Raw genomic sequence first — 72089 nt, 5'->3', positions numbered from 1 at the left:
ACACAAAAAAAATATTTCCAGTTTAAAATGTTTAACAATGTGACAGAAGAGTCAATCAGAAAGTAAAAGGAAAACTCAGAAACAAGCACATGTACACCACACATTGATGTGAATAAGAATACAATTCAAAGTGTTTAATAATTACATTCTATCTTCTCTTGTCTTGCTGCTCCCACAGGAGTTCCACAAGGGTCCATAAAAGGTCCTGTCTTATTCAATATTTTTATCAACAATATTCTTCTTCAATATACTAACTCTACCATTATTCAGTATGCAGAGGACTTCAAGATTATATGCACCACCAGAGCCATGCATGAACTCCAATTACTAACCCAACAATCATTCTCTTCCATACAGTCTTGGCTCAGGGATTCCAACCTTTTTCTTAACCCGCAAAAAAGCTAAACTGATGCTGTCCACCCATAAAGCTCACCAAAATTCTCCAACCACCTTCACTTTCACCTCTTCAAATGGAATAAAGTTAATCACAGAACATTGCAAGGACTATCCAAAGAACAAAACATGAAATGTGACTTCCATAACTAACAAATCACAAAAAAAGCAAAAACTGGGCTTACCATACTAAAATAAAACATCTCAGTGAATCTACATGAAAGCCTACTGCAACCACTTTACTTATCATCCTCTGTTCTGCCTCTACTTTCACCATCCTTCAAGCCTTCCAACTGGAACAAGTCTTTAATAAAATAGCCAAATCTGAATTCATCCCATCCTGATACACCTATCACTGCAAACATCTAATACAGCTAAACTGGCCCAAACTTCCTAATCTGCTTAAGCTCTGTCAGCTAAAACAATCTCATAAAATACTACGCTTTCCAAACAAATATCCATGACTATATTCACTCATGTTATGGTACTCCCATTCCCAAGCTCTTAGATCCTCTGACAAACTTCTCTCTATCATCAGCTTCTCCAGTAATTCAAATGAGGATGTCCCTACTCCTCCCAAGCAGCAAATCTCTGGAATTCCTTTCCATTGTCTCTGCAAGAAATTACAACTCCTCAACAATTCAAGTTAGAACTGAAACATCACCTTCTCACCTTCTGGATTTGTCATTGTGCAGCTCCACCTGAGTGATCTTTCAACTCCTCTATAAAACTCCTCACCTCATCTTTTCTGTATTTCATCCAAGGTCATGCAGAAATAATCCCAACCAAAGGTTCCACAAATAATCATTTACAAATATCCCATTAGTCCTGTTATGTCCTACATTTCATACCTCCACTCTGCTCAGCTCTTTCTTACCCTTTTCACCTAAATCTTTTCAAACCCAACTACTTCCTCCTTTGCCACCTACCTCCACCTTCACACTCTTTCTAGATCTACTCACTAGAAATTATATTTATATATTTTGTTACCTCAAATACTAGCACACAGACAGGATACTGCTCATATCATATTCATATGCATACTTTAATTGTCTACAGTATTCTTTTTTAAATCCTTTCATGCAATATTTTATATTAATCTGTAATTGTTTGTTTTTCTTTTATGTATAACTTTATTTATATTAGTATTCTGTTTTGGAGCTTTTCTCCCCAGGCCTCTGCTGAAAACAGGTTTTACCACCAGATATTCCCTGTGAACAAAGGCAAATTAATAGATAAATAAAAAACAAATAAACCAGACCATCAGAGATATAAAAATAAATATTCTTACAGATAAATGTGTCAATCAACATAGAAGATGAAGGCATCTCATCATCATCAACATCATCAACCTCCCTTTTTCCCCATTTTGTATCTGGGGTCGGAGTGTCATATAACTTGTCGCCATCTCTCCCTATTCAATGCCACTTTTCTACCTTCTTTGACACTCATGCCTGACTGTTTCAGGTCTTCTCTCACACAATCCATCCACTTCTTTGTTGGATACCCTCATTTCCTCTTGCCTTCTTCTTGCTTGTCCCAAATCTTCTTCACCAGATTGTCTTCTACTTTCCTGCACATGTGCCTGAACCACTATAATCTGTTCTCTTTTACCTTTGCAGCAATTGGAGCAACTTTGCCTTCTTATTTTCTCATTTCTAATGTAGTCCATCACCAGTATGAACAGCAGTGGACTCAGAGATGAACCCTGATGCATACCCACTCCCACTGGGAACTCCTCTGTTAGAGTGATTGCTCTTCATACTTGAGTCACTGGGTCCTTGTACATACCCTGCACTAATTCTGCCTATGTTTCCAGGACTGAGAACCACCGCAGGCATGCCCAAATCAACTTTCTTGGTACCTTGTCATATGCTTTCTCCAAGTCTAGGAATGCCAGTTGAACTCTTTCCTAATCTCTAGTTTTTTTTCTCAAGTATCTGTCTCATGGCAATCATTGGTTATAGATTAATGTATCTATAACTAGTTAAAACCAAAGCCTAGATTAGATATTGCATCTATAAAGGCGTAAATTTAAAATTCTAAAGAATCATTGTCAGCCCTGGAATACTTCCAAACCATTGCCAGTAGAAATTAAAATACAGTCTGGACAAATGTCCATGTCCTACAAAGAGCTTCTTGTCTACTCAGCTACCCAAGAACAAAAACTGTTAAAGTTAATAAGCTAGAGAGCTTACTTCCAGAAACGGGGAAATATTTGATGAGTTAGCAGAGCATACACTTTGGATAGCATTCAACTGGCAAAGACAGAGGATGAAACAGAAAAGGATCTCTTAGTGCAAAAGGTGAAGCAATTATGTGTCAATAACACATAGCAAAAGGGGACAAAGGCTGAACCAGCCGCCCCAAATTTAAGAGATATGCATACTGCAAGGATGACATCAGTATTACATTGGAAAACTATTTTAAAGACACAAGGCTGATCATCCCTGCTTCTTTACAAATGAAAACTGCAGATATAAGGGGTAGAGCAAGAAGACCATCTAGGTGTTGCTTAAACTAAGGGAAAAAATGTCATCCTTAATATAAACAGCATGATAGAGGGCATGTTGAGAAATAGTGTACCAGTCAAACACAAACAAAAATACCAGTGTATCACTTAAAATGTTAGAGCTGCCAGAAACTAATTGGATAGATGCTGCCATTGATTTCTATTGGCTAGACAACAGCAATGACCATCTTCTAGTTACAATGGATGAATTTTCTATATCTCCTTCGGCAGAACCAATAACTTTACCATCAACCAAAAATACTACAGCAGTAAGACCATTTTTTCTTAGTGCTTGGCATTCCTAAATCCTTCAGGTCAGACAGTGGACTCCCTTTAATAGCATCCATTTTAAACAGTTGTGCAGTAACCTAGCCATTCTTCATATAAGGATAACTCCCTTAGAGTTACACATTAATGGCTTTCTAAAATGTTCATGACCATCACATGCAAAGCAACCAGAACTGCAAAAATTAAAGGAATTTCCAGGAAACAAAAAGTTTACCCTCAGCTGAAGAGAAGTAGAAGTGCAATCTATCTTATGACTGGCATTTCCACAGCAAGCCTTAGCATAAGTACAATTGTAATAAGTTACCATCAGTATCCCAGTGCAGGCTCAAATCAGGTGAACTAGCAATTCAATCAGACTGTTACCAAAATGGTAAAATGAAGTCCTGTACAAATGCTAGGAGGTAAACCAGGATGAATATTCTTAGGAAGGACAGTCTGTGTTATTAAAACAAGCACACCAGAGCAACAAATGTATAAGGTTGTAGAGGTCCAACTGTGCCATAATTATTACTAAATACTCTCTTAAACACTAAATATATAAATAAATATAAAACACTAATTACATAAATAAATATTCAGTCTGCGGATCTAAATCTCTTCTGCAACATCAAGAGAACGGTTTGGAGAGACAGATATATCTCACAGAGGATACTGCTGCTGTGAAATATACTCCCCATCCACATAAAACAAAATTCATCCCTGTCCATATTCAAGCACAACTTAGATCTATGGATGGGAAACAGAAAACGTACCCCAGGACTGTCTCCTGTACTATTTATTTATTTATTTATTTATTTATTTATTTATTTATTGCATTTGTTTACCGGGAAAGTCCACTGGGCCTAGGAGAGCCCATTTTCAGTGGAGGCCCGGGGAGAAAAGCTACACATAACAGAATTAAGAAAAAAATATACTAACAGACAGAGGCAGTTCTTAAATGCTTTATCCCATGCATGGGTTTCCTCAAATTATCTATGATATGATCTCAGTTATTCTCATTAGGGGTAATATAAAACTATTGACCATGGGATGGGTAAGGACAATTTCTAAGCAAATGGATAGGTTAATTCATGCACAAAATGGGAAACTGGCTAGGTTTACAATAGTCTGCAAGGGCAGCTAGCCTAGTACTTACATATGAACCTATGAACCACTACAAATGATGCACATACATTGTCAATGCAGTGGTCTCTTCTAAAATCATTTTACAGTAACATCAACTACTTGGGCTTGACACTTGTCACTGGATATGACCTTATCTTTTAACCAAACTGTCTCCATTTGTCCTCTGACTTCGATCAGCAGAGTTTGACCAGATCATCCAAGACAGTGACAAGACCCACATATCTCACAGAATATCTGTGCCATAGTATTACATAATCATTCATTTTTTTCATATAGGTTTCCAAAAACGTGAATAACATTGAAGCTAGATCACAATGCCAAGTACTTTTGTATGTAATGATTTGGGTGTTCCCCTGCCTAATCATCTAAGTTTCCATTTCAAATTGTTCCACTTTCTGATCATTTTAATTCCTTATAGCCTCCATAATGTCCAAGTAGTGTGCCAGCCAAAGAGGTCTGTCAGAATAAATGTGCAGACTGTAACAGAAAAAGGGAACTTGTGAAATGGTATGACTGAGCTGTTTAAAAGACTGATAGGCTGACACATTTCTTTTTTTCAAGACAGGGTGGATGTGGTGATGTCAAACATGTTTTTTTCCTCAGTGCCTCAATTAAGTAGTTAGTAAAATAGGAAAAGAGAAGGAAGAGCCAGATAGATGAGGGATTAATTGACTCAATCAGAATTCTTAGATGTATTTGAACTGTTCTACAGAGGACAGCTTCACTAGTTACTACATTATTACTTCTGAAGCTTTGGCCCCATTAACTTACATTAATTTCCATTGGTGCTTCCTGAAAGATTCCTTCCTGCAAGAACAGGATGGAACTGGAACAGTTTACTGCAATATTTGTATACTGTATTATCAGCTCCCAGGAAACTCCTGCAGTCTGGCAGATCATCCAGCTCTGGAACAAAGAAGGATACAGCCCTGTTTGTGGTGCAGGTGACCTAAGTTCATTTAAAATCTTGGGCATTTAATGGAGATGGAAGGACAGGGCAGACAAGCCAGTCCCTGTGGGGCAGGTATGGTGGATGATGAGGATGAGGATGTATACAGCCCCTGTCCCATGAAGGAGGAGCTGCACTGCAGTGTGCTTTCTGAGGAAAGGCTTTCAGATCACCCACTCACTGCCTGTTGGTAGCCTTCATTAGATAGTGCACATGAGTGTGCATTTACACCAGAAATGTGACATGGGCCTCTGCAGTGATGCAAGTAGCTCATCTACTACTCAGGGGCGTGGGGTATTATATAAATGACCTCATTGCTGGAATGCCACTAAGGGCACAAGCAGCCTTCATTTCTACCTGTGTGAAGGCCCTTCTTAATGGCTTTTGCCCCTGTAGTGAACTGGGGTAACTCCTTAGTATGAAGGAATGAATGAGCAGAGTCTCCTTGTAGGAGGTGTGATGATCATAAGGCATGAGGACAAAACATACCTAAAATAAATAAATAAATAGAGCTATCAAATTCCTATCGGAACGCTGATTGGTCAGTTGTCCCACGTACAGAATCCTTATAGCCATTTTCTTTTCTGGAAATGTCACTAGCTATCAGTAATATGGTAAAAAATATGCACAGACTTTGAAGCTCATGTTGTTACTTGACTGATGCGTAGTAAATTAAACTTTTTTATTCATTTATTTGTAAATGCTGCCTTTGATCTTCTTTTTCAGTCCATTTACACTAATAAGAAAAAGATAGGATGCTCCTGTGTTCTTACCACTATCTGCCAATTGTAATATTGCACTTATAACCATGTTTCAAGGACTTTTTGAGAGAAAATAGTTGTCAAAGGTATGAAATCCAGCAAGGCATGAAGGAACTGGCTTGTACTATGAGGGCAGTAGAGCAAAGTGACCAAGAGGGAGTATAGCAGAACTAAATCTTAGATATCAATGTACATTTAGCAAAGTATAAGAGTGTATAAGTCATTCTTTGTTGAATGCAAGGCTGAATCCAGCACAGGACTACCTTTGTAGCTGCATAGGGCACAGTGCTAACTAAGAAGACCCGTAACCTTAAAAAAAATTGAAAAAAAAAGAAAAAAATGTACACTCCATTTTGATAAATGACAGTTCCATTCAGTTTCTTCTGTTTCATTGACTCAAACATACAACCAATGAAAAACAGACATCCTGGAACCAGTCGTACTCAGAATAGACCAGTAGCAGATAAGCAGCACTAGGTGTCTGCAGGGGTGGTTGGGCAGAGGGCAAAACTCTACCTGTCAACTCTCCCCATTTTTGCAGTTTGGCAGAATGTCTTTGATTTTGTCTCATATTTTTGCTGTCCTTCAGAAAATCCTTGATTTCTGGTAAATCAGTGAGAATTACACTCAGTCAATAATGGCAGTTATTGGAGTTTCGTAGTTGTTGTTGTTCAGAAAATGCATGTGGCTGCAGTACTTACAGATCTGTCAAATTTTTAAGTGAATTAGAGTTTTCTGCCTCTCATTTATCCCTGATTTTACAGAACATATCTGCTTTTGCCTCATATTTTGCCTTCCATCATAAAATATTTTATTTTCTGGTAAATCAGTGAGGGTTACAAACATTCAGTAATACCAGTCATTAGTGCTGCATAGCTCTTATTGTTCAGAAAATGCATATCAATGCAGCATCTGTTTTTCTGTTAATTTATACACACATTAAAGTTGCCTGGTACTTAGCATAGAGGATTAAAGCTGTGGTCTGTTAATAAACTGCTTCCTATAGTCAAAAGTATAGAGTTTGATTACTTCCACCTCGATTTGCCTACTGCATAACTTTGTTCAAGTCATTTAACCAGACTGTGCTTTTGTATTGCCCCTCAAAGGGGACACTTTGTTCAGTGAGTTTACCTGGTTAACAAAATAATAATAATAATAATAATAATAGTAATAATAATAATATGTCCCTTTATGGACGTTTGTCCCACCATTATTTTTGACTTTGTCCAGAATGTTTTGAGCAAAGAGGCTCAAAGGTATTTTAAGATGTTTCTTGCAAAATCTGCAGTTTTATGACAAATTGTTGAGGATTAAAATCACTAAATAATGACAGGCATATGAGTTTCAGACTTTGTAGCATTCACAAAATGCTTGCTAGGGCAAAGCTTGTTATTCTAGTGACTTTCTAAGTATTAAACAGAAATATTTAAAATATGTTCCTGATTTTGTGTCATTTTTTTTCTGATTTTTGAACTAAGAGTTTAGGAGGACATAGGGATGCAATGGGTTGCAATGTGTGGTTCTGACAACAGTAAATTGACATACATTTCTGGGCTTGAGCATAGTTCTCAACTATCCCTAATATTGCCTCATGTCCATGGTCTCTTCCCCATAAAATTTGTGGGTTTATGGCAAAGTGTTGTGGATTGCAGTCACTAAATAATGAAAAACATATGAGTTCCAGACTTCATATTTTTCAAATATGCTTGCTAATGCAAAATATTTTATACTAACAATTTTAAGTATAAAAGAGCAATATTTAAAATCAGTTTTTTTTATTTTGGGTCTTTGTCTCTATTTCTTGAGATATGAGGCTGAGAGGGCATGGGGGTTTAATGGGTTGCACCATACAGTTCTAACATCATTCCTATGGTATTATTTATGTATATGTTCATTCATTTGATTTTAAGTTAAACAGGGAGCATCATCATATGAGCCATGTTTTTTTTTTTTTTTTTTTTGTACAGTCCTTGGCTTGCTTGTTTTGTTGACAGCATGCCAAGGAAAAGCTGAGATAATATGGAAGGCATTTTACAATGCCTTGACAAATAGAAGAGTTTCTTTATGATGAGTGGTTGATTTCCAAGATCAAATAAGATATGCTAAATGATTAGGGACTTAATGACGTTTGTGGAAGAATATTAGACATGCAGTAGTTATTACTTTATACCAAACTCAGCAGAAGGCGGTGTAAGGGTGCTTTAAAGCATAAACAATGAAGCCCCATGATGGAAAAGGCAGCAAATTACTAATTACAGGTGGCATTAGGACTTTCTTATAGCTGGGTCTTATTGTTAAGAGGCACTAGTTTACATAAGGTATCAAATGCATCACACTACAAAGCTACCAGTACAATAGTCACTACTAATGTTTTATTGTATTAGGACTAAAGTTAAACGAGTTACACAAAGCTTCTTCTGTATAGCACACAGGGGAAGGCAGCAGTGCTGATAAAAAAACAATATGTGAAGACTAGAAAGACATAAATATGAATGACCTGTAGTAGAATTGTGCACACAGGCTAAATAGCAAACAACTATCTTAAATGATCTAATAATGTAACAAACACAGTAGCTCTGTTGCACAAGATATACTGTAGCGCAGAAAGCATAATAGCAAAATAAATGTTTTCAGAATACTTTGGTAAGTTCTTTGAGTGCTATATTATACTAAGGCTAATGCTGAGTGTCAGCTGACACCAGCTAGAAATTATCTGCTCATGGAACTCAGCACATGAGATATAAAAAATAAAGACTAGAAGAAAGAGAATAAATGCAAAGCTTAAAGCAAAAAAGATTCAATCAAATAATAAGACAGAAATCAAATAACTTCAAGTAACTTAATATAATAAATTAAAGAACATTCCTTCTCTTGTCAGTGATAAAGCACCTAACATCAGTTATATATGGCAGTTTAGACACCATTTTTATAGCATGTGCTTATCTAGAAAATGTTAATTATTAAACATGTAGTTTTCATTCATCTATGTGTGATTCATCTGGAATGCACTGGCCCATGATGTGAGAGGAACTTGTTATGTATACTTTATATTAGCATTTTCAGGCTCTTGTCTTTCATATTCAGCCCTGCAGTACAACTGTCTTATTTATTGTGTATCCTGAAGACTGCCACTGAAGCCTAGATCCATGGTTTACACTGTTCCAAGTGTAATTTAGAAGAAAGATTATGGATAATTTAAAGCCATCTTTGGTGCCCAGTTAACTCGGTGACCTAAAGTCCTATAAATTGTAAAAAGTGCACTCATCTAAATATTTGTGGTTAAATAACTAAGCTATGAACCATAACTGTACGGCAGAACTTTATCAACCAAAGATAACCAAGACCTGGCTGAAGCATCATGCTTCCTCTCAGTGTTTTTTTTTCTGATGTGTTTCACAATCTCTGCCAGGTAGTCCCATATTAATGAGTCACAGCTGTTTGTCTTAAGAAATTCAGTAACATATTCACATTCTGCTATATAGTTCATTGCCACAGGGTAGCTGATAGGATACTATCTTAGTGTATAACACACACATACACACACACACACACACACTCACTCACACACACACACACACACACACACACACACACACACACACACACACACACACACACACACAAACACACACACTCACACACTCACACACTCACACACACTCACACACTCACACACACTCACACTTACACAGACATGTACACTCACCCACTCACACACCACATAAAGGTAAGTTACATTTCCTGCTCATATGTTTATTTGAGCTTGCATCCCAATGGCAGATTAATACATAAGCACCTATTGGAACACCTTTCTGAAGACATTAATCATAAAATAATGTGTCTATATCACATCATAGCTGTAATCTATATGCAATTTGCAGGGTCACCAATTCATTAAAAAAACACAGAGGACACGCTGATTCTGCTTAGAAGACATCCCAGCCAGGAACCAAACCAGTAAACCAAACACTGTGAGGCTGCAACAATAACTGCTGCTCCACTGAAAACTCTATATGCAGACTGAAGGTATAAATGACTAAGATTCATAATGTGAAAGAATGACCAAAGAGAAATAATATGGATCTGCTAAAATATGTTTGTGAGCTATATTGCTGTATTTGTGGGATATAGTACTTATTAGCCATGATCTAACATAGAAAGCATAGACTAAACACAAGTGATCTATATGAAGGGAAGGGTGGCAGCAGCTCATCGTTTAAGCCCACATCGAGTTACCTGCTAGAAAAGCCCAAACTTTGTATGTGGCTTTTGGAGAGAAATACAAAGACAAACAATAAGCCACTGTTTGGTATGCCCATATACAATTAAACTGCTCTTCTGTATCTGATAAGTAAATCATAGGCCAGTCTTTATAGCTGTTACCTTATTCAGCTTAGCAACAGAGAAGCACAAGGAAAGAGGTGGTTTCCAGAGACCAGTGGTGTGTACTTTCTCACAGCAAGTGACTTGCATTGTCCTCTTTTGGCCTAAAGACTTTGGAGATTCAAGTCCCTCTAAAATAAATAGACAGCAATAAAGGATTCAGCACAGTTTCATTTGCAGTTATTACAGGTCATTATTCAGCTGTCATGACAATAACATCTGGACAGTTTCACAATATATGGAATAAATTACTTATCCTTTCTAATCCGCTGTTAATGTTCTATTTGGTCAGTTTCAACCTTAAAACTATGTGCATGTAGGGTGGGAGACAGTAATATTACCTGTTTATTTCATGTGTTTATAGGTTATATGCTGCCACTACAACTCCTAGGGCCTCAGACAAAGCCTAGCACTCCTCTCACTCTTCTCTTGGATAGCGATATAGAGAGCTCTGCATGCCATTTTGACAGACTGACACACAGGAGTTTGGGCTGAACTGTGAAACACAAAGGTAAATTACATTTTCTGCTCATTCGTTTTGTATATGTTTGTATCCTAATAACAGATTAATACATGAGCATTTCTTTGGAAATCTTGTTGAAGCCATTCATCAGAATCTAATCTGGCTGAACCACATGTCAAGCTCGCAATTGTTAAATAAAAACTCCCTTTTGCCCTCAGTGGCCAGATTAATCCCCTAGGCCAATGTTCCATAATATATGCAGTCCTCCTGTTTGAACATGTGAATCAGCCCACATGGAAGCATATACTCATAGTAATACAGATTAATTAATGTAATGACATCCACTGTTATGTGTTGCAGGTGAGGCACGATATGCCTTAGAAGAGTGTCTGATAACCCCCATCTGCCACCCAAACACTATGGCAGAGATGAGTATAACGTTGCACCATTGTAGACACAGAACATCATGGAACATATGTTCAGGGTTCTGAAGGTCCATTTCCACTGCTTAGATACATCTGGTGGTACCCTTCAATGTGGTTCAGAGACAGGTTCATTATCAGCAGTCCAGTCAGCTGTCAGTTTGTTTATATGGTAGCACATTCTGTTGTCCACTGTATTCTGATTTCTATGGTACTGGCACTAATGCAGTCTCCTGCAATATACTGACCTTGTTAAAGCATAATAGTTATGCTAACAAGATGATTTAGGACAGTTATCTCAGACTCACAGCTACAAAGCAGTGTGTTATCAGCTGCAGACAGCTCCACCATGCTTGTATCTCCCAATTACAGGACTGTAGATCATATGCATTGTGTGCACATGCATAGTCACTTGAAGCCCTTATTGCAATCTGGCTTCACCGGTGTTCCTTAGCATTCAGGTTCTATGCTGCCAGATGATGCATGGTGTTCAGTACATATGATCATGTGCACCTGGCTACAGTTTTCATCCTCGTTATGACCTGAAGAGTAGGCATAACATCTTCAAACACTGAATTCAGCAAGGCATCCAGGTGTTGCAATTAGGAAGCCAAGATCTTTTCCTACACCTGCTGCACAGGGCCCACAAGGAATTCCTTCTAGGGAAGTATGAGACCCCTCTATACAACTGATACCTGTCACCAAATTTCCAGAGCACTGAATGATGCTGCTGATATAATCTACACTGGACAGCAGTGCAGTTACAAGTGCACTGGCCTGGAGAGGTGTGACACAGACATGCTGCACCATGAAAGACAGAGGTTAGAAATAGGGAGCCATCTTATTATTGTAAGCATTCTGCCCTTTATTTGGCACTGCAAATTTGGCCTATCACCTGTAGATGTAATTGCCTTGTCTTCACAGGGATATGCTATACTGATTACTGTTTGTTTTATATTTTACAGCAGTGAAAGTTAGCAAAGCTAACAGGATGGCCGGTCTAAGGAGGCATGATGGGATCTCCAGGCAGAGGGTTAGTGTAGTTTATTGCTGTCTATGCCATACTACTTTAATAAAGTGATATACACATGTTCTATTATTATTTGCATTTCTCTGTTTTTCTTTTCTCTTTCTATAGTATCAGCCATGGTGCAGGCTGTGGTGAGGAACTGGTCACATGGTCACTATGTTCTAAACCAGCAGCCATGTCTGTTGCTGGATCCCCAGGAGTTCCTAGTCTTGAATTTCTGCAAGATGACAAAGACCACACTGTGAAAGGTGACCTGCAGGACTCCCTGGTGGCATCTGTGACTGCCTCTCAAGAGGGAAGAAAAGGCTTTTCCTCTGACAGTGGTCTCTAGGAGTCCTCCTCGGTCACCCAGTGATAAATGTAGCAATTGGTAATGAGTGAGGTGGACCTGTGACTGGATGCCTGCACTGATTGCGTTGCATGACTGGACAGTCCTTTCCATTGGCCCACTGGTGACAGTAGCTGTCCATGATTTAAGTCATGGGGGTTACTGAAGTCAGTGTGGGATGGTGAGGTATGCTGTCCCTTCCCCCTCCCTCTCCCCTATTATTGTGCCGTCCTTCCTTATGCATCACTGTCCCTTACTTGTAGCCTAATGTTCCACATCACTAATTGTCCATACTTGGTCAGTCCCTGTGCCTCCTAATGTGTCATACCTCCCTTATCATTCTTACTCTACATTCTATGTTTGTTTGTCAGCCCCTTCTTCCTTCCTCCTTTATACCACCTTTCTCCCCACATTTGGTCCTACCTATCTCCCTCCTCTGCCAATTATAATAAAATGAAAAGTGTGCACAGTCTCAAAAAAGTGCATCTCCCCTTGCCTACCGTCACTTTATTTTTTAATTATCACGTAAGACACAGGCACATGTACTTTAATAGAAAAGAAAACAAATCATATTAACATGTCATATGAATTGTACTTTAGATATATATTTTCTTTTTAACAACAATTCAGTACAACATTACATAAATTGCTCAGTTCCCTTAACCCTCACTCGTCTTTATTCCCACAAATTCCATTTATTTCTATGTAATTTGCTTCTTTCCTTTTCTAAAGATCCTGACTCTAGTTCTTTTTTTTCCTTTAAAATATTCAGTGCTTCAATTACATTTGGATTACCTTTTAATTTCCATTTTCTAATAATTGTTTTTTTTTGGCAACCAGTAGCATTAAACGTAATAAGGCTTTACTATGTCTAGGCAATTCAGATCATGTGCCCCAGCTCAAAAGAATAATTTCCTTAGTTAAATCCATTTGCTCCCCCAACATTTCTGACAGAGTACTCTGAAAGGAAATTTTAAAATCTGCTAACCCATTACACTCCCAGAAACCATGTTCCCAGTTAAATCCTTCTTTTCTACCGTGCCTCTAGCATTTGCTAGCTATGAGAGGAAAAATTATCTGTAGCCTGCTTGGAGGATTAAAAAAACATGCACAAACACCTCCAAGCAAAAATCCTAAACCTCCTGAACTTTGTTGCTTATTTAGGAGCCATACAGATCTCCTCCCATTGTTTCTTTGTAAATGGCCTTTCCAGTCTCTCTTCACAATCTTTTCTAAAATCCTCTGACTGATTAATATAGTTAGCATACAATATTTTTGATATCTTCATTTCAAGTTGTACCTGTGCTTGCTGTTTCTCATTTCTGGGAGTATCATGTCACCTTTCCACCCCATTTATATGATGCAACAACCTTGCACTTTGCAGTGGTGCCTTTGAATGAGCTTTTATCAGTGACCATGTTGTAGATATGAAGTGTTTATAGCATATGTGAACATGCATAGCATTGGACATACCACCTGCCTCATTCCTTCCCTTGGGTCAAGTGAACACCCATAGCATAGCCATTCTAGCAGCATAGCTACTGCTATTATGACAGGTGTAAAATGTCTTATACAGCCCTGACTGTGGGATACCAATGCTATGCTGGTACTTATAAATACCTAACTGGCTTTGGTTCCTGCCAAGATAATGTCTCTGTGCTATTAGCCACTTCACAATGGCATTATCTTTCAATCTTTATGTATCCCTGTATCTGCTCTATCATAAAGAGAATAATTTTAAACATCTACTTTTATTTTTTTTATTATGCATCTGCTTTCTTGCTCTCCAGCTTTACAATGCACTTTGTTTTTACTGTTTCTCCAGCTAATCATTTATTGATGTGACCCTTCTCAGGACATTTGCTGCTATATCTTTTGTTTACATTAAAAACTGAAAGAAAATGTCCTGACCTATGAAGTATTTTCCACATCTCTAAGGAGTGCATTTTCTTGTGGGACTCAAGAAGATTTTTATTTTCTTAGTATTTAGTCATGTTTAAACTAAACTCCTAAACCCCCAGCTCTACTACTGTAGCCCTACTATAGCCTCCTCCTTTCTCTCCCCCTCCCATTCTCCACACTATTTATTCCCCCAACTTCCTATCAATATCTGTACATTTTCATTCTTTTGAACAACAGTTATCTTTTTGTTTTTACTCTTATATGTAGTAAATTTTAGACCACTACTACCAGTGCAACCCTTAATGTTTATAATTTTTCTTTTTTTTTTCTTTGTAATTAATTTCGTATTTGCATTATTGTTTTTAATAGGTTTTGTCCTGTATGTTTACCTTTGCTTATGTTTGCTGGGGCTCTTTCCCCTTGGGTCTCCACTGAAAATGGGTTGCTTACTATCAATGCAATGCAAATAGCTAATAACCTTTTCTTTTTACAATTATTTTGTATTGTGATTATTTAATATTTATATGTTGTCACTTATGTTTGCTGGGGCTTTTCCTCTTGGTTCTCCATGGAAAATGGTTTTGTTTTCAAACTCATTTGGACTAAGCCAGTTAACAAATGTGAAATAAATAAAAAATAAATAAATAAATAAATGTCTTCCTGCATCACAGAAACATGTCTTATACCTGCTTCCATTTGACTATGCAATTTTACAGCATATTATCTTAGCTCTTGTTTTACAAATCCAAACATAAAACTTTCTAGTCTCCAGCAAACTGAAACTATTTAGTCAATCTACATAGCTCAGAATAACGCAATACTTTAATTTCCATTGTTTTCTTCTTTCATGAAACCTGAACTTTTCTGCATTTATTAAGTACTTCCAGTTTGCAAGGTTTTGCAAAGTGATGGCCATTATTTTAAAATATTTCTCATAATATTTAACTGGGGTTACAAGTGTATGTGCCAATCCATACGTCATTCAGTCTTATCCGATTTCACAATTGAGACTTTTTATCATGTGTAATATCACTAACTGTATAATATATAATTCAAAACAGGAATCTCAGTCATCTTCAATAGCATCAGATATATTCAATCACCCTACATAGCCAGCCATTTTTCACTGAAAGCTGTATGTTTGCATTCAGTTTGCTGAGTGACAATGTCCTCCCCAAAAAGGAAAAAAAACTACAATGAAGAAGACAGTTCTCATGAACATAATTAAAAAGTTGGAGCATGCAGTTACAAAAGAACACAGTTTGTTCTCTTTTCAAAAACACAAAGATAGTACTGTATACATGAGCTGGGTTACACATGACTTTGTGTATGCAAGCCAAAAAGACATCTGATGCCTTCTTCTAAGTATCTTATTAAGTTTATAAAAAGGAGCATGTTTTTTTTTTACTTTAAAAAGGTCAATCCACATTTTATGCCTATGAGTTTACAATAACCGTTTTATGCTAGAAGGAAGACATGCAGAAAAAGACATGTATATTTAAACTATTTTGTGATACCTGGTGAAATACTTTTCTATCCAGCTGAAGATGTTATTGTGTTGCATGACATTGTAATATAGGAAAGTGAAATTACTTCTAGATATATATAGGGGTAGATAATATCTTAAAATACCCACATAAAGATTTAAATATGCCTACCCTTATATACTTTAAAAACTCAGTTTTCAAAAATGCTGAATAATTATTGCAAAGCTTTTCATTTTGCCTCATTTACAATGTAAACAATTTTTCTGTCCTTCCTTGTTTTAATGTGTTCTTTTTGTTCACATCAATCTAAAAGTAAGTTATGTTGAAAGAGAATGCTGGCCACATAATGTACAAGCCAACTTTCTTTTCAGTTACACTGGAAGAATGTACTTCACCAAGTATAAAGGCTATTCTCCAGCCTTGGTATTCTGTTAACAGAATGGCAGGCAGTACAGGTTCACCATTATGAATATCACAATGCAGAGCGAAGAACTGTGAAGTGTTAGTCAAGAAACAATTGTCATAAACTTTATAAAGCTCACCTGATGTTTTCAGTTTGCTTATTCATGAAGGAAATGTGTGTTTATCAAGGAAACATTTACATTTCATTGTTCCATTGTTTTTCAAGGTAATACAGTTTTAGAGCATGTCTTAAAATGTTGTTTGTTATGTAAAGATAGCCAGATTTACACTGTACAATCAACAACGACAGGGCTAGTCATCCATCAGTGTGAACATTGGCTCGAGATTATTGCCACTGTTGATGTGATACCAGGACCCCATGTACAAAAATGTGAAAAAAGGGGGTTATGGATGGATGGATGGATGGATGGATGGATGGATGGATGGATGGGTTATCTCTATGAATGGAGTGAGTCTAGTTGACATGTACTAGCAGTCAGTAACTAGTACTTTTTTCCATTCCTCAATCAGTCACTCTTATTCACAGTTAACAACAAGACTAAAGAATTTCACTCATCTGTAATGCCAGTGTTGAGGTATTGTTGCATTAAGGGAAGCAAAGATATGATGCCAAAAATCTCTCCTGAGTACATTTGCTTTACTTTCTGCTTGACTGCAAAAGTAGACTCCACAAGAATGTCATTCAAAATGTACATGCTGTTTGGGCATACATTCTGGGTAGTGAAAAAGTATAAGCAGCAAAATTGTTCAGCACAAACTTTTTGTTATAATGATAGCATTCCTTAGATTCTAAGATTTAATGATTTTCTGTCACAGTAAGAGAGCAAATATATTTTGTAAATGTTCTAAATTGCTTATAGTACCCCAGTAACTGTTCAAGCTGAATGCATGTTATCAGAAGCACTTTTGATCATCTATTTGTCAGATTTCAAGTGAAGCTCATCAGTATGAATAATTAGGCAATAAACAATGAGTGGGTGTGGTATATTGAAAATTTACTCATGGTTGGTGTGATTTGATCATGAGTGCAAATCCCAAGTGATTAAATAAAGCCATTTGTGGGTACATCTTCAATATACCCACACAGATGAGTCAGTTTTTGCTATTATACAATGACATTATTTAAGAAAGAAATGACTTACTTTTTTTAAAATGATGTATCTGTATAATGGTGCTGTAGTGTTCCTCTGCATTTTTTCTGCATTCCTCCATTTTGTTGATGTACTGCGCATGCTTATGGAACTTAATATTCCCATGCTTACAGAGTATATCAGTGCTTTGGAAAGCAAGCAACAGAGAAAGGAATATCTCTGTTACTTTTTTTTTTTTTGAAAAAAAAAAAAAATTAAAATCCAGACAGCTTAGAGGCATGAGAGGGACAGGGTAAGCACACAAGGAAAATCAAGTATGTTTCTTTAGTTTTGCAGAACATACCCGATTTTCCTTGTATTTTCTCTGACGTATCTCTCGAGCTCTTAGCTCAAGAAACATGCAAAGCCTTAAATAAGGGGGACAAAGGTCCCTACTGTAAATGCTGCTCTTATAAAGTTAGAAAGCTTCTAGAATAACAAGATTTATGCTATTGTGCATTGACTTCTATAACATATATTAATACAAGAAAGTCCAGTCAGACTTCAGCGGCTAGACTTTTTTTTCTTTTGGTATATGCTCAATTTTACAATGGGTACCCTGGTTGGGCTGACCAATCAGTGTGTACGTTTTTGAATACTAATGAGCTAGCATTGTGTAATTCAGCTTATAAACATTGACCAACTTTTTTAGATAAAGGTGTAATATCTGAGACAATCAGAGGCAGTCTTGTTGCCCATCATATAAGCTTTAAGATATCTTCCAGCAGCTTGTATGTCACATGGTTTTGTAAATATTAATGAAAATGTAATAGCACTGAATAGTTTTAAAATAAGTTGTCTATGCAAAGGTTATTATCTTTTAGTAAACACTAATAAAAATATGAATAGCAGAGACTACCAGATGCATTCTGCAATATATGGAGCACCATAACACAGACTAAAAGTCACCCCAATAAAAACGTAGCAGCAACCAACATACATGAAACATATTTTCTTTGTCAGCCATATAGAGAACACTGAACTAATGGAATTTTACAAACTAAGCAATAAAGAATCTGAAGTTTGTATTCTTTTTCTGCTTCTGTCGTGATATCTTAAATGTTCAACATTTCTAGGTGACAGGTAACTAACTATAACTCAGTAATAATAATGAGGATTACTCTGGTAACCCTAGAAAGGAAACACTCGAAGACATTACTTGGGCCGACTGACTTAATTAAGGAAGCCTTCTTGCTCCATCCAGTTCAGCTTCTTGGAAAGCAGCATTATACTATGTAAAATTAGAAATCAGCATCGCACAAGGTAGGCTAAAGTTCCCATGTAGCCAATTAAAGAGCAGAATGCTTTTTATATAGCCCTAAATATTCAAGTGAAGCAGTGACTTCTGGTAAGTAAAGGTATCCACTTGGTCAGCACTCTGAAGCCATTTCCACGAATTATCTACAATAAAGACAAAGGACATTTTCTCTGTGATCTCATCATAGACACTGCACAATACATTTCTTACAAAGCAAAAGAGATGGGGCACAGTGTTAACCAAACAGGTGGCAGTATAATTAAGGAAAGTCTTTTGTGTAGCTGGAAAACTGCATCAAATGGAGACTCAATATATATATATATATACTGAGTCTCCATTTGATGCAGTTTTCCAGCTACACAAGTTTTGGCAAAAAATACTTTAATTTTATGCTTCACATTTTCTTTGACTCAGGCTGTGCTTGAGTGTATGAAGGCCTGCTGACTGCAGTCTAGCAGAGGTATTTGGCCCTACGAAATTTCATTACCCACCTCCAATTCCCACCAACTTCTATATACCTTAATTATACTACATCCTCCTAAACATATACTTAACTCTTAAAACTACAGACATACTTTAGTTAGAGATGCACTTACATAACCACAAGCATACATCTTCCTTTAATGTATTACAATGTTTACATAAAATATAATAAGATTAATGTCCCATGACAGAATGTTTTTGACTTCTCCCTTTTGTATTATATTGTCATCATAGTGATAATAAATAAGATAGGCACACTACTTTAAACTTCTTCCACAAATACATTGCTACATCTTGATACCTGCATGAAAAATGTTTCAGCATTCATCCTAAGTAGTGATGGGATCAATATATGGTTTACTATCAAAAGGGTAATCAAACTTTGTTCAATTTACATTAATCTGAATGCCCAATTCAATGGTACTGAAAGAACAAAAAACAAAATGTTGAAATGCACAGCAGCAAATCCACTACAGCATTCGCTGTTGTGCATTTCAACATTTTAATGCAGATCGCACTATAGTGTGGATCAGGAAATGTACCCTTTCCCTCACCATAGTGCAATCTCGAAGTCTGTATAAATAAGTAGCAGGGGGTGTGGGGGTGCAGGGGGGGTTCCTCCCCTGCAAAAACATTTCTTTACTGTGTTTTGCAGGACACTGCACCTTGTGGAAGTGTGGAGAATGTTCAAAAAATGTCAGATTCGACATTCTCCACTTCCGCATTCGACATGTTTTGCAGTCGTTCTTTTGTTTTTCACTTCTTTGGTTTGGGAATACGATAACTTGCACAAGGTGCGATCGCACAACTGATAGTAAACCCAATATATAGCTAATTTCAACACAATGGTCTGTAACTACACGTTTTGCAAACACATCATCTAAAATGAAACTGGTTAAATGCATTTGTATAACTGTTTTTGGTAGGATTAAAATGTCCACAAGCTGGCAGCATACATTTAAATCCCCATCCATCTGAAGTAACTCTCCCACAGTACACCAGGACAGATGGTAGTTTAGTGAACATGAGTACTATCGACATAACTCACGACAATCTACAGCCAGCCAACACACTACATACCCTCCCTACAATGAACATGCTATTAGAATCTTCCATTGAAGCACTGGCAACATTAATAATAAATGGGGCCTTCTCAAGAGATAGATCAGTACAGAAAATCCAGTATTCTAGGTATCACTGAAACATATTTTCAGGTTCCAATCTTCTTTTTATCCATAAACTTTTTAAAATAATGTCATCCCAAATTTTCATATCTGCCTGTACTCTTTTCTTATTGCTTATTCCTTGCCACACCCCTTCATGCCTCACCTTTATCATGTCTCCCAAATATTCATTTTACCTTAAACACACAACTTTATAATATAATGCATCTGTAAAGAAACAAAATAGATCACTAGGTGAATCATCTTCAATCCATATTTGACAAAATCATGGTAAAGACTCCCTCTTTGCAATGGACACAATCTGTTGACTCACAATGCATTAAAAGGACCATATATAGCTGTACTTCTCAATTTTCTGGCAAGTGATATACCTCTCTAAAACAACTTATGCTACATAACAACATATTTTAATCAAATAAACTTTCTTCCTGTGTGTCAATCTAAACACCTTGCACATACCCATAATTGCTTTCAACTTATTTAATATAGCCCTTCAACTGCCATCGACATGATCTCCTGTATTTCATGCCTAAACTCTCTGTACGCCTCATGATACATACTGTGCTCCTGATCAGCTCATTCCTCCCATAACCTTTGAATTTTCCAAATTAACTTCCAACCTAATCTTTCTTAACTCTTTTTTCACCACCTCTAGCACCCTTTACCCTGGGTCTGTATTAACCAATTACATCAACTCATCGGCATAACTAAGAGCAACTGCTAAACCAATTACATCAACTCATCAGCATAACTAAGAACAACTGCTAAACCAATTACATCAGCTCATCAGCAGAACTAAGCACAACTGGTAACACCAATATCACCAAACTCACATTTTAATTTAGAAATCCTTTCCATTTTTCTTCTACTATAGCACTCGTTATTCCAAAAAGAAATGGGCTCAACAGGCACGGTTACTTCCCACATTTCTTAATTTTTATATCAGTCAACAACTCTCCATTTATTAAAGGCACTATCCACAAATGTACATATACTGACTGCATAATGAAGTTACAGATTTCTTCCTGAATTCACAACTCTGGTATTTCTGTCCTGCTACTGTTATGTATATTGTTGAAGGCTTTATTTACATCTATACATTTCAAACTGCCATTCGTAAGTTCATATGTGTATACTAGACTAACAATCACAAGAGTCTTTTTTAAGCCTAGCCATGCATCCCAAATCTCTGACAAGTTCTGTTACCCATGATAAGTGTAAGCAGAGGCTTGGGAGATTAAACATTTACAAGCTGCCTGTGTCCATAACAGACATAGTTGCCAAGCCAGGGATCTACTTTCTGTTCTCCATCCAATTGTTCAAGTTACACTTGAAGAGGGTTAGGAAGGAGCTCTGCTTCCTGCGGATGGGGAGCCTGTTCCAGAGATAGGAGAGTCTCTGGGATACATGCCTGTCTCTCCAGCAGATCCTGTTTATATCACAGGAAAGGTTTAAGTATTTAGAATGGGTAATTCAGGTACTGTTTGTTTTGCAGATATGCAGGAGGTCCATCAGGGTGGGGATCTGTCTACCTTGTGTGCCAGGCAAAGATCTCCACTTAACAGCCTGTAGGAGACAGAATACAGGGATAGTGCCTTGAGGTGGTCTTCATAAGACATGTTACTTAGTTACTTACACCCTGTATTCTTTTAGTGAGAAACCTATGTGAATGTTCCAGTTGTTGGATGTGCCTGGTTATGTACATACCAAAAGGACATTGTAATCAATGATACATCTGATGAATGTCAAATACAATGGAACAATGACCTCCTTGGACCTAGATACCTTTGTTTACAAGTTGCACAACATAGAATAATTTCCTCACTGCTGCAGACACATGATGGTCAAAGGCTAGATTACTGTCTATGTGTATCCCCAAGTCCCTGCCTACTGGGTCAATTCTTAAAGGTCTGTTCTCAATATGACATTTATCAGGGATGGATGACTTCCAGAAGGATGCTATTATGCATTTCTTGGCATTTAGTTTTAGTCCATGGCACTGACAGCAGTTATTTGTCTGGTTAGCACTTCCTGGAGAACATTTGTGTCAGTAGGAGATTCTGTGACTGATCCTAATTTGCAGTCATCTGCAAATTTAGTCAGCCAGAGGCCACTAACACTGGCCTTTCCTTTACTGAAGTAAATGCTAAAAATGAGCAGTCCCAGGTCTGATCCCTGAGGGACTCCTCTTGTGACTGGACTCTTTGTATAAGTGAACTCCCCAATTCTAACTTCCTGTGACAAAAGGGTTTATACCTAACCTCTTCAGGTTGTCAACAATGTCTGGGGGGGGTATGTCAAATGCCTTGGCCATACCATGATAGGCAGTGTGAACCATTTTGCCTTCATCCATTAGTTTGGTGACCTTCTCAAACAAATCAACCGGTTTCAGTAGGCATGACCTGCCCTTGGGAAAGAAAACAAATTGGGTTGGGTCTGGTGTCTAGAGGTCTCTTATGTCATTATTGACCATTTCCATAATAATTCTTTCCATGGCTTTGCATATGGGATTAGTGAGACTTATGGGTCTGTAGTTTCCAGGGTCTGTAGATGATAGATTTATTGCAAAGAGATGACAGTTGGTGTTCTCCATTCAAAAACCACAGCTACAGTTAAATAGCAATTTCAAAGAGCCTCATAGTTCATGTTTCATGCTATTTAGAAGGCATCAGTCAGCAGAATTACTTAAACCGCTATTTTACAAAACACGTCCAGCATATTACACAAAAATTGAAGTTGTTAGAAGATATTGACTCTTTGCCAGCCTGTTTCTCTGTCTAAAAGATAAGCTGCACATTTTACGTGTTCAATTAATTATTTGTTTTTTTTTTTTTTTACATTTTCTGCCTTCAGAAGAACCTCCTTATGTCTGTCTGATACAGTCTTTAATTCTGTTACAAACGTGAGCCTCCTTCCTATTCATGAAGATTATTCAAATTATACTCCACCTTTCTTTGAAAATATATTTCCTTGCAACTCACCCATATCTACCTTGCAACATCACATTTTCTCCATTTGTTTCCACAGATTTCTTCTTCTTTTTTGAAAGTTATTATTCATTTGGACTATTATCTACAGTCCATAAAAGTACTTAAATGTTTCTGCTAGCTTCTCCAACAGGAGGTTAAGAATACTGAAGAATACCATCGTCTGAGTAGTGTTAGCACCTCACTTGCTGTACTGACAAAACAATAACCATACAGAATGCCACCTCTAAGGCAACAGTATGGCAATTAGGATTGGTATCCTCTTTACTAATGTTAGCCAAATTTCTAACTTTGCTGATATACTGCCTCTTCACCATCAGTCAGGGGTCAATAGTAAAGGTGATATACAAGCATCTATAATCATGACAGAAATTTTCTTCTTCATTGCCATATCACTACGAATTAAAATCACCCTGGCAATCTAGGGTCAAATATGCACATGCACTTGGTCTTTGAATATATTATATTTGTATTTGCTTGAAAATGCAGGTATTACCAATACTGATACTCATTTATATAATATAAAACCATAGAAAACCAGTGCGGTCACCACAGAATCGGGCATAAACATCCATTATCTGAAAATAAATACACGTCAAATCACAAATAACAAAATGACAAAATGAAGGATGAGCGCTTTCGGGTCCTAAACCCCTTCTTCAGATCTACTATCAAGATGTCACAAGCCTAATTTAAATCCCTTAGCATTCAGACTTCTATCCAACGTAAAACCTGAATGTTTAATATATCAGGAAATCGGCATTCAGAATATCATTGGAACTGAGACATACTGTTGACCAATAACTGCACTACTTCCATCTACCAATCAGCAGCAGGCTGCTACAGCAGAGTTAAACATACAATTCATATATGAATAAATTTGACATTGGGCTCATACTCTATTTTTTTAGGTAAACCTCAAGATTTACATGTATTTTACATTAAGCTTGGTATTAACAAGCATTATTATTATTACAGCATTAAATATAAACAGTTAAAAGACTAAAGTATTTATATATAATTCAGCTGCTTCACTTAGATCCTTGGCTTACAAACAGAGTTATTTGTGCACCTTTTCATGGCTCTGCAGTACTGAGCAGGAAGGTTATTAGATAGGCATTTACAAATACTTATTTATTTTTAATTATTTTTCTGTAAAATATAGTTTAAGTAAACCAACCTATTTACAAAAAGTGTACAGTGCATGCTTATGTAACACACACAAGAATAAATAAACCATGTACTTCCTTTCCTACTAGCTGTGGTTAGAAGTAGCCCTCAGGTATATAGCAAATTATGATCTGTTTCTTACTTCCCTTTTTTTCAATGTTTTTAGCCTTGTTTTGCTAAGCGGTTTTCAGCATTTTCAGGTCCCTTGTTCTAACCTCCATTTGAGTGGTGAGTCATAATCTAGTCCAAGTGACTAGTCACTTACTTGGTTCTACTGAGGTCCCCCTCCTCTTTGTTGTGTCCCTGAATTTTTCAAGTGTCATGTTTATTTTGGCTCCTCCAAAACTGATGTTAGGCTTTGCGATTTCTCAAACCTTTATAACAAAAATTAAAAACAGCAGCTACATCCAGCTTTGCTAATACAGAATGCTGTTTCTTTCACTTTTCTTGCTTTTGGCCTGAGGGCTAGGAGTCACCCAAAACAGACTTCTGTTCTGAATCCTTGGGTATATTTGCACTTTTACATCCCCACCCAGCAGGAATTCACATGGTTTTTCCTTCCAGCCTTTCTAGTGAAGTTATAGCGCACATCAGAAAATCCAGAGTGCTTCCAATTTACATAAACATCACAGATATTGGGAAAGAAGCCACACCCCTGTGATACCATGTTGTCATCCTGTCTAGAAGATGTCTGTTTGTGTCTTTCGGCTTTTCCCGGTTAGGGGTTGCCACAGCAGAACTCCGGTCCGCTAATGATCGGCAGTTGATTTTTACGTACCGGCTTGCCAGGCCTGATGCACAACCTTCAACGAAGGTACGCCCATTCACGCATGTCTCCACGCAGAAGACCCTCTAGCTGAGAATCGAACCGGACAGTGTCTTACTGTGAGGCAACAATGCTACCACAGCACCACCACCGTGGGTTTATGCTAATTAATGATGCTTTTCTGCTTAATCTGATGGGTTAAGATTACTGTGTGGGTCACTGATGTTAGGTGGTAAGTGCGTATTTCTGTGTGTGTCTGCAAGTGTCTGTGTGTATCTGTGTGTGTCTTTGTGTGAGTCCAGATGTCTAATTCTGTTTTTTGTCTGTGAATCAGAACATTTGCATTGTGTTCCTTCAAAGAAACATGTGCAATGTCTTTCTCAAAGTTTTTGTATTCAGAGATATTTGCTATGTTGGCTGGAAGTCAGCTCCATGTGTCTGAGGCTACGTTTTTCAAAGTTAAGAAAGATGACATCTTTGCTGAGTCATTTGTAAATCTAGATGGTAGAAAGGCTTCACTGCTCAATTACTCAAAATTATGTCATTCCCATCTGAAAGATGTAACAGATGGATAACAGAGTGGGTAGATGAATGTGCGGGTGGATGTGAAACTGCGAAAAGGATTCTTTCATTGCCGAAATTTAGGTTTCATTGTATATACTAAAACAAGGTATTCAGCCTAAATGAAACATATTACTGATTATCACAGCAACCCATGTTAGAGAGTGTAGTGGGAATGAAGCCCATTTGCAAATACACTTTTTTTCGGAGTTTTATTCCTCTCCTTTGAATGCCTATATTGAATGAAAGTCACTGTTTTGCTGATCATACTTATGAGTCTCTAACACAGAGCAGCCATATTGCTGTCATGGAAACACTACATTTTATGGAATCATAACTGAGACATATTTAGGAAGTCTAAGACTATACAGATTATGATGGCTTTTCTTCCAGCTTATACTATGTAGGATTAAAACTTATTATAAAAAAGTTTAATATTGTGTGACATTAATGCAAAATAGTACAATCATTTCAAACAGAGGAATTTTAAGCCTCCCTTTGTTAACAGGGTTTATCATTTACTTCTTAGGATAACTAACAGCCCAGAAAAATGAATCATCACATTCTACAGACCATGTGAAAATGAATAAAGAAATGATGGGAAAAACAGTAGCCCCAGTATGGGTACCATTCTTAAGAGCTTTGTATTTTATGCAGGAAGGAAAGGATTATGAGCGACCACCCTGCCATAACTATTTGCAGACAAGAAATAATCTGACTATAAATTACTTGAAGTGAGTCTTACTGCAACACTGAGGAGGTAACGTCTAAATATGTGGAGATATTAGGAGCCCATCTGATGGTCAAGGTGACAGCTAGATCAATCCATTGTAGGTACTAAAGTGCACTCTTTTTTAAACAAGTATGGCAAAGACATATAGTCATTAATAAAGGTGGAAGCACTGATGTTAGTATATGACATATACAACCACAGATAAAATGAATTTTCCAAGGCATAAAGCAACAGGACTTGAAATATATCAACTCTTTTAACGGAGTCAAATACTTGAGTAAAATCTGCTGTTAGGGGTAACACAGGATGTCTGATGTTGTAAGTAACTGTCTTCAAAACAAATACTCAGAATACATTGACCATAGCAGATGAATAAGGAAGGAATCTTGCCTGACCTACCTATCCAGAATTGATGTCAGAATTTCAAATTCTAGCTGAAATAGGGACACAGGACTATATCTTGAGCAAAAGAGGATTTAATCTGGATTGGAGTATAAAAAAGATAACAACAAGATCCATGAGCAGTGAAAGATTTCTGGTATGGCACTGACTAGATGAACAGTGATCTGCTCTGCCTGTAGGGAGATTTAATAGTTAAGATTTTCCCAACAAAATTAAAACAAAATAAAAGGTATATACAGACATTTATAGTACATCCCAAGCTGTGGATCCTATGACAACCCAAAAGCACAACATTTTCAAGAAAATTTTAAATCAGAGAGCTGTTCTATCTGAGAAGGGAAAAGCAAGAAATGGCCTAAGCTTTAGCCTTGGGAGAACAAGGTGTGGAAGGGATGGATGAAGTTACAGTGGCTTCAGTATTAGTGTGGGGTAAATAAATGAATCATTGTTTTGAGGACTATATGAGGGTGAATGTGAATAAAGCAGAAGTTGATAATACACTGAATGACCATGATGATTCTATACAATGTCTGATCCAGGAAGATGAAGAACTGAAAGCAAGGTTGGTGGCATCTGAAGCAAAGATGGACATTTTGATGGAAGGCTGGAGGTGTTAATAAATTATGAAGGTAGATCAAGGAGGAAATCCTCCAGTTAAGTGGAGTACAAGATGCAGTTGAAGGTAAATTCATTGGTGAGTACAAAGTGAAATCCTTGGATGATGAGTTTTGACCATATTTCATCATGTTTATCTCAGTTTCTTTTCAGTAACCAATACTTACTTTACCTCATGGGAGTGCTGATTTATTATTATTCCTTCTCTAGTGTAAGCCTATGTTCCATTCTCAGACCCCAGATGACCACCTTACTATCGCTTGCAGTTTCTTATGTTCTCTGTTTTTCTCATTTGCAGCCTGCACCATTTCCAAGCACCTTAAAGACACTTTGACACTTGGAGTATTCTCAATGCATAAGTCTATGCTTTCTGCAGCCTTCTGATTGTCAACATTCCATTCCTACTGTCACTCATAACATCTCATCTTTTCACTTGTTTGTGCTCTTCATTGATTTCCATAACTCATTAAGTTTTTTTTTTTTCATGTTATAAACATTTTCCTAAGGCCCACTTTTACAGGAATGGTCAGTCATTTACTTACAAGTTGTCTAATAAGTGACAATAGAAGACTAAGGCTATGAACTGGAACTGAAGTTCAGTGTTTAGTCCTGGGTTTGATTCCCTCAGAAATTATTTGCATATTGTATAAGTATGGGCAGTAATTTATCCAGACAGTACAATCAGATCAACCTTGAAAGGAGGCAGTTGTGCCTAGTAGAGTTATAAGCCTAAAAAAGTAAATATAATGAAAGGTTTAGTACAACAATTTCATCCCAATTTTCCATTGAAAAAGAAAGGTGATTCGTTATAGTAATGCCCACTTGTCATAAATAGCTATGGGAAATGAATATAGTACTGTCATAAATTCTTAATGTATTTGGGCTCTCAGCAGAGAGACACTGTAAGACTAGCTAGAACCAAACAACAATTAAAAACATCACCAGAAGTGTGCAATGTTAACAATTTTTAGTGACAGTTACAATGGGTTTCATTAACAGCAGACGTTTTATACCAGCGACATCATTATGTCATGTGGTTGTTGTTGACTCAAGCTTGAACTTCTGCTAAAAGAATTTACAAGAACTACAAATGGCTCAGTGATACCAGAGTGGCAATTATATGCCTACAAAGAGTACCACAGATTGGTGCAAGACCCCAAAATAAGAAAAATAGAACCACAGTTTTTACTGAGGTATCAGTGTTTGACTGAAAACAAGTGCATGTGGATGTGTGTGCATGTAGCCTTTAATTGTGAATTTCACTCCAAAGATAGAATGTCTTTTCCTGAATCCATATGTCATTATCTATAAGGAAATCAGCAGAGAAGGCCAGAAACTGCTCTGGCTCCATGAGAGGTGGTTCACTTGATGGCCCAGCACACATAGACATATGTTCCCATGCTGGTATCATAAGGCCAGCCAGAATGTGTTGAGCTGTGCTCTTAGTATTTGCTTATGGGTGCATTTCCCATTATGCTTAATAGGACGTCAGCCCAACAATTGCCTTATCCTTGCAGTCTCCCTCTCAATACACCTTCCCAAAAAACTTACTAGTGTTGACAAAATTATTTCAGATTATGTCGGCATTTACAATATCAGCTAAGATCAGTCATATTTAACAAAATGCATTTGTAAAACACTGTGCTTATGTTACACAACATAGCTTTACTTTGTCTTAACAATTACAGCCATTATAGGATCTTTGAGTTCTTCTATATTGTGATGGTTCTCTCTGCTTTCCCTCCTGCTTATATTGTGCAAATTCCTCTATCTGGGCATACAGATTATTATAATTAGGGCTCAACATATTATTGTTTTGGAATCATTCAACTTGTGCTTTAAGAAAACCTACTAAATATGATGTTCAATTGTCCTCGATGCTAAGCACATGCTTGGGTCCCTGCAGGCATCACTGTTCATGCACGGTTCACATCGTGCCTCTAGGGGAATCTGTAATGCCACATATATCCAAGAGCAAATGGAGGTGCAGTACAGCCTGCATTCTTAACAGCATACACAGGGATACAGGACTGCAATGGTTCACATCTTAAAGTGCCATTGTAAACTTTTATAATGCAACACCTATGCTAATCTTTCCAAATAAACTGCCTGTGGGTGTCCATCATTGTGCAGCAGAAGGAACAAATGAGCACTATCTTGATTGTGAATATTCCAACATTTTTTCCTATGATTCTTCAAGGGGAAACATCATATCTGGTGAAGGAGAGTACTGCTCCTTTTAGAGCACAGAGGTGGTATGCGGAGGAGACAAAAGTCTTTCTACACCTCCTCCATAAGGGCTGTATTCAGAGGCTCCTACAGGAGGACTGTGATGGGCCTCAGTATAAAGCTAAATCCTGGAATAGTTTATCCCAGGCAATTTCCCATGCCATTGGCATCCCACTCATGGGGGAATAATATCATCAGCATTATAGTGACATGATATGATGACATCCCAACCTCCTACAATGATGGAAGAATGAAGTTAGACAGCAGACACCACATATGTACTGTATTTGATTATCTAAACATATAACCTGCCATCCACTGGCCTTACAACTGCTGTTTTTTCCTCTCCACAATCCCTGAAGCAGATAATAGACAGCTGTATAGGAGGAGACTGGAACACCTAAGAGATTGCTGGTATGACTATCCTTGCTCGTAATGTAGAGGTTACAGTATTAAAAGTATTTTAGATGCAGTCCTTTCCAAGATGGCGGCACACTGAGCAACAGATTATTTCCAGCTCTCCCAGTGTGAAAAAAGAAACTGATAGATAACCACCAGTAATTCTGCTTATTTTAGTAAAATTCAGTTACTGGCCACTAAGTACACTACCTGGATGCCAGCAAAGAAGATATTTAGTGAGTCTGAAAGAAAATCAACTAGAAAAGTTGAAGAGAAAATATTGAATGGGAAGAATCCTGCAGCTGTTCTACAAAAAGTAGTTCAAGCTCTAGCTTTGGTACAAGAGATGGCCTTTAATAATTTAGAGGAAAACAGTAAGTCAGATGTTCACAAAGATGATTGAAATAAATGAAACACTGAAGGAATGTATCAAATCAAACAACAAAAGGCTTAAAAAATGGAAGAAGTTTTAAACGGATATTCAGACAAAGTGATAAAACTGCAAAAATCAGAGGTCGAAATAAAGAAAAGACTGGCAGACCATGAGACTGCTCAAAAAGATCTAGTTCAAAAAATGGTAGTTAGATGACAGAACATGCAGAGAAAATCAGAGATTTTCTGTGGCACCAAAAGGAACAAATTGCATTAATTTTATGAAAGCACAAATAAGTAACTGGACTGGTATTCCACAGCAGGATTTTTTCAATTGAAGGGCCACATAGTGTGTATGCTCCAAATCTGGCCATGAGAAAGCATCTAAGACCTGTGTTAGTAAAGATGCAATCATGTCAACAGAAAGAGTTGGTCATGACAAAACTGTGGCAGAAGGGCAATGCATTAAAATTTGGAGACAGTAGAGTATTTGTGGAAATTGATTATTCACTCTACACCAGATAGAAGAGAAGCAAATGTATCGAGTAATCAGGAAATGTTGAGAGGCAGGTGTAAGATTCAAGCTGCTATATGCAGTTGTCTTCAGAATATTTCTTCCTGCAGGATCAAAGTCATTTTTGATGCAGAACAGGCTAAGGGGGAAATATATAAATTTGTCCAACAAGGGGTGAGCTATCAAACAGATGGGAACTACGCTATTCATTCTTCTAATGTAACGCTCATAGAGAGACTTTTCTACAGCAACCTTTTCCAATGTTCCAAAGGAAAAAGGTTGAGAGACAGAAAAAAAAAGCATAAGGGTTGACTAGAAGCATCAAGAGTACCTTGGACTTCAACCAAAGCCTAGGGTTGGGAGATGCAGACCATCGGGAAAAAAAACAGCAACACTGAAATTAGTGAAAAATGTGTGACTATAAAGCATCAATCACATTTGTGAAATAAGGTTTTAAAGAAAAAGTGGCTGAGAAAGATTGGATTTTTGTTGACTTTGCTAAACTTGTTGGGAGACTGACAGGCATATGCCTCACTTCACGTCATTAATGTTGCAAGGACACTAAAAGGAAAAAAAGAAAAAGTAACTGTAAGTAAAACAATTATTGTATAGAACATTTTATTATATAAATTGCATGTTGTATAGCAAAGCATTTTCAGTGATTGTTGTATGTGGCAAAGATACTAAAATAAACAGGTACTTTTTTTCTGTTTTAGTTTTAAGAAATGTAGGTATTACAATGTAAAAACAGAAAGCTGGACCAAAACACGGTTAAGTTCATGGATTGTAATCTTGGGATTTTTGGGTGGGAGATGGAGTCTAAAAGTGTACCGATTATAATATGTGTAGAACTGAAATCTTTTTTATGGGTGAATGTCTGGATTAATGTCTTTGGCTTAATCTAATGACAAGTTTGTTTGTTTTTTTTGTGAATGCAAATCAGTTTTAAAAAATAAGAGACCACAATGTAATATATTTTTAAGCAAATAAATGTTTAGTGCCATATGACAAGTCTGTGGCTGAGGGTAGCTCTACACTGTCACCAGGATTCAGTAAACTCCACGTAGGCTCCATGTAGAACCTACACGGAGTGTATCTGTGTACATGACCGTAATCAGTGCTTGGCAGCTCGCAATGCATATTAATAGGGCGCAGCATGGTTAAACAAGGGTTTTGCTGCATGTACCATTGAAACTGGCCATGAAACCTATCCATGAATGTGAATAACACTTCTGCATACTACTCAAATGTACAGATTTTTGTAGAATGTCCAGATGTTTACCTCATATTTGTTGCCTGTTACTCATAAAACTCGTGTGTTTTCTGGCAAATCATTACAAAATCATGGAGGACCGAATTCAGAAAATAATGACAGACATTTGAGAGTCAGGCTTCATACGTCTCAGACATGTCATGTTAATGCAACACCTGTTATTCCATCAAATGTCTAAGTCTGTAAGAACAATATGTAAAAATCGTCCCTATATTCTGGTCTTTGTCCCTCATTATTTATTGCTTGGTCTAGATGCCTTACTCTAACAGGTTGCGAGCTATGCACTTCCATGTAAATTTGCTTCCTGCAACAGGTTAATTGCAGGGCAATTTCTTCACCCTTGTTTGATAGATATTAGGATTATTCTTAATTAATATTCTATGAGTATTTCTTTACTGTCTTCTCTATTTTTTTCTTTTCTTCCCCACATTTGCGCAATGTACCGCTTGTTTGCATGGCTGGACCACCTATGTATCAGACATAACCCAGATATCCAAAAATGGTAACCAGATGCATACACTTAATAGTAGTATGCATCACGCAAACCCAGTAAGTGAGGCTGCACTATGCTAATATTGTGAAGTTAACAATGAATACTAATACAGGGGACTTCATGTAACTAATCCTGTGGTGACAGGTGTTAAATGCTGGACTGGAGTGCAGATAGTCCTGGGTTCTAGTACAGGGTATTCAAACCTTTCTTACACTGTTGTAATATTACAGCTTATACAAATAAAGTGCTACATAGACAAATACTGCCTCAACATCCTTGTGCAAGAGCCGTAAGTTTAGGACTACTGTACACATGGTTCTGGGTTAAAATACTGTGTATTCCATATACATTTTACACTTGCTCTATGGCAAATTATATTAACTTCCACTTATATTACCTGGCATAGTTTTGATGAATGTATAGTTCTGCTCTCCCAGTTGAATAACATATTTGCCCAAGTGGCTAGATATGAAGTAAGCTTGGAATTGCATAGCTTGAGAGTGACCACTTTATACTGTTTGCTACATTTGAAAAAGCTGTGCTTCACTTACCATTATGCAAACATGGTAAAACAAGTGAATTAGTTTGTGTGATGCTAAGTGGAGCGCAGCTATTTCAAATACAGGAAAATGCAGACAGTGCACACTCTCAGTAAGTGCAATTGGTGGGAAAACATGCTATTTCAAGTGGAATTGGCAGAGAATGCACATTAGACATTGAGCCTGATCTTGTGTAGACATGGCTGGTATCACCGGAGAGGGTGTTTGCTTTCAGGTGCAATGTTGAGGTGTTCTGGAGTCCATGATCTTTATTGGGCTCCTGGTTAAGGATCATGGCCCTGCCTCCTGCAGGGAAACTATACAGCCTCTCAATACAAGGGGTAGGACAGGGGCGGTGGGTTCTACCAGGCTGCCGGCCAGAAGTGCCTGTTGGTGCTGTAGCCAGTGGAGCGAGTGTAGGTGGATCATGGGAAACCAGCCTACCCTGCTGTGCTATAATAATAACATAAATAAATGTATAATTCAATAATGAAATAAAACACCCCAAAAAAAAGGAAGGAATCTTGCCTGACCTACCTATCCAGAATTGATGTCAGAATTTCAAATTCTAGCTGAAATAGGGACACAGGACTATATCTTGAGCAAAAGAGGATTTAATCTGGATTGGAGTATAAAAAAGATAACAACAAGATCCATGAGCAGTGAAAGATTTCTGGTATGGCACTGACTAGATGAACACAAAAGTGATCTGCTCTGCCTGTAGGGAGATTTAATAGTTAAGATTTTCCCAACAAAATTAAAACAAAATAAAAGGTACATACAGACATTTATAGTACATCCCAAGCTGTGGATCCTATGACAACCCAAAAGCACAACATTTTCAAGGAAATTTTAAATCAGAGAGCTGTTCTATCTGAGAAGGGAAAAGCAAGAAATGGCCTAAGCTTTAGCCTTGGGAGAACAAGGTGTGGAAGGGATGGATGAAGTTACAGTGGCTTCAGTATTAGTGTGGGGTAAATAAATGAATCATTGTTTTGAGGACTATATGAGGGTGAATGTGAAGAAAGCAGAAGTTGATAATACACTGAATGACCATGATGATTCTATACAATGTCTGATCCAGGAAGATGAAGAATTGAAAGCAAGGTTGGTGGCATCTGAAGCAAAGATGGACATTTTGATGGAAGGCTGGAGGTGTTAATAAATTATGAAGGTAGATCAAGGAGGAAATCCTCCAGTTAAGTGAAGTACAAGATGCAGTTGAAGGTAAATTCATTGGTGAGTACAAAGTGAAATCCTTGGATAATGAGCTTTGACCATATTTCATCATGTTTATCTCAGTTTCTTTTCAGTAACCAATACTTACTTTACTGCATGGGAGTGCTGATTTATTATTATTCCTTCTCTAGTGTAAGCCTGTGTTCCATTCTCAGACCCCAGATGACCACCTTACTATCGCTTGCAGTTTCTTATGTTCTCTGTTTTTCTCATTTGCAGCCTGCACCATTTCCAAGCACCTTAAAGACACTTTGACACTTGGAGTATTCTCAATGCATAAGTCTATGCTTTCTGCAGCCTTCTGATTGTCAACATTCCATTCCTACTGTCACTCATAACATCTCATCTTTTCACTTGTTTGCTGCTCTTCATTGATTTCCATAACTCATTAAGTTTTTTTTTTTCATGTTATAAACATTTCCCCAAGGCCCACTTTTACAGGAATGGTCAGTCACTTACTTACAAGTTGTCTGATAAGTGACAATAGAAGACTAAGGCTATGAACTGGAACTGAAGTTCAGTGTTTAGCCCTGGGTTTGATTCCCTCAGAAATTATTTGCATATTGTATAAGTATGGGCAGTAATTTATCCAGACAGTACAATCAGATCACCCTTGAAAGGAGGCAGTTGTGCCTAGTAGAGTTATAAGCCTAAAAAGTAAATATAATGAAAGGTTTAGTACAACAATTTCATCCCAATTTTCCATTGAAAAAGAAAGGTGATTCGTTATAGTAATGCCCACTTGTCATAAATAGCTATGGGAAATGAATATAGTACTGTAATAAATTCTTAATGTATTTGGGCTCTCAGCAGAGAGACACCGTAAGACTAGCTAGAACCAAACAACAATTAAAAACATCACCAGAAGTGTGCAATGTTAACAATTTTTAGTGACAGTTACAATGGGTTTCATTAACAGCAGACGTTTTATACCAGCGACATCATTATGTAATGTTGTTGTTGTTGTTGACTCAAGCTTGAACTTCTGCTAAAAGAATTTACAAGAACTACAAATGGCTCAGTGATACCAGAGTGGCAATTATATGCCTACAAAGAGTACCAGAGATTGGTGCAAGACCCCAAAATAAGAAAAATAGAACCACAGTTTTTACTGAGGTATCAGTGTTTGACTGAAAACAAGTGCATGTGGATGTGTGTGCATGTAGCCTTTAATTGTGAATTTCACTCCAAAGATAGAATGTCTTTTCCTGAATCCATATGTCATTATCTATAAGGAAATCAGCAGAGAAGGCCAGAAACTGCTCTGGCTCCATGAGAGGTGGTTCACTTGATGGCCCAGCACACATAGACATATGTTCCCATGCTGGTATCATAAGGCCAGCCAGAATGTGTTGAGCTGTGCTCTTAGTATTTGCTTATGGGTGCATTTCCCATTATGCTTAATAGGACTTCAGCCCAACAATTGCCTTATCCTTGCAGTCTCCCTCTCAATACACCTTCCCAAAAAACTTACTAGTGTTGACAAAATTATTTCAGATTATGTCGGCAATTACAATATCAGCTAAGATCAGTCATATTTAACAAAATGCATTTGTAAAACACTGTGCTTATGTTAAACAACAGAGCTTTACTTTGTCTTAACAATTACAGCCATTATAGGATCTTTGAGTTCTTCTATATTGTGATGGTTCTCTCTGCTTTCCCTCCTGCTTATATTGTGCAAATTCCTCTATCTGGGCATACAGATTATTATAATTAGGGCTCAACATATTATTGTTTTGGAATCATTCAACTTGTGCTTTAAGAAAACCTACTAAATATGATGTTCAATTGACCTCGATGCTAAGCACATGCTTGGGTCCCTGCAGGCATCACTGTTCATGCACGGTTCACATCGTGCCTCTAGGGGAATCTGTAATGCCACATATATCCTAGAGCAAATGGAGGTGCAGTACAGCTTGCATTCTTAACAGCATACACAGGGATACAGGACTGCAATGGTTCACATCTTAAAGTGCCATTGTAAACTTTTATAATGCAACACCTATGCTAATCTTTCCAAATAAACTGCCTGTGGGTGTCCAGCATTGTGCAGCAGAAGGAACAAATGAGCACTATCTTGATTGTGAATATTCCAACATTTTTTCCTATGATTCTTCAAGGGGAAACATCATATCTGGTGAAGGAGAGTACTGCTCCTTTTAGAGCACAGAGGTGGTATGCGGAGGAGACAAAAGTCTTTCTACACCTCCTCCATAAGGGCTGTATTCAGAGGCTCCTACAGGAGGACTGTGATGGGCCTCAGTATAAAGCTAAATCCTGGAATAGTTTATCCCAGGCAATTTCCCATGCCATTGGCATCCCACTCATGGGGGAATAATATCATCAGCATTATAGTGACATGATATGATGACATCCCAACCTCCTACAATGATGGAAGAATGAAGTTAGACAGCAGACACCACATATGTACTGTATTTGATTATCTAAACATATAACCTGCCATCCACTGGCCTTACAACTGCTGTTTTTTCCTCTCCACAATCCCTGAAGCAGATAATAGACAGCTGTATAGGAGGAGACTGGAACACCTAAGATATTGCTGGTATGACTATCCTTGCTCGTAATGTAGAGGTTACAGTATTAAAAGTATTTTAGATGCAGTCCTTTCCAAGATGGCGGCACACTGAGCAACAGATTATTTCCAGCTCTCCCAGTGTGAAAAAAGAAACTGATAGATAACCACCAGTAATTCTGCTTATTTTAGTAAAATTCAGTTACTGGCCACTAAGTACACTACCTGGATGCCAGCAAAGAAGATATTTAGTGAGTCTGAAAGAAAATCAGCTAGAAAAGTTGAAGAGAAAATATTGAATGGGAAGAATCCTGCAGCTGTTCTACAAAAAGTAGTTCAAGCTCTAGCTTTGGTACAAGAGATGGCCTTTAATAATTTAGAGGAAAACAGTAAGTCAGATGTTCATAGAGATGATTGAAATAAATGAAACACTGAAGGAATGTATCAAATCAAACAACAAAAGGCTTAAAAAATGGAAGAAGTTTTAAACGGATATTCAGACAAAGTGATAAAACTGCAAAAATCAGAGGTCGAAATAAAGAAAAGACTGGCAGACTATGAGACTGCTCAAAAAGATCTAGTTCAAAAAATGGTAGTTAGATGACAGAACATGCAGAGAAAATCTGAGATTTTCTGTGACACCAAAAGGAACAAATTGCATTAATTTTATGAAAGCACAAATAAGTAACTGGACTGGTATTCCACAGCAGGATTTTTTCAATTGAAGGGCCACATAGTGTGTATGCTCCAAATCTGGCCATGAGAAAGCATCTAAGACCTGTGTTAGTAAAGATGCAATCATGTCAACAGAAAGAGTTGGTCATGACAAAACTGTGGCAGAAGGGCAATGCATTAAAATTTGGAGACAGTAGAGTATTTGTGGAAATTGATTATTCACTCTACACCAGATAGAAGAGAAGCAAATGTATCGAGTAATCAGGAAATGTTGAGAGGCAGGTGTAAGATTCAAGCTGCTATATGCAGTTGTCTTCAGAATATTTATTCATGCAGGATCAAAGTCATTTTTGATGCAGAACAGGCTAAGGGGGAAATATATAAATTTGTCCAACAAGGGGTGAGCTATCAAACAGATGGGAACTACGCTATTAATTCCTCTAATGTAACGCTCATAGAGAGACTTTTCTACAGCAACCTTTTCCAATGTTCCAAAGGAAAAAGGTTGAGAGACAGAAAAAAAAAGCATAAGGGTTGACTAGAAGCATCAAGAGTACCTTGGACTTCAACCAAAGCCTAGGGTTGGGAGATGCAGACCATCGGGAAAAAAAACAGCAACACTGAAATTAGTGAAAAATGTGTGACTATAAAGCATCAATCACATTTGTGAAATAAGGTTTTAAAGAAAAAGTGGCTGAGAAAGATTGGATTTTTGTTGACTTTGCTAAACTTGTTGGGAGACTGACAGGCATATGCCTCACTTCACGTCATTAATGTTGCAAGGACACTAAAAGGAAAAAAGAAAAAGTAACTGTAAGTAAAACAATTATTGTATAGAACATTTTATTATATAAATTGCATGTTGTATAGCAAAGCATTTTCAGTGATTGTTGTATGTGGCAAAGATACTAAAATAAACAGGTACTTTTTTTCTGTTTTAGTTTTAAGAAATGTAGGTATTACAATGTAAAAACAGAAAGCTGGACCAAAACACGGTTAAGTCCATGGATTGTAATCTTGGGATTTTTGGGTGGGAGATGGAGTCTAAAAGTGTACCGATTATAATATGTGTAGAACTGAAATCTTTTTTATGGGTGAATGTCTGGATTAATGTCTTTGGCTTAATCTAATGACAAGTTTGTTTGTTTTTTTTGTGAATGCAAATCAGTTTTAAAAAATAAGAGACCACAATGTAATATATTTTTAAGCAAATAAATGTTTAGTGCCATATGACAAGTCTGTGGCTGAGGGTAGCTCTACACTGTCACCAGGATTCAGTAAACTTCACGTAGGCTCCATGTAGAGCCTACACGGAGTGTATCTGTGTACATGACCGCAATCAGTGCTTGGCAGCTCGCAATGCATATTAATAGGGCGCAGCATGGTTAAACAAGGGTTTTTCTGCATGTACCATTGAAACTGGCCATGAAACCTATCCATGAATGTGAATAACACTTCTGCATACTACTCAAATGTACAGATTTTTGTAGAATGTCCAGATGTTTACCTCATATTTGTTGCCTGTTACTCATAAAACTCGTGTGTTTTCTGGCAAATCATTACAAAATCATGGAGGACCGAATTCAGAAAATAATGACGGACATCAGTCTTCATACGTCTCAGACATGTCATGTTAATGCAACACCTGTTATTCCATCAAATGTCTAAGTCTGTAAGAACAATATGTAAAAATCGTCCCTATATTCTGGTCTTTGTCCCTCATTATTTATTGCTTGGTCTAGATGCCTTACTCTAACAGGTTGCGAGCTATGCACTTCCATGTAAATTTGCTTCCTGCAACAGGTTAATTGCAGGGCAATTTCTTCACCCTTGTTTGATAGATATTAGGATTATTCTTAATTAATATTCTATGAGTATTTCTTTACTGTCTTCTCTATTTTTTTCTTTTCTTCCCCACATTTGCGCAATGTACCGCTTGTTTGCATGGCTGGACCACCTATGTATCAGACATAACCCAGATATCCAAAATGGTAACCAGATGCATACACTTAATAGTAGTATGCATCACGCAAACCCAGTAAGTGAGGCTGCACTATGCTAATATTGTGAAGTTAACAATGAATACTAATACAGGGGACTTCATGTAACTAATCCTGTGGTGACAGGTGTTAAATGCTGGACTGGAGTGCAGATAGTCCTGGGTTCTAGTACAGGGTATTCAAACCTTTCTTACACTGTTGTAATATTACAGCTTATACAAATAAAGTGCTACATAGACAAATACTGCCTCAACATCCTTGTGCAAGAGCCGTAAGTTTAGGACTACTGTACACATGGTTCTGGGTTAAAATACTGTGTATTCCATATACATTTTACACTTGCTCTATGGCAAATTATATTAACTTCCACTTATATTACCTGGCATAGTTTTGATGAATGTATAGTTCTGCTCTCCCAGTTGAATAACATATTTGCCCAAGTGGCTAGATATGAAGTAAGCTTGGAATTGCATAGCTTGAGAGTGACCACTTTATACTGTTTGCTACATTTGAAAAAGCTGTGCTTCACTTACCATTATGCAAACATGGTAAAACAAGTGAATTAGTTTGTGTGATGCTAAGTGGAGCGCAGCTATTTCAAATACAGGAAAATGCAGACAGTGCACACTCTCAGTAAGTGCAATTGGTGGGAAAACATGCTATTTCAAGTGGAATTGGCAGAGAATGCACATTAGACATTGAGCCTGATCTTGTGTAGACATGGCTGGTATCACCGGAGAGGGTGTTTGCTTTCAGGTGCAATGTTGAGGTGTTCTGGAGTCCATGATCTTTATTGGGCTCCTGGTTAAGGATCATGGCCCTGCCTCCTGCAGGGAAACTATACAGCCTCTCAATACAAGGGGTAGGACAGGGGCGGTGGGTTCTACCAGGCTGCCGGCCAGAAGTGCCTGTTGGTGCTGTAGCCAGTGGAGCGAGTGTAGGTGGATCATGGGAAACCAGCCTACCCTGCTGTGCTATAATAATAACATAAATAAATGTATAATTCAATAATGAAATAAAACATACCCCAAAAAATGGAAACAATACAATTAAATAAATTAAACAATAATATAATAAATTATTATAAAAATAATAATAATATAATTACAAACACAGTAAAAATAATAAAAAATGAAAATGTATTTAACAACAATGCAATATAAAAATATACATAATAAAGGAAACATTACAAGTACTGAAAAATAATAATAATAATAACAGAAAATATGATTAGATAAATAATAGTATTTTTTTAATTTTATTTATTTTACATTTGTTGACCGGGCTAGTCTGGCTGGATACATGTCCATTTTCAGCAGAGGCCCAAGGAGAAAAGCTCCACTATATACTAGTAAATAACAATGATAAAAATAAACAAAAATAGCACAATAAGATAGAAATTATAAACATGTAACGAACTATTCCCAAGTAGCATAGTAAGAGTGCAAAAGTAATATATCAAAACTAAACACAGAGTGAGGATTTCTATTTCAAAATCTTTGCAAGAGTAATTAAAGAAGAAATAAAGCAGTAACTCACACAAGACTCTATTCAACTATTTACAGTATTAACAATTTTGATAAACATTTTGTGTCAGGGCACTAGTTTTAAGAAGCAGATTTCATCAGCTGGGTGATTTAGATACAAGGTGAGATGATAGGTTGCAGTAATATAAAGAGAAGTAAATTTATGGGAAAAGTAATATCCAAGTGGATGGTAGGTGAACTACAGAGGAGGGGTAATGGTAGTGATAGGGACATGAGGAAGAGTAGTGAGGAAGAGCTGAAAAGAGAGATGGAGGTGGAGGTCAGTCAGGATTCGAACAAGGGCATAGCCAGTGAGTTTTAAAATAGTTTCTTAGTTGTTTTTTGAAAGGTTGTGAAGAGCCTAGAGTGGTCAGTTCTATGGGAAGTTTATTCCAATATGAGCCAATGGTATTTGTAAACAAGGAGAGCCCAGCTTTATTGTGTGTTTTGAGGGTGGCCACTAGTAATTTGTTAGCTGAGCGAAGGGAAGTAAGATTCCTGTAAGGAACAACAAGGTTATTTAGTATAGGTGTATTAGAAGGGTAATGGAGAATTTTATATAGCAATAACCCACGCCTGGGTGTGGGTAATGCTGGATTTACCCACGGTTGGCATGGTTTGGTCCCGAGGGTGAAGCCCGAGGGACCAAACAAAGCCAACCATGGGTAAATCCAGCATTACCCACACCCAGAAGTGGTTATTGCTATTATAATAACATTATTTAAGAAAAGAAATAATTACTTTTCTTAAATAATGGCATTGTATAATGCCTCTTTACTGCCCTTCCGCAGCTGTCTGGTATTCTGCGGTAGTTCTGATGTACTGCGCGCCGCAGTACATCAGAATTGTAAAAGCAACGGAGAACGCAAGATCTCCGTTGCTTTTTTTTTACTGTCTCGCTATGTTAAATGGGTTTAACATAGCGAGGCAGCTTTAAAATAAGCAACAGATATCTCCGTTGCTTATTTTAAAACTGTCTTGCTATGTTAAACCCATTTAATATAGCGAGACAGCTTTAAAAAAAAGCAACGGAGATTGCAAGATCTCCGTTGCTTTTTACACACTGTGTCGCTATGTTAAAGGAGTTTAACATAGCGAGACAGCTTTAAAAAAAGCAACGGAGATCTCCGTTGCTTTTTTTAAACCTGTGTCGCTATGTTAAACTCTTTTAACATAGCGAGATTAGTAGTTTATACTAACGGAAAAAGTCCGGGCGACCGGACCTTTTTCCGTTAGTATATTGAGGGATTTACAATGGGCACGCTGGTTGGGCTGGCCAATCAGCGTGCACGTTTTACGGGAGGTATTGTATAATAGGTAATAACTAATTGATGTAGGAGAATGAGATTTTGAAGTTCAAGCCAGTCAAGCTTTTGAGATTAACACAATGATGTGTGAGAAATGGGGAACCTGTGGCAAACCTGGCAATGCTGTGGTAGGTTGTGGCCAGTTTCTGAAGGTTAGATTTTGAAAGGTTTATAAAAGATGGGGAGGCATATAATAATGTAGAGATAAGATGTGTTTGGGCTAAAGACACCCTGGTGGTTGCTGTTAGAAAGGGCTTAAGTCTATAGAGGGCACCTATCTTTTTATTAACAGTTTTGATAGTTAGGTCAATGTGATAATCAAAGTTTAGTTGATTATCTTGTAGTACAAAAGCAAGGTGAAGCCGATACCAATGCCAATAAGGAGATGAACAGATATCCACAAGAGAACAAACCAAACTGGTAAATACTGACCAACTCAAAAAACTGCAGAAAAGACTCCGTAACCACCTTTACACGAACACTGCTTTATTGTTGACCTAGGTTTCGTCCTTACGAACTTCCTCAGAATACAGTCTATCATTCTACACCATTTATTTATACAATACTGATTATTCAATAATCATATTAATTAATGACCTAATTTCCCGCCATACTTTCTTAAAAGGGAAATGGTATTTGTTCAAAAAAATATATATATATATATATTTTCTCTCATTTAAAACCAACACATATGTATACATTATACTCTCATGCACTTTACAAATAAATATGTACATATAATCTAATACAAATCAACTTTCAAAATTCTATAAATATATATCTAATTTTGTATATGACTATTTATTTGATCAATTTATAATGACATATAATGAATGATATATTACCCTATTTATTGTTGTTATACTACATATATACCATAATGAATATATATATTAACCCTATGATGTTACTGAGTATATATTTTATTACCACAAATTAATTTATTAATGAAATATATATCAAGTTGTATGCTATTAGAATATTACCTTATAAGCAGAAAGCTTAACTATAATATTTGTAATGTGATGTATTCCTATCTTTTTTATTCAGTTAATATAGTTACATTATAAAAAATTGTGTAAAAAATTGCACCCTGTAAATATTGATTCCATTATAAATGTATGTATCCATAATATGTACCAATATTTGATCTTATGTTATTATTATATTTAATTTTTATTTAAATTTTTAAATTTTAAATAAATAAATAAATAAATTTGATACTTGATTGATGAATATCATACTGTATCATACATTGTATATTCTATTTAATTTTAATACTGGCATAATGCTCATATATTCGTTTATGCCCGGAGGTATACATGCATTAAGCAGTATTTGCCATTTTAATTCTTCCATGTCCAAATGATATATGGTTGTCCTTCCCTGTAGATCTTGTTTAATTTGAGTTACTACCATAAATTTGAAAGTATGATCTTTGTATTCCATAATGTGTCTTGCTAAGGCATTACTATTCTTCTGATGTTTAATATCTAATAGATGTTCTTTGATTCTTTCTCTGAATTTTCTTTTCGTCTTTCCCACGTAAAATACATTACATTCTTGACACAAGGCTATGTATACTATATTAGTTGTTTGACAGTTGTAATGTCTGTATATTGATATATTACATTCATTAATTATAACATTAGAACCTGTTACATGAATATAATTGCATGTCTTACATGCTCCACATTTGAAATTTCCTTTTCTTGCACTCGTACATTGTCCAGTATTTCTTTTGTGTTCCAATATATTTTTAAAGGAAGGACTTTTTTTATACACAAATTTTATTATTCCAAAAAATACTTGTCTCCCAATTTTATCATTAATAAAAAAATCCCAATTTTTCTTAATAATACCTTCTATATTTTTGGTACAATCATCAAATTTAATGATATATAATGGGATATTATTATTAAATTTTACATCCATATTATCCAAATTTTGATTCGATATTATACCAGTATTTAGAATTGCTGTGTAAATACCATTCCTTCTTTTATTGATTATTTCTTCATATATCTGGACACAAAATTGTTCTGGATACCCCCTGTTCATAAAAAGCTGCATAATGTATTTCATTTCTGCTATAAAGTCAAGTTCTTCACTGACCATTCTGGCCGCCCTGACCATCTGCCCCTTCACAATGGCTTTTTTCTGATGGTCAGGGTGCCAACTGTCAAAGTGCAAGTACGCATTTGAAAATGTGGGTTTTCTATATATTTTTGTATTCAACTTATTTATTTGTTTGTCATATGTTATATCCACATCCAGGTAATTAATGTTATTTTCTTGGACATTATAGGTAAACTGCAAAAATTTAACTGTGTTGTTTATATATTGTAAAAATGTGTCCAACATATTTATATCATTATTTTTATTCCATATAATGAAAATATCATCTAGATATCTGGTATACATAATAATGTGTTCACGAAATTCTGTAGTAAATAGATAGTTTTGTTCCCAGTAACTCATGATTAGATTCGCATACATGGGGGCACAAGGTGCCCCCATTGCTACTCCACTAATTTGTTGGAAATAACTACCTTCGAAGAATATATAATTATTATTCAATACAATTTCCATTAAATTTATAAATGTATTGATTTGATCTTGTTCATATAACTTTGTTGAATAAAGCTGTTCTTCCAGCCATAAAAGGCCTACATCATGAGGTATTGTAGTAAATAAACTTACTACATCTATTGTAATGAAAACATATTCTTTTTTCATATTAACTTTATTTAGTCTACTCAAAAAGTCCCATGAATCTTTAGTAATGTAACTGAAAAATTTCATGCTTTCCTTAAAGAAATGATCCAAATATTTGCTTATGTTGCATGTGACACTTCTGCTTCCATCTACTATAGGTCTGAAATCCAAGTTATCAAGACCTTTATGAATTTTTGGTATTCCGAAGATACCACTGATTACTGGATATTCATTTCTCAAATAGTTATACTCCAATTCAGTGATACCCCCTTGATATAACATATCTTCCAATTTTGTATCAATTCTTTTATATGCTATATGTACTTGGTTTCTACTTATTTCTACATATGTTTTATTCATTAACATGTTGGTCATATATAAGCTGTAATCGTTGTAGTCTAAAATGACTATACCATTACCTTTGTCAGGTCTCATGACTCTTAATGTTGGATCATTTTGGATTTCTTTCAAAAGCTGCTTTTCACTTGCTGTAATATTGACATAATTGTTGTATTTATATTTTTATAGAATTGTCTTATGTCATATTCAGTTCTCCTTTCAAATTGAATTATTTCCTCATTCATGGGTGGATTGAATAGACTTGGTTTCGTGAACACATTATAATCCCCTATACTATTTTCATTATTATTGTCGAAATATACTTTTAAATTTAATTTTCTAGAAAATAATTTTAAATCTAATATAGATTGTACAATATTGCCTTTAATACATGGGACAAAATTCAGTCCTTTTGAAAATAAATTTGCATGTGCTATTGTAATATCCTTGGAAGAATAGTTATATATCTTATAATCTTGCTTTGCATTCATTATAATAATCGGATGACTTAAAAATTGCACATTATGTTCTATCGGAATATCCATGTTTGAACATACCATTGTTTCTTTATCACAGGGTTGCTCATAATTCCCACATTGTATAATATAATTGTCTGGATTTTGATTAATACAAAAATTAACTGAATAATGCAAATAGTCTGGCATGTTTATAATTTGCCTATCTCCATTTGTTTCTATTCCATCATTTGCATCATTACTTGAAATTACTTCATTATATTGATACGTACTTAATTCTAGTAATACATTATCATTCTCATCATAATCATTCACTTGAACCAATTGTGTATCCAAACAACTACTATCATGATGTTGTTCCACATGTTTGACATCATCCGTTACTTTCATATCATTAACATAATCCTCAGAAAAAGCCGTAACCTTATTACTGAATATCTTTATACAATCAGTTGTATTATGATAGTTAATACGGGACTTACTATGAGTTTTGTATGGTAATGTAAAGTCCTCCGCTACAAAAGATACATCTGTTGTAATAAGAACGTTCGTACTCGACTGTGCTCTCGTGACTGTCCCAGTATATGATGTTAATTCCTCCGCTTTTTGCCCACAGAAAGTCCCAAAAAAGTCTGTTTTGGTCTGGCGCCTGTCTTCTGAAATTCCCACTGGTTCTGTGTGTCACCTTGATTCCTTAACCGGTCTGACCATCTTCCGCCTTCTTCCGTGTGCTCTTCACCTTCCATCCGGGTGTCTTCGTCATCACCCTCTACCGGTGGATTGACGTCATTGTTGTTAGTCGAATGTTGTCTTGTTAAACCGATGCTAGGGTTACTGCTACTTGAATTCATTGATTTTGGATATGCTTGTTGTTGAGCATAAGTTTGTAAGTCTCGTTGGATTTTATTACTTTTTTTCTTAAAGATGGTATCGCAGCATTTGGTGACATCTGTTGTAATATATCCATACTGCTCATACACTTTCTCGAATGATGGGTCTTGAGATATTTGATTATTAAGTGCTTCTAATTGATCAAAAAGTTCTGAAATATGAATATCATTGTATTTGACAATAATCTCCATCAGTCGAGTGCCACAATTGTCAAATAGTGCATGTAGATCTTGAAGCATATGTTTATTGTCAGTACAACCATTCGGGTACCTCCAAAGCCATAAACCTTCGAATGATACCCAATTCCATATTCCGTTGTAGGTAGCTATTTTCTAATTGTAGCCGTTTGACTTTAAAAAGTTTTTTCTCAAAGATTTTGAGCATACTTTCCAAAGATTTTATATTATGTGTGGTTTCCGTTATAACATGTTGTTTAGTTAAACCAACTGAAAAGGAGTATTGTTGATTTTTCCAACTATTTACATCTTGTAACAAAAGTTCCTTTCCACTACATTCTGTATTACCTTGAGTGTTCGTATCCGTTGCTGTAGGTGGTGTTGGTTGTGTCAACGGGAACCCCAAACTGTTCCCCATTTGCGTGGAATGTACATTGTCTCTTGTTAATATTAGTTGATTATCTATTGTAACACTTAGTAGTTTAGTGGAGCTATCAGGTGTAATGATAGTGCCATTGTCAGACACAATAGAAAAGGAAAGAGGGGCAGATTTAAGGGTTGGAGAGAAAAGTAATAATTTAGTTTTTTTGGGATTAAAGAGGAGACAGATATCTTGGAACTATTTTTCTGCTGCTGTAAAGACTTTTTGGGTGGAAGAATGAAGTTCAGCTGGAGATACAGCAGAACAGATGAGAGTTGAATCGTCTGCATATTGAATACATGAGGGTGTTGGGAGTGAGATAGATAGGTTGTTTATAAATATGGAGAAGAGAAGGGGTCCTAAGATGGATCCTTGTGGGACACCAATAGTGATTGGGAGCTGAGAGGAGAGATGGCTGTCCCAAAGGACTGCTTGTTGTCTATCTTTCAGATAAGAGTCAAACCAGTGCAATGCCGAAGGTTCAAGTGAGAGAGATTTCAAAGTGTCTAGCAAAAGATGATGGTTGACCATATCAAAGGCTTTAGAGAGGTCAAGAAACAAAGCAGAAGAGTATAGGTTGTTATTGCGATTTTTGTTGATAGTATCTGTGAAGGAGAGAAGAGCAGTGGAAGTGCTATGGAAAGGTCTAAAGCCATGTTGGGAGTCTGAAAGTAGGCTATTTATGTAAAAGATGATGTAAAAGTTGTTGGTGTATACAACGCTCCATGATTTTAGATAATGGTGATAGTAAGGCTATAGGACGGAAATTAGAAAGTTCATTAGAGTTTCCTCCTTTATGCAGAGGAATGATATGGGAGACTTTCCAGAGGGAAGGGATAGCAGATTTGGTTATTGTTCTGTTAATTAAAATGGAGACTGGGTATGCTAGTTCTGCTGATGCTAGCTGGAGATATTCAGCTGGTAGTTGGTCAGCTGAAGGAGTGCATGGTTTAAGTTTTGCGAGTAACTTTTGTATATAGGTTGTGGAGACTGTACTAAATGTTAGAGTGGGGCTGTTATTTTGAGGGGAGGTGTTTTTAAGGGAAGTGTGGGGAGTCATGTTCTTTGCAAGAGAGGAGACTGTTTTAGTGAAGAAATTGTTGAATGCATTGGCTATTAAGTTGGGTGGGGTCTGTGCAAAGTTAGCTGGAGTAGGTGTTTTGGTATTTCCTGTATGGAGCAGTTTATTGATTCCTGACCAGAATTTTTTGGGGTTATGATTTTGATTTTCTTGATACTGAAGGTAATAATTCTTTTTATCAAGATGGGTAAGTTTTTTGTGGTATTTCTAAGGTGTCTGAAGTTTTGATGGTCAGTTGGGTTTTTAGTAGTTCTCCATTTTGTCCGTAGTTTATTCCTTAATAGCATTGTTTGCTTGGTTTCTTTAGAAAGCCAAGGGGCAGCTTTGGAACCTGTTCTAATTAAGCGTGAGGGGGCGTGATGCTCGAAAATTTGGAGGAATTTGTTGTTGAAATGGGTCACTGCTTCCTCCAGTGGAAGGTGTTTTAGAGCTGACCAGTTACATTGTTTGAGTTCATTGAGGAAAATAGGAAGGTTAAAGTTTTTTTTTGTTACGTATAGTACGATAGCTGGCCTGATTGAGATTGTTATTTGTTTGTTTAGTGATATAGGTGAGAAGGTGGTCGCTGATATTGTCAGGGAGTATACCAGTTTTATAAGAGAGGGGAATATTGTTGACCAATATCCAGTCTAAGATGGCTTGTTTATTGGTAGATTTGTGAATCCTAGTTGGGGAGTTTATTGTTTGTTGAAAATTAAAGAGGTTGAGGTGACAGGTGGGTTTGGGTGATGTGCATGAGTTCCAATCAATACTAAAGTCTCCTAAGAGTATGGTTTCCTGATGAAAGCTACGGGAGAGCCAGCTGAGAATTTTTTCAAGGGTATCCAAGTTGTTGCCAGGAGGGATATAGGAAGACATTATATATATATGGCTTTTCTTTTATTTACTTGGAATTTGCTGCAGAGTATTTCAGCATTGGCAGGGGGGAGAGGTAGGGAGTCAATAGAGGACACCTGTAGTTCAGATTTATAGAGTAAAGCAACTCCACCACCCTTTTTGTTTAGACGATCCCGCCTTAAAATATATAGCCAGGGGGAGTAATTTTGTTGTCTTTGGTACTTATTTTAAGCCAGGTTTCAGTAAGACAGAGAATATCAAATGAGTAGAGGTCAATTAAAGCATGGAGTTGTGTAATTTTATTGTTAATGCTATGAATATTTAGGTGTGCTATTGAAAGGGAGTTAGAAGAGAAAGGTGAACTCAAATTGTTAGTAGTTTGGTTTGAGAGGGGGTGGAGGAGGGAATTATTTGGGCCAGGGTTGGTGTGAATGTCCCCATGTAACAGTAAGAGTGTTTGAGGGAGAGGAAATATTTTTGAGTTTTTAGAGGGTATTAGGTAGGACTTTCTAGTTGTGTGATACTTGTTATGGAGTACTCTGTGATAGTGTGTGGGGAAGGTAAGGGCAGGATGAGAGGAGGTTAATATAGGTTTGTTCAGGTAGGGGAAGGACAGAGCTAGTGTGTTTAGCTAAGCTAGGAGATTTGCTGAGGGTGTAGTACTCATAGGAAGTAAGGGTATAGTATAAAAGAAGGATGTTAAGTAGCAGGAGTAGATAAAGTAGTTTAAAAGGCAAGGGCATGTTGAGATGGTGAGCTTGACAAGGTTGGGGATAAGTATTAGGAAGGTAGGGAATGGGGTGTGGCAGTCAGATAGGAGTGGAGAGTTTTAAGTGTGAACGAGGCAGGAAATTAGATAGGATGTGAGAAAATTGGGGGTGTGGCTAAGCAAGTATAAGAGTAGGGGTACTGGGGTGGGTGGGATTTGGGGGTAGGGTAGGGGAGCGGAGTGAGCCCGAAGGGCGAACGGAGTGGGGCACAGCAAAGAAAGGAAAAAGCAGTGAGAAAAAACAATCAGTAAGGTAGAAGGTAAAAACAGAAATTAGTAAGTAGAAGGTAAATGTGTGTGTGAGGAAGGGGGAATTATAAAAACAGAGAGAAGGGAGGCCAGAGTGGGTAATGGTTAAGCTAGGAGTAGAGCAGGCAGAGAGGAGGGTTTGATAGAGGGTTTATAAGAACTGTGGAGAGTAGGGTGTAAGGTTAAAAAGGACTAGGGAAGGAAAAAAAGAAAGGAGACAAGTGCGATAAGCACGTAGGTGTAGAGTATAAGGTGGGGAGGGTGGCAGATAGGAGAATTAGAGGAGGGTAAAGACTGCCATCTAGTGGTCAAAGTCTGAAAGTACCAAGCAAGGATAATATAGTAGTGGATGCCAATAAAAGAAAAAGTAATGGAGAAGGAAAGAGGATTAGAGTGGTTGGAGAATAGAGGTGGTACAATGTCTTTGAGACAGGTGGGGAGAGCAACTATAGTAGACAGGGAGGGGTATGGCTGCTGGTAGATTTGGCAGTTAAACTACTATACCTAGGATGTGTAGTGGACAAGTATATACAATAAAGGTTAGGAATGAAAAATACAATTTACTTAGTGACCTACAATCTTAGGCTTTAAGTCCAAGGGCACTTAGATACTCCAGGTGAGGTGAATACCCAGGCGGGTATAGGTAGGTGGATATTGCTGATCTATTGAGTCTGATAGGACACAGCCAGGAGTAGATAAAGTGAGTATGGTAGGTTTGAACAGAATCTTAGGCTTTAAGTCCAAGGGCACTTAGATACTCCAGGTGAGGTGAACACCCAGGCGGGTATAGGTAGGTGGATATTGCTGATCTATTGAGTCTGATAGGACACAGCCAGGAGTAGATAAAGTGAGTATGGTAGGTTTGAACAGAATCTTAGGCTTTAAGTCCAAGGGCACTTAGATACTCCAGGTGAGGTGAATATCCAGGCGGGTATAGGTAGGTGGATATTGCTGATCTATTGAGTCTGATAGGACACAGCCAGGAGTAGATAAAGTGAATATGGTTGGTTTGAACAGAATATTAGGCTTTAAGTCCAAGGGCACTTAGATACTCCAGGTAAGGTGAATAATAATAAATTTAAAAATAAAAATATTAACAAAAAAATAAGAATTTCATAAAAAACAAAATGAAGAGAAGGGGTGGAGTAAGAGAAAAACAAAGGAGAACATTAGTAACTATACAGATAATATATAACACTTTCTACAATTACTTTACTTTATTCTGTTACATTTTACTTGTAACACTAGCAATTGCTAAGAAATTCCTTTATTACTTTGAATACTACCCTGTTCCTAACACATACACACTATAGTACACATCATATCGCATCCAGCAATCATTCACGAGTGCATATATTGCACATATGCATGTTCCATGTACATTGATTACACTTGACAGCAGGCCATTCAAGTCACAGGTATAGAGGTCTGCACTTAAAATGCCATCATGATGAATATGTAACAGCACTGTATTTTTATTGATGAAAACCTAAAACAGTATTGTAAACCGCTGAGTTTAAATTTGGAGAGTATGACATTTGAACTCACAAGCAGTGACTACTGTAATACTGTACTTTTCCTTGGGAATACAACCTAATGCAAGCACTCTTTCCTTTTATACTTTAAAGATTCATGTTCACTGTTACCTGAGAATGTGCAACTGTTGCTTTGTGTTACAGAACATACCTCTCAATTTTTTAGAGTAGGATATCTACACAGATCATAAAATAATGGGGGTGCAATGACCCATAAATAGAAATAATATTTTAAATATTGTTCTTGCACACATGGAAAGTTGTATAGGATTTCTGTTAACATACATTTTGATACTTTTGCATGTCCCAATTATAATGATAACAATTTTTATCAGGCTATTGTTATCCCTGGTTTATAGGTCTTACATTACATTGCAAAACTGATGTCAACTTCAACAGTATTGTATAGCTGGGTAGTGTGTGTTTTTTTTTAACCAACCCATGTCTACTCTGTAATACTGGACTGTTGTTTTATCCTACAGACTAATACAGGCATACTGTTCCTTTACAATTGACAAATGCGTACTCAATTTGATACAATTGTTTAACACAATAAGCTGTATTTGCTCTTAATGCTACAATGAGAATACAGTTTGGATGCTTACATACAACTTGCATCTCTCATCCATGCCAATCTTGATTCATAAGTTCACAGATTCAGTAATCTGTCAGCATCAGCTATGGAAAAAGCAGAACACAACAGACTAGCATTAAGAACATTCTTACAAGTAGTGCCTGTAAGTGAAACTTACACATCTATGGAGTACTGGCAGTACAACAGTCCTCGATCCAACGGTCAAGGGTATCCCTCTTCCTCATCCTGAGGTCTTGGTAGTTATTCCTATGCTGTTCAGCAGTGCAGGGGATACTGCTAGCACTGGCCAAATCACAGGCAAACTACTCCATGCATCTGATTTGTAATTGGATCCATGATAGTACTCCTGAAACAACAGGGGACCATACTCATTCACCAGGAATCCAACAAACACTTCAGACTCCTGCACATTCCACCTTTGAGACCGAAATCCCAAAACCTCTCCACAAACATCAGCCATGTATAATGTAGATGAAGACAAATCTATAATGATGTTTCCTGCCAATTCCAGTTATAACAGATACTGACAACCGGCACGTTTTAATTTTGGAACATTTGAAAATGGTGAGCATCACTTACCATTGCTCAAACACATGTAACGTGTTTGCGAGGTGGTAACCAATAAAGAGATGTTAACCAATACAGATATTAATACATAAGTACATAAATAACACAATATTAGTGTGTCAGCCATCTGGAAAATAATCATGATATAAGGAATACTAGGTCAACTGTTATAATTGAGGGTAACTATAATGTGAAGTGGGACAACATTGCAAAAGACAGGTGTCTGCTGTATTAGAACCATGGACCTTATCTATGGTAGCCCTACACTCCCAGCTGTTGACAGAATAAGAATGAAAAAAAATACATGTCTGTGTTTAATTTCATGCTATCTATTAGAAGTCTACTGAAATACAGGCTGCAGTCCTTGTATTCAAACCCAGGACCATGTGAACTTTAGCCTGGCAATTAACATCAACAGCCACAGGAGAAGTTACATGAACATCTCTTAGATTACTATTCATCCTGAGGTTCATGCTGTTAAAGGCAGTGCAACTGTGCTTAGCAGGTTTGCGCCATGCACACTTACATTAATAGAATGCATCCTGTGTTTATTTTTAGATGTCTTGGTCCTGTCTACTACGTGGGTGGTCCAGTCATGCAGTTTGACCACTGCCTCTGTGTGTGCAAACCAGCTGAGCATGGCTGAAGCCGTTTGTGCTAAGCACAGCACCGAGTAGACAGTGGCCCAAAAATTAAGAGAAAAAAAAAACAGGCAGAAACAGAAATCAATGTATGACATACACAGTACAATATGTTAGTACACATGAAATATGCCTACATAGGTCTACAATCCGATTCAACATCCGGTGCACATTCAAAACACAGGACGGGTGCATTAACCCGGTTGTTCACACATACATCTTTGTAGCAAGCAGCAACATTCATTCAGCACACAAACAAATTAAACAGAATTTACAGCTATATTAAAATATTACATGTTACATGTACATGTAGTGAAATGTTTATTTTTGAAAATACTGCACTTAGTGATTACACACCCTGTTATGATTCTTGCTTACAAATACATAGCACTGTCTTAACTGGCTGTGTTCCTTGGTCATTCAGCAGTTATCTGACCAGTACACTGGGACATACAGTGTCTACACCATTCTATATCATTTCACTTACAATGTCAAAGGATATTAACTAGGAATAATATGATATGCAGTTGCCATCTAAGGAAAACCAGGTTAGATGTCACAAACAAGCATTGACTGTTCTTTTGGGGGTGGGGGAGCAAAGTTGTGTTCCTGCTATGGCATTAACAAGACTGTGTTAGTCTGGCTAATCTGCTTGTTTTAATTCATAAAAACAAGTAGTGTAAGCGCTTTCATCTTGCTTCTATGAGCAAGACTTCATCAGACAAACAGAACTAATGCAAAATGCAGCTATTTAAAGTGTCACATACTGAACATCAATTAGCTTTTAAAAGCAAAAGTTACAAATATTTAAAAACATTTCAATATAAGTACAAATACTAAATGAATAAGCATGAATAAATAAGCAAGCGTGAATAAAACTGACCAAGAATGAACATGCACGCTGAGAATGACCTGACTTTAAAAATATTCTAAAAAACCTTGTTTAAAAACTGTGCTAAATAATTACTTGATGTGCAAAATGGGCAATTCATTTAAAAGAACTACCCACTAGTAAAATCATGTATCCACTATTACCCAGCCTGTCAGTTAACTAATATAGTATAAAAAATACAGAAAGTATAAAAAATACAAAAGTGATTATATTAAGGTCCAGTGATGTAAACAAATAACTAATATACAGAAGAAATAATCAATTACCTCTGCAGACTCTTCGGTTTTAAAACACAAGACAAGGAACATAAATCATTTAGCCCTGGAGCATTGTAGGCATTCAATTTTATTTGCCATAATAATTTGCACAGTTCTAGCTTAAGGGTGAGGGGTCTCCCCCTGTGACCTTGTTCAATTTGATCAATCACCCTAAACTTGAAACTGTGCTGAGGGTGTTCATACACATGCTTAGCCAGTTCATTCTCCAGTTTGAACTTCCTGATGCTGTAAATATGTTTGTAGACCCTGTCCTTGAATCTACAATCAGTTTTACCAATGTAGAAACAAGGGCAGAGGTTGCAGGTTGTTAAATAGACCACTCCCTTGGTGGCACAATTAAATCTTTTATTAACGTAATATTTTCTCCATCTAATGGAGAAGGTATTACCTACCTCCATAAATCTACACTGGGAGCTCTCGCAACTGGGATCTTATCCCTCTCCAACAAACTTTTAAGGTTCTGCCCTCTTCTATAGACAATTCTAGGTCTGGATTCAAGAATAGAAGTCAGATCTGTATCTGAATTAAGTAGAGTCCAGTTTTTATATAAAATTTGTCACACTAACTTTCCATCAATACTGAATGATGTGATAAAAGTCACCTTGGGTGGGTTCACTTTATATGACTGGCCCTGCTCAACTAAAGATGTCAAAGTGTTGGGGGCTACATGCCTAGTTGAAAGTATTGGACTAAATACTAAGCATGTGTATGAACACCCTCAGCACAATTTCAAGTTTAGGGTGATTGATCAAATTGAACAAGGTCACAGGGGGGGGACCCCTCACCCTTAATCTAGAACTGTGCAAATTATTATGGCAAATAAAATTGAATGCCTACAATGTTCCAGGGCTAAATGATTTATGTTCCTTGTCTGCAGAGGTAATTGATTATCTCTTCTGTACATTAGTTGTTTGTTTACATCACTGGACCTTAGTAGAATTACTTTTGTATTTTTTTATACTTTCTGTATTTTTTGTATTATATTAGTTAACTGACAGGCTGGGTAATTGTGGATACATGATTTTACTAGTGGGTAGTTATTTTAAATGAATTGCTCATTTTGCACATCAAGTAATTATTTAGCACAGTTTTTAAACAAAGTTTTTTTATAATATTTTTAAAGTCGGGTCATTCTCAGCATACATGTTCATTCTTGGTCAGTTTTAGTCATGCTTGCTTATTTATTCATGCTTATTCACTTAGTATTTGTACTTATATTGAAATGTTTTTAAATATCTGTAACTTTTGCTTTTAGAAGCTAATTGATGTTCAGCATGTGACACTTTAAATAGCTGCATTTTGCATTACTTCTGTTTGTCTGATGAAGTCTTGCTCGTAGAAGCAAGACGAAAGCGCTTACACTACTTGTTTTTATGAATTAAAATTTGTCTCTGTGGATTATATTTTGTTCCTTGGATTTGTCTTGCCACCTGTGGTTGTTTTTTAGCATTTTCTGCAGTTGTTTTTTACAAGTTTGTTAGTAATCTGCTTGTTTGGCATCCTGCCCTGCCTGTTGTCTGATTTAGGTAGTGTTGAGAAGTGAGAGACTGCAATGTGTATCCTTACTGTGGAACTGTTATCTGTAATGCTTTCCCAGTACAAAAGTACAGTGATTTAGGAGGATGGTTTTAGGCTCCCAGGTAGTAAGTCAGTGTGCTGAGATTCTAAGTTCAACACATACCATACTTTCCAGTGTGATGGGTTCCCTTCGTTTGGCTCTGGCTGTGAATCAAGGCTGCCAGAGTTTGCACAGTTACTGTACTGTGTCCTTGGCCTGCAAAGTAGTCACCCTGTCTGTCTATGTCTATTGACAGCAGCAGCAGCATTGTCTTCAGCCTGTAGCACAGACAAAAATATTAAAAAATCATCAGCTACTAACAAGTTGTCTGTGATTACTTTGTTTCTCTACTCCACCATTTCTCAATCCGCATAAAAAACCAGCATGAAGTCTACTTCTTCTTCCAGCTTTTCCTGGTTAGGGGTCGCCACAGCGGATCACTTGTCCTCTCATGACTGGCAGTGGAGTTTTACAGTGTCGAGTTGCCAGCCCAGCACCCAACCTTCCACAGAAGACACACACACACACACACACACCTAGGGCCAGTTTAGAGTGTCCAATCCACCTACAGCATGTCTTTGGGATGTGGGAGGAAACTGGAGCACCCAGGGGAAACCCACACAACCACAGGGAGGACATGCAGACTCCGCACAGAAAGCACCCAAGCCGAGGATTGAACCGGAGAACCTCTTGCTGTGAGGCGGCAACGCTAACTACTGCACCACCGCAGCCGCCATGGATGCTTTTTATCTTGTTGAATAGCTCCACAAGATTGATTGATTAGCATGCAATTCAGCTGCATATGCTGTAATTAGCATCTCTGGAGCACAGGCTAGGCCAGATGCAATAAATTACTAATGTTCTCCATTATAAAAGGCTAATGTATAGCTAGGCCAACGGATGTGGATGACCGTTACTGCATTCTTGAACTCAGTGACATATTGATTTTCAACAGTATATCTCTACAGAGGAGTTTTGTACTTCAGCAGGTATGTATCCATTTTGTTGACTTCAAAACACATATGCTGGAATGCAGTTAAGGAAAATGTGACATAAATCTGTATGCATCTTTTGATCTGTAATCAGGGCATGGCCTTCTTTTTCAACCCATATCAGAGGTACGGAGAATGTAGAGTAGGCTTAAAATATAATGCTGTGTGATAACTATGTACATGTTTCACTGAACGTTCCTTTGATAGCACTTTTAGCATTTCACAGTTGTTTGGTTAGCAAAATTGATTCTTAGCATATTTTGATTTTTTTTTGGGGGGGGGGGGGAGACAAGATGAGTTCCTGCTTTGGCACAAACTAGAATGGACTGTTATTTTGGGTGTAAGAGCATAGATGTGTATCTGTTATGGCACAAACAAGGATGTGTTCCTCTTGTTACTCTTCTTGTTTTGTAACTTCCATTGCTATTTTTTGACACCTGTTGAATCTTTAAAGTTTATCAAGTGAGGAATACTGACAGCCTTCCTTTACTGCTGCATCTGTAAACAATTTATCTGTACTTACGTGATCCTTATATGTGTTATTATTTTAATGTCTTTCAGGACACAAAATGCCCATTAGACTTAAGTCCCCACTTACTGAGGCTGGGAATGACCTAATCATAGAGGGATTATTTCAGCATCATGCAGTACTGCTGTCCAATATTTCTCGGCGTACAGCCCTGTGGGATGAATTAGTACCCAACATTAATGATATTGGTCAACACAATCACACCTATGAGCAGGTGCATCACCCTGCAACAGACATGATGACAGCTGCAAGGAGGCATGCAGCTTCAGTGGCATGTGATCACCATGGTGAGCCTGCTGCAGAACCCCATCTCACTGCCACAGAGAAATTCCTAGCCAATACTACCACACAGGACAGCTCCCAGCAATCAATGATCCAGTATGTTCTGGATGTGGGCGCCATTCCTGCATCTCAAGAGGAGCTTCCAGGTATGCTTTGTTAGATCATCATTAGTATACTGTGGCATTCTGAAATGGTGTCAGTAGTTTATCAGTGTGTGTAAAATTGTTTTTTGGTGGGGGTATTTAAGACAGCTGCACTTTTATGCCTATTTTGAGGTTGTCAGCCACATTGTTGTTAACACATGTGTTAACGCAGTTATAGATGGGTAAAGGAATTACCCCCCTGTGATACTATTAAATGTGGTGCTGGTGCCTTTACCTCTTCCTTTACTTATTTCAGGACCGTTGGGTATTCAGTGACATAGGCCTCCTGCAGTTGGTAGGCATAATAAATTTATGTCATTACTATAGATAAATACCAAAGTATCTGCTAATGTGTCCTCTCAGGCCTGCTGTATGTATTGCTGTACTGTCTGCATACCTCTCAACTGTACAAATGTTTGCTGAATGTCCAGAATTTTGACTTGTATTTCTTGGCCATGGTTCATATCATAGTGATTTCCTGCCAAATTATGAAAGATAGAAGACATAAAATGATGACAGAGATCTGAGTTTCACACTTCATACCCTTCATAGATGTCATGCTATAGCAAAACCTGTTAGTCTATCAACTGTCGAGGTTTGTAAGAGCAATATTTAAAAACTGACCCTGTTCTTGGACCTTTGTCCAACCATTATTTATGGATTTGTCCTGATGTCTTGCTCTAAGAGATTGAGAAGTATGACTGTCTATAATAGTGAAAGCAGTGTAAATTATTTAGTATATACTGCAGCATACTAGTGCAGGTATTAATGTATTCCTTTGTTTCTTCATTTTATCACAGATGATCATGGAAGTGGTTCTGTATCCCCTGTGCCATCTGATGTCAATGTCTCATCTGACTCTGGTGATGATAGTGGCCAAAGTGAGACAAATCCAAGGTTGCAGAGGCTGCATCTGACACACAGGTTGACACTCAGTGACCCCCCCTCATTTTCCCCATACACAGCCAGTATGTCTCTGCACTACCAGTCCACTGAGGCCACAGATATTGTACAGGTAAGGTGAGGACATTGACCAGGGAAGTGTAGCTACCACTCCTTCAAAGCCTGTTGACTCTGGCTATAGCCAAAGTGTTAGCAAAGTGCCATGCAGGAGGCTAGATGGGGTGCTTGGAGCAGGCCTGCTGTCCCTCCTCCACCTGGTGTAGGTATCTCTTTACATCCAACGCAGAGTATGTTTAGGGCTATCATGGTGGCAAAGGTACATTCTGAAATGCTCTCCAGACTAATGCTCAGGGCTGTAGATGTAGCAAAGTCTGTCATGTATGACTGCCTCCACCATATTGTTGATTCCATTGACTGGATGAATAACACATTGGAGCGAGGTGTGTCTGTGACAGAGAGCAAAGTATCTGTCAGGGAATGCACATTGTTTGTGCTGGAGCATCTGCTGGGAGAAGAATGTCAGCCTCATGGGTGTAGGTCAGCAACTACATCTGCTGTGAGCCAGCGTGGCCATGTACGATTATACTTCAGTACAGTACTTGCACTGCTCCGTCAGGAGTGTGCCACCCATACACAGATGTGACAGGCCATGGGGTCATAGCCCTGGGTGTTCCCATGAAGTGAGCACATCCATCAGTCACCTGCAGTTAGTAGCCCTACATCAGACCTTGGACACGGAGATCTCAGTGCAACTCCTGGCAGAGACAGTTTTCATGGTCTGGGGTGACAACGATGAACGGTCAACTCTACCGTGTATGGCTCACATCTGTCCAACATACAGACACATAGAGCTAGTACTGAGCTTGGCTGTGTGCATGCAGACACTCACACACCAATGTTACATTTAGAGCACCTACAGACACACACACAACATTTGTATTGTCCATCCTGCCTGCTTCATTTCCTTACTCACAGTCACTCACGCACCTTTTGTGTCAGACTAGGCCTCCTGCACTCCTACACAACACCCTGTGCAAGTGATGATAACTGTGCCATATCCTTGTTTTCTATCTTTTTGATTCAGGGATAGTAAAGCTATGTGTCTGATGCACAGGGTGACTATTTACAGAAATAATGATTACATATGCATGTGTGGTGTTGAAGTGATGATTGCACCTGTCAGTTATATTGTACTTGGCCAGTTAGACAGATGCTACCATCATCATTTCACTACTTTACAGTGGATGCTCTTGTAACGGTTGTGAAGTTAATAACTGAAATTTGCATCATACAATTTGAAGTTTTCCTTGTAATTATTTTTATTACAGAGTTGTGGTACACATCAGAAGTCACAACATCAGATTGAAATATCAAGATTGTAAGTATGCACTGTATTCAACCAGGGACGTCGGGAGGCATACTGACTGTATGCATTTCAGTACAGTTTATCTGGAGTGGGGGGTAGAATCTGGCTGGCTGTAGGACCCACGATTGTGAAGCAGCCTGTTATCTACAAAGCAATGGCTGTGCTGATTGGTCCAGAGAGTCCCGCTTTAGTTGTGAGAGAGAGCGTGAGACAGCAAATATTAATATAGAGAGAGTACGTCAACTTCCAGACCCAGTTCCACTTGACCTGCTTGCTTCGGCGGCTTATCTTTCTATATACTTTTGTTTATTGCTGTTGCTGCAGAGATTTGTACCTGGCTGAATCATTTATGTAAGTTATTTTAAGTTTTATTTATAATATGAGACGCAGAAGATGCAGATTACTAATCAATGAATGAAGTGAAATGAATGAACTATCATGGTAGTAAATGCTGCATAGCTAGTCCATTTCCATAGATGATTTTTTTTTAAAGCTTGTTGTCACTCAGAATCTATGGATTACTGAGGAAGTGAAAGATAATGGTGAGTCTTCTTAGCAAAAAAAAAGAAGAAGCTAGCCTTAATGGATGCTACACACTGTTAGTGCCAGTGCTTAAAAAGCCTTGGTATGTGTCATTTATGGTCATAACAGGTTTCCTCCTTTAGTTTCGCAACTTCGCAAGAGCATTTGTTTTTTTTTGTTTTTGTTTTTTTGGATTACTCGCGAGCCACATGCATGATGCTATGCTACTATTGCTGCTTTTATTATTTTCCTTGGCAAACAGCTTTCTTAGTTTCTTTATCACATTTAAGTGCGCCTAGCCCTAGGCCCAACTCCCTAGACGTAATATTTTTGAGTGTACTGGCGGTTGCAGACGAGATTGAGAAGACTAAGGCAGTGGCACACACACCGATCAACTGCTCGGTAATTATCAGTAGTACTAATAAGTATGTAGTTGTTTTGTTTTCCAGTCCCATGAAAATAATTACTGAGCAGTCACGAGCAATGCAGTGAGTGTAGTAGATAGTAAAACCTGCCAAAGAACAAACGCACGCACACACTCATATCAGAACGAGAATTTGGGTGAAAAAGCATACAGTTACTTAGTTGAGCATACATACCCTCACCCTGTCCCTGTGATCAAGTCAGTTTATGTGAACACTAACCTAATATATACAAATTCAGAGTGAAAAATAGTGTACTCTCTGTCTGAGTCTATAATGTAGTAACATTAGCTTTTAGATGGTGCAAGGCATCACAGGAGGGCGGGAAGGCTGAAAGGCCTACTAGTACCATGAATAGAGAGACTTGCACAGGTTAGCCAAGGTTTCAGACTGGTTTGTGCACACATACTGTCTGAGATACACATACACATGGAGCTTTTGCATTACCTCACAGCCAGGTAAATATCAGCTGATCCATTGACAGGCTAATAAGCGTGAGTGCAGTGTGCAAATGGGAATGGTGCTGACTGCTTAGTGAGGCTGCATAGCATTGTGTCAGACTGCAATTCTGTATTTCTTTGTTTGTCACCATGCTGCAGGTATTTTACACATTGCACTTGCTTTTTGTAGTAGCACCGCTGTGTGCATTAGGCACAATCTCTTGTTTCATACAGTATACTTATTCTGAATTGTGATAGCCTGGCCGGAACTTCTTGAGTCCTTTCTCTGGTTTTGAAACCAGGCATGGGCTCATCTCATGCTCACTGACACGAGAACTGCTGGCAGCCTATGGCATGGAATTTAGTATAGTTTGGCTGTCTGGAATACCAGCCTAGGTCTTGCTTGCCCACCTGATCTAGTTCCATAACTTAGTCTCCCTAAAGTAAGGAAGGGGGATCTAGTGAAAGAGGTGAGTCTGGAGTTTAGTAACATTTATGACATCATTTCTCAGAGGGTGATACTTGGAAAGCAGCAACTTATGAGACAAGGGATGGGGCTAGCAGGTTTCTAAGGAGTGTGGTGAAAGACTGAAACGCGATGAAAGAAGTTGTAAAAGGTAGAGACAGTTTAGCAAATGCATTATTGGTAGAGGGGTTCTATGGTATTTGGTGTTAACACTGCTTGATTTTTCATATCCATGTAGGATAGTATCTGTTAGCAAACGGTACAAAGATTGGGGGGGCATGACAATAGAAGGCCACCAGCCTTTAAGAGAATCTCATACAATCTGAGACATGAGAAAATAAATAGCAGATACAATTCAATTTATTTTTTTTTTACTTATTATGTATGTGATTACCAGGAAACTCTGACTGGGATGACTGGCATATCCCTTTTCAACAGAGACCTGGGGAGAAAAGCTCCACAATTAGATACAAGAGCAGAGTGACAGGGCTTTCAGTCTAACCACATAAGTCATGATTTAGAGGCCCTGTATTTTCTTGGTGGGAAACCTTTCTGGTCTCGCCAGCTGCTGCCATTGTCTGGTGGGGTACATGCAAAATGGAACATTGTACACTATTAATCCTCTGATGAGGGTCGAGTATAGTTTAGTTACAACAGTCTTAGACCTGGATGTGATGCCCTTACTTATGAGATGCCCACTGCAGAAGGTTTTCCCTTACTACTGTGGAAATTTGGCGCTTGAAGTTCAGATTGCTATCTACCTGTATTCCCAGATCTCACACCACTGGATTTGAACTTAGGGGGTGCTGCCAATATTATAATTATCAGGGAATTCCACTTTGCCAAAGGGGATAATAATGCACTTTTTTGCATTTGGTGCCAAAGCCATGGTCTAAAACTAATCATTTGTCTGTGTTAGCCTCTCCTGTAATATGTTAACATCATTGGGGGACTTAATGATTGCAGCCAGTTTGCAATTATCAGCAAATGTGGTAAGCCAAAGGCCATCTGCTTTAACCTGGACATTCTAGAAATATTTGTGTTTGCAGAGATTTTATGTGATGTTAACTGATACGTTATTTTCTCTCATTGGTTTGAGTCAATTTAAATGGTCTTGAATGAAGTGCTTTTTTAGGTCTAATGAAGCGGTCTGTATACTTTGAAAGTGCTTACCATCATTTCAAGCTTTTAAGTTTTTATCTTTTTATGAAATTTATTAAAGTATTTTTTAAGCAGAGCTCTGCACAGTCATGGTGATTGCTTACTTTATTTTGTGCTGATACATTTTGTTCTGGTTTAAGTGATCTTTGTTCAGCAGTTTGTTTTTGCTGTTTTAATATGTTAACATCATTGGAGGACTCAATGATTGCACCCAGTTTGCAATTTTCAGTGAATATGGTAAGCCAAAGGCCATCTACTTTAGCCTGGACTTCCGAGAAATAGATTCCAAACAGTAAAGAGCTCAGCACAGATCCCTGTGGTATGCCAGTTCTGTCAGTGAGTCAATTGGTTACCCATCTAGTGATGTAAGGATTAATCCCCTGCTTGGAGAGTTTCTCAATGATACCTGAGTGGGGGATTGTGTCAAAAACTTTGGCTAGGTCAAGATAGGCAGCATGCACTGTCTTACCTTCATCCAGAGCTTTGGTGACTTTCTCAAAAAAGTCTACTATGCTTAATAAGCATGATCTACCCTTAACAAAGCCAAAGTGGGATGGGTCTAATGTTTGAAGGTTGTTTATGTCCTTGTTGATAAAGTCAATGATTCTTTCCCATGGCCTTGCAGATGATGCTGGTTAGACGTATGGGTCTATACTTCCCATGGTTGGTTGATGGCCCCTCTTTGTGCAAGGGGATTACTGTTGCTCTTCTCCATTCTGCTGGAACAAAGTCAGTTCTCAGGCTGTGGTTAAAGTGAATATCAACTAGGTCTACCAGGTCCTGTTTTAGATTGATTAGTAAGCAACATGGGATGTTATCTGTTCCCACTGAGGCCACATTTTTGGCATTGGAGAGCTCAGATATGACCTGATCTCTAGAGATACTAGGCAGAGGACTGGTGCCAGGTATGCTATGGGTTATGGCTAGTGGGGATGGGGTGAGGGGGTAAAGTTTGCACGAAATCACCTAACAGGTTGGCAATTTCCTCAGGTTCAGAATGAGAGGTACCATCTACTATAAGTTCGGCACATAGCTGGGCATTCCCTTTTAGTTTTCAGACATAGCTAAAGAATGCCTTATGATTATCATTAACTAGGGATGCTATTTTAGCTTGTAATTAGCTTTAGATAAATTTACAAGATTAGACCAGTTTTTGTCCTACTGCTAATTAATGCCCAACCAGATCAGCTTGTCACATCTTTTACCTATAGCTGCTCAGATAATGTTATGGATAGAAGTAATAAATATAATTTTAACCTATTTGGAACTGTGATAAACATTAATTTGTTCTGCTAAAACACAGTCATATGAATGCTGCATGGTTTTGCAAAACCAGTCTCTGGGAGTTCAGTGGTCCATTTAAGTTTCTAATCATTGAGCAGAAATCATCACAGTACTCCAGGGATCTCTCTGCCTCATTTGCTCTGATGCCTCAGGAGACTTTGCCTTTTGCAGTGATTGTAGTTCAAAGACCCTCCAGACTACAAAGAGAACACAACCATGAAGATACAGACATGGCACTTTCCATATCTACGCAACTTCCTTCAGACTCATATCTTTAAACAAGATGGCAGCAGACACTATGTGCATTCAACTGTATACATTTTCTGGGCATCTTTGAAAATTCTGTGACAGGTTGCCAAATGTTCCTGAGTCTTATGCCAATGATGGTGCAAGGGTAGACTCAATCTCCTTGGTACTCCTAAACTGCTAAAACAGCTTGTATTTCTGATAGGATGGAAGCTGCAGTGAAGAGAAAGCAACCATCTGGTGCCCAGCAGAGGAAAGCAAAACATACACAAAAAGAGGAGATTGCTCAGCTTTCAGCAAGTTTGGCCTCCTTCCTGACTTGGTAAGCAGATTTATTTACACATACTAGGGCTTTATTACAGAAAAACCTGCAAATGTAAAACTGTCCAGTGTACTGTTGTGGGGTACCTTGTATTTACTTAGTACTATTTGTTGAATTCTGGTGTTGTAGAGGTCAAGGACAAAGCTTTGACCAATGAAGAATTAACATATGTTGATGTATTCTTTGTGTTCACTATTGCCAGGTGGCACTTATAATGTGTGATGGACTTTTAGGTGTGCACCTTTTGAGGTTCTGTATGTCTATGCACCCTAAGATGTATTAATAAGCTAATCTAGGCTTACCTTATCTGCCTTGCAGTCATTATGTGCTGGTATAAAGGCTTTAGCTCTGCTGTGCCCAAAAATTGCTTTAGAATGTAATTGTACATGTTAGCCTTGGAAATGGTGTTGAGCAAAGAGTATTTTTCAGAAATTACATTTTTTGTGTATTGTAGGACATTAAGAGTATATGCCTGCAAACATGAACAATGTGTAGTCTTGCTTCTTGCATAATTAGCTTTTGTTTTGCTTTTTAGAAAAGGCACACCTTCAAGTTGTGCATCGGTGACAGACTTACAAATGCTGCCTACTTCTGTTGCGCCATTTGATCTACAAAAGCAGCCATCCATAAATAGGTACTTTTTTCTTGTGTACTGATTATGATACAATGCATCAGACTACATTATAACTCAGTTGTGCTTAATTGCTTTTTAGAAAAGGCACACCTTCAAGTTGTGCATCGGTGACAGACTTACAAAGGGTGCCTACTTCTGTTGCGCCATTTGATCTACACTGCATCAGACTACATTATAACTCAGTCATGCTTAATTGCATAGTAACATGATTTATTTTTGCAGTTCCAACGATGGATCTACTTCTGTTGCACTAGAACATTTTTCAGAAAGACCAATGACAGTTTAGTAAATCTTTTGCACTCACATTTATTTATCATCAATTGCTGGTGATACACTACACAAAGCAGTAATGTGTGTGAACACATTTGATGCTTGTGCTTCATGTGTGCATTTCTTTGTTTTACTGCTGGTGATACACTACACAAAGCAGTAATGTGTGTGAACACATTTGATGCTTGTGCTTCATGTGTGCATTTCTTTGTTTTACTGCTGGTGATACACTACACAAAGCAGTACTGTGTGAACACATTTGATACTTGTGCTTCATGTGTGCATTTCTTTGTTTTACTGCTGGTGATACACTACACAAAGCAGTGCTGTGTGAACACATTTGATACTTGTGCTTCATGTGTGCATTTCTTTGTTTTACTGCTGGTGATACACTACACAAAGCAGTGCTGTGTGAACACATTTGATATTTGTGCTTCATGTGTGCATTTCTTTGTTTTACTGATGGTGATACACTACACAAAGCAGTGCTGTGTGAACACATTTGATACTTGTGCTTCATGTGTGCATTTCTTTGTTTTACTGCTGGTGATACACTACACAAAGCAGTGCTGTGTGAACACATTTGATACTTGTGCTTCATGTGTGCATTTCTTTGTTTTACTGTTGGTGATACACTACACAAAGCAGTGCTGTGTGAACACATTTGATGCTTGTGCTTCATGTGTGCATTTCTTTGTTTTACTGCTGGTGATACACTACACAAAGCAGTACTGTGTGAACACATTTGATACTTGTGCTTCATGTGTGCATTTCTTTGTTTTACTGCTGGTGATACACTACACAAAGCAGTACTGTGTGAACACATTTGATACTTGTGCTTCATGTGTGCATTTCTTTGTTTTACTGCTGGTGATACACTACACAAAGCAGTACTGTGTGAACACATTTGATACTTGTGCTTCATGTGTGCATTTCTTTGTTTTACTGCTGGTGATACACTACACAAAGCAGTACTGTGTGAACACATTTGATACTTGTGCTTCATGTGTGCATTTCTTTGTTTTACTGCTGGTGATACACTACACAAAGCAGTAATGCGTGTGAACACATTTGATACTTGTGCTTCATGTGTGCATTTCTTTGTTTTACTGCTGGTGATACACTACACAAAGCAGTACTGTGTGAACACATTTGATACTTGTGCTTCATGTGTGCATTTCTTTGTTTTACTGCTGGTGATACACTACACAAAGCAGTGCTGTGTGAACACATTTGATACTTGTGCTTCATGTGTGCATTTCTTTGTTTTACTGCTGGTGATACACTACACAAAGCAGTGCTGTGTGAACACATTTGATACTTGTGCTTCATGTGTGCATTTCTTTGTTTTACTGCTGGTGATACACTACACAAAGCAGTGCTGTGGGAACACATTTGATACTTGTGCTTCATGTGTGCATTTCTTTGTTTTACTGCTGGTGATACACTATACAAAGCAGTGCTGTGTGAACACATTTCATGCTTGTGCTTCATGTGTGCATTTCTTTGTTTTACTGCTGGTGATACACTACACAAAGCAGTGCTGTGTGAACACATTTGATGCTTGTGCTTCATGTGTGCATTTCTTTGTATTACTGCTGGTGATACACTACACAAAGCAGTGCTGTGTGAACACATTTGATGCTTGTGCTTCATGTGTGCATTTCTTTGTTTTACTGTTGGTGATACACTACACAAAGCAGTGCTGTGTGAACACATTTGATGCTTGTGCTTCATGTGTGCATTTCTTTGTTTTACTGCTGGTGATACACTACACAAAGCAGTACTGTGTGAACACATTTGATGCTTGTGCTTCATGTGTGCATTTCTTTGTTTTTGCTGTAGACACATGGATAGCAAAGGTGAACAGATCACTGCGGTTCCTCAAAGTGATGCACCTATTGAACCAGCTGCAGCAAACTTCCCTTCTGTGGAAAGAGGCATACAAGAAGCAATTACCAGTGAAGGTCCAATTAGTTTATCTTCCAGCAGTTTGAATGCTCACCCATTGGACAGTGTGAATCTGGGGAAGAATGATGAAAGTGATCTGCTGCCGTGTGATACAGATAAAAGGGTTTATCACTGCATGAGTGATGTTCTGCAGAAGGATGATGGAGATATAGGGCTATATACTCACACAATCCTCAGTGACATGGGTAAGAAGACAATCTTAATGGTACAGTGGCTGCCTCCTAGGGATTTTACATTCCCTAAATGACTTGTGGATTATGCTGGAAGGAGGCATTTGCAGGTGTAATCCACAGCTGCTTCATGACTTTAAATTTGCACGGTACTCAAAGAAATTAGATGGAGTTTTCTGTGGCCCCTGCTTTGTCTTTAATAGTACAAGGACACTGTGTTGGTCTCCACACCAATGACTGACTGGTTGAATGCAAAAAAGATCTTGGAGTGGCACAGTAACTCTAAAGAGCATGGCAATGCAGTTGCAAGGTCAGAGGCATATTTAGAAGTGTGTTGTGGCAGGATGAAAACAGCACTGCACTCCATTTCACAGATGGATGAAAGACTGCAAGAACGCACATTACATGCCTTAAAACGTATAGTGAGAATAATCATCTTGTGTGGAAGAGAAAATTTGCCATTACATTGACGACTGTCTGACAGTGGGACTTTCAAATCTCTGCTGCAATATACTGCTGAACTGGACCCTTTGTTTGCAGAACATCTGCAAAAGGCACCTAGAAATGCTTTCTATATTTCAGCACAGATTCAAAATGAATTGATTCAGCTCATTTCTTTGCAGATTCAACGAAATATTCTTAACCGCGTGAAGGATGCACGTTACTTTAGTTTAATTGCAGATGGCACTACAGACATTTCTCGGAAGGAGCAGATTACGCTAACTCTAAGACATGTTCACCGCACTCACAGGAAGGTAGAAATTCGAGAAGACTTCATTGAGTTTGTTGAGGCTACGGACACCACTGAAAAAGCATTGGCAGATCTTTTCTTGCAGTGACTGACAGCATGAGGTCTGGATAAAGGATGGATGCGTGGACAGGGTTATGACCGAGGAAGTAACTTGAATGGCCCCTTCAGTGGAGTTCAGGCAAGAATTTGGGCATTCTTTCCAGAAGCACTATACCTAAACACTGCTATTGTACATTCCTGTGCAATGCATGAAATGGCAAATGCACTTGACAAGTCAAAATGTAATTGCCACTTAAAATTCCTCTGCAAAACGTCATAATGTATATTTCTGTCAGCTGAAGGAATTTGCAAGTTTGCCATCAGAGTACAATGATGTGTCTGCAGACAAAAGTACTTCTCTACGTGCACCAGGGGCAACAAGGTGGATGAGTCAAGCCGATTGCCTGCATGCCTTTAAGATGAAGTATGTTATTGCCAGTTGCTTGGAAAATATGGCAGAATTTGACAAAGAGGCAGAAAGGTACCTATATTCTATTTCCAAATTTGATTTCATTGTTGAGTTGGTAATAATGGAATTTATACTGGGCACTGTTAAACCTCTTCATCTTTATTTTCATCATGAACAGATTGATCTGATACAGGCATCAGAAGAAACTTCAGTTATCGCAGAAACTCTTAAAAATATTAGAGGCGATGCTGACAGCAAATTCAAAGTGCTCTATAAAGAGGTAAAGGAACTTGCAAGTCAAGTCTTCACCTAAGAAAGTGAATCTAGAATATGTGGCAGACAAACAGAAAGGAGCAACATCACTGCTTCTACTCCAGAAGAATACTACAGACAAAACACATTCATACCATATTTGGACCATGTGATCGCTGAACTGACTGAACAGCTTATTGAATGCCGCCGACGTTTCCTGGCACAATATTTGGTACCCAAGTCATTGTACATTCTTCAGGATGATGCCAAAGTTACTGAACTGTATGAGGCTTACAAAACCGACCTGTCTACTCTACATAACCTACAAGAGGAACTGGTAAGATGATCTACAAAGTGGAACATGGTACCAGAGAACCAACTCCCTACCACAAATATTGATACACTGCAGCACTTAAAACCCGAGTTCTATCCAGATATCAACACTGCTTTAAGTATTCTGGCAACAATGCCAGACAGTGTTGCATCTGCAGAAAGGACATTTAGTGCCTTGAGGAGGATAAAGACCTGGCTCTGAAACTGCATGAGTGAACACCGTTTAACAGGATTGGCACTCATGCATATACATGATGACATAGACATTGACATTAAGTCCTAAGAGATTTCAATCCGTGCAAAGATCGGCGCATAAACTTATTTCCAGCATAATAGTGCATGACACTGAGATGCACAAAAGTGTTTTCTGCTTGTGTGTATAGCTGAGAGATTTTTCTGACTCTTGTGTTTCCCTGCTGCTTGCAAATGTTTTAGGTTTTTCACCATGTTAGTTAACCAAGAGTAGAGCATAAATAAAGCGGCTTAAAGCAGTATTTGCATCCCAGGTTTATGAACCCCCCCCAGACTGATTTTCAACTACATTTAGATACTTTCTTCAGTAATTATTTCTAGCTACTTTTTCTTTTAAACCTGTACTGCACTCCATATATTACTAAAAAGCTTTACAATTTTTTGTTCCACTGTACAGAAATATGCCTGACTACTGTATGTCGAATTAGCTGTTTTTTGCAGTTTTTTTTATGTTAATAAGCAGAGCATCACAGACTAAACTGCTGTCTGCATTCCTAGTTATAAAACCATTAAAAAAGTTTATTATGGTTATGCATTTTTTTTCTTATTTCAATGCTGCCATGTGGTGCTTACTGGCAACTTGTCTTGGAACTATTTGATAACGCCTTGGTATTTCTAGTTAACTGGTATACGTGCATGTGCCTTGGTATTTCTATTTAACTGGTATACGTGTGTGTTTGGGTGTGTGTGGGGTGCAACTTCATTAGAATGAAGTCTGTAAATTTTTAAATGGGAAGGTATTTTGTTTTTTGACCCATGAAGATAAGAAATTCTCAAGCTGCTTCATCATGCAAGTAATTACCATCCTGGTATATGGCTCACAATGAACATTCAGGGAGCAGCATTGTGAAAGCGGCATGGCCTGGTCAGCAGTTTAAGGAAGTGTACGGACAGCAATGTGTAGGTGTGGGTATGGCTTGTTGGGGGCAGCAGTCTAGGAGCTGTGAGTACAAATCTGAAAATCCTGGCTACACCCCTGTATTCAACTATCATCAAAACAGTAATTCAGTATATCAGTATTTCTGGAATGTATAACAACACACCTTCACA

The 72089-nt window shown here is 37.7% G+C and overlaps 1 long non-coding RNA gene across 1 annotated transcript; it reads right to left on the bottom strand.

Moving 5' to 3' along the window:
• Positions 1-17797: 17797 nt before the first annotated feature.
• On the bottom strand, positions 17798-53269 carry LOC122791322. The gene is made up of 2 exons (XR_006363132.1): positions 53102-53269; positions 17798-18997 (listed from the first exon to the last, which is right to left on the bottom strand). It is a non-coding gene; the product is annotated as an uncharacterized LOC122791322 (long non-coding RNA).
• Positions 53270-72089: the final 18820 nt, after the last annotated feature.

This window comes from Protopterus annectens, chromosome 17.part0 (assembly GCF_019279795.1).
Source record: "Protopterus annectens isolate FY-2018-M chromosome 17.part0, PAN1.0, whole genome shotgun sequence".
In the NCBI taxonomy this organism is placed as follows: Eukaryota; Metazoa; Chordata; order Ceratodontiformes; family Protopteridae; genus Protopterus; species Protopterus annectens.
Note: the sequence above shows the minus strand (reverse complement) of the source record. Positions and strands in the feature narration are given on the sequence as shown.